This window comes from Tachypleus tridentatus, chromosome 2, assembly GCF_004210375.1.
Source record: "Tachypleus tridentatus isolate NWPU-2018 chromosome 2, ASM421037v1, whole genome shotgun sequence".
NCBI classification, from domain to species: Eukaryota; Metazoa; Arthropoda; class Merostomata; order Xiphosura; family Limulidae; genus Tachypleus; species Tachypleus tridentatus.
In genome coordinates, this window is record NC_134826.1 from 8,559,741 (window position 1) to 8,613,449 (window position 53,709).

Sequence of the window (53,709 nt, forward strand, 5' to 3'; positions counted from 1 at the left end):
TTTAAGTTGTTGTATAAGTAAGACTTCTTTAATTTTGCGTTTGTTTATGTTTGTTTCTTTATTTAGTATTTGAGTGTTTTCTGTGGTTATGTTGTGTTTATTTGACTTGCAGTGTTCGAAAACGTGTGAAGGTGACTTTTTATGTTCTTTGAATCTGGTTTCCATTTTTTTACTTGTTTCTCAAATATAGAAGTCGTTGCAGTTATCACATTGTATTTGATAAATAATGTTGGTGTGGTGTTTGTCAGTGTAGTTTTTACATAGTATAGACCTCAGTTTTGTGCTTGGTTTTTGAATAAATTTGGTATTAACTGGAATGTCATATTTTGTTACTAGTTTTTGCAAAATGTTGGTTATGTGTCTACTGATGTCGGGAATATATGGTATGCAGCAGTATATGGTTTCGTGATTTTTGATTCGTGAGATATATTTACTTTTGTTGGTTGATTTTGCTTTCTGTCTAGGTGTGTGCGTATAATGTTTTCTACGGTTTGTGGGGGAAACTTATTGATGTTGATGAAGTATTCTTTCATTTTGTCTAATTCATCGTTAATTTTATCTGGTGAGCATAGTTTTATGGCTGTGTTTATTTGGTTTCTTAGTATGTTGAGCTTTTGTTTTGTTTCATGTGCTGAGTCCCAAGGAATGTATAGTCCAGTATGGGTGATTTTCGGTGGATTTCTGTTTTAAATTGTGTGTCGGTTCTTGTAATTTTGAGGTTAAGAAATGATATTTGATTGCTTTCTTCCTGTTCACATGTGAAGTTAATGTTGGGATGTATAGAGTTAATGTGATTGAAAAAATTAAGTGTGTGTTCTGTAGATTTGAATCCCGCAACCGTGTCATCTACATATCTGTACCAGTATAGTGGTGGATGTAATGCTGTGTTAATTGCTTGTGTTTCAACTTGTGTCATAAAAATATTGGCTAGAACTGGTGACACTGGGCTGCCCATGCTTAGGTCATTTGTTTGTATATAGTTTTGGTTGTTGAACATGAAGTTTGTCTTTATCGTGGTGAATTCTATGAGGGTTGCTAACTGGTTACTGGGAATTTCTATAGTTGGATTAGGGTCTCGGATATAGAGTTCTAAGGCTATCTTGCAGGCTTCAGTGGTTTGAACTTCTGTAAAGAGGGATATAACATTGAAACTGGCCATTAAGGCTTTATGATTAAGTTGATTTAGATTAGATTTGAAATTAAAAGAGTCTTTGATGAATGAGCTGGCTGATGTTACATATTTGGAGAATGCCCATGCTATATTTACCAAGATTGTAATTAAACGATTCATATGTGGACATTATTGGTCGTAATGGACAATCTGGTTTATGAGGTTTGGGGATGCCGTATATTTGTGGTGTACGTGAGTCAGTTTTACGTAGGTAGGAATAAAGTGTTTGTGAAATTGTGTTGGCTTTTTTCATTTGTAATAGTAATTTGTTCAGTTGCGTCTCGTGTGTCTTTGTTGGATTTGTGTGTATTGGTTTAAATTTGTTTGTTTTTTCGTCATCACGGACAATTAAAGATGTATTCACTACGAGTGGAAACAGAACTACCTGTACATGTTATAGGTGGCGTGTTTTCTCAGTTAACTTTATTTTACTGATGTTTTCTGCTAACTTAAAGCTTCTTAACAAGTTAACCGACACGTTTTAGAGAGCCCGTCATGGCCAGGTGGTCAAGGCATTCAAATCGTAATCTGAGGGTCACGGGTTCGAATCCCCGACACACCAAACATGCTCGCCCTTCCAGCCGTGAGGGCGTTATAATGTGACTATGAATCCCACTATTCGTTGGTAAAAGAGTAGCCCAAGAGTTGGCGGTGGGTGGTGATGACTAGCTGCCTTCCTTCTAGTCTTACACTGCTAAATTAGAGACGGCTAGCACAGATAACCTTCTTTGTGCGAAATTAAAAACAAACAAACTTGTTAGAGAACATCCGAGTGTGACAGTATTTCTGTATAAAAGTCATGAGGTATTGATAAATGTAAAAGGATTGAGAAAATGTCAATTATTTCACGTATTGTTAGTTCACCGACACCCTGGTGGTGACGTATGTCATCAAATGACGTAAGATAAGATGCCGCCAGATAAAAAATGTTGCTGGTATAAATATTAGAAATTTGTATTACAACCACTCAGAGATAGTTTTTCCTCATGCCCCACCCTGATGGGGAAAATTGAACAGATAAAGTGTTATTTATTTGGCATCTCAACTGGCGATAATTCTTAGACACCAATTAAAATCACACCCACATATAAAACAGTGAGAAATGTCCTAATACCGCTAGCAGTTCCGTGGGTGTTTATTAAGCTATGATATTTTTTATCAAGTTCACTTGGGTTATTTATTACGCTGGTACAGCGGTAAGTCTACGGATTTACAACATTAAAATCGAGGGTTTGATTCCCCTCTGTGGGCTCAGCAGGTAGGCCGATGTGGCTTTGTTATAAGAAAAACACACACACAATTGATTATTCCTTTCCACACGTAACAAATTAATGAACACTGAAACTGTACTCGCAATAAAATCAAACAAATATTTTATTATTACAGTTCAATAACTGTTAAGTAGTATATATATTATACACGAGTTTTATAGTCCAGTAAACCTATGATTGGATAGACAGAACGCGTGCCTACTTGAACCACTTACATCTGGAGCAGACGTTTGATGTTTCTGTGGAAAACTATTAAAACGATAAGAAGTCTATTAAGTTTATTAAAAGTTGTTGTTTTTTTTATTTTGAGGTAATTATAAAAGTTCTGATACAAAAGTTAAATAATATTTACGAATTGATACATAGATAGATAATGGTTTTATTCCAGTCTGTCATCTACAACCATTACTTTTGTTTGGTCTGAAAATTATGGAACTTCTATGAGCGCAGCCATGTTAGTGCGCTCTCAATATCTCTGTTATTATAAAAAAAAATAATCTTTTCTTTCTTGTCTTTCTCTTGAGTTCTGAAGGAAAACAAACGGTTTCTAATTTTACATCCATATTTCAAACTAGTACTTCCTGTAACTATTTGTGTCATAGTTCAAACGAGTACTTCCTGTAACTATTTGTGTCATATTTCAAACGAGTACTTCCTGTAACTATTTGTGTCATATTTCAAACTAGTACTTCCTGTAACTATTTGTGTCATATTTCAAACGAGTACTTCCTGTAACTATTTGTGTCATATTTCAAACGAGTACTTCCTGTAACTATTTGTGTCATATTTCAAACGAGTACTTCCTGTAACTATTTGTGTCATATTTCAAACTTCCTGTAATTATTTGTTTCCTGTAACTATTTGTGTCATATTTCAAACTTCCTGTAATTATTTGTTTCCTGTAACTATTTGTGTCATATTTCAAACTTCCTGTAACTATTTGTTTCCTGTAACTATTTGTGTCTACGGAATCTCTTTCTCAACGTCCCTTCTGTTTCGCAGATTATTTGAACTTCCATTTAAAAATATTTATTTGCTTCGTTTTCATTTCGCTCAAAGCCACTCCAGACCTATCTGCACTAGCTGTCCTTAATATAGCAGGGACAGATAAGAGGGAATGCAGACAGCTAGTCAACACCACCCACTGCCAACTCTTGACTAGCCTTTTGCAACGAATAATTGGATCGACGGTCGCATTGTAGCATGCTCACAGCTAAAAGAGCGTGCATGTTTGATGAAGAGGACTCGAACCCACGATTCTCAGATTGTAAAACAATCTGTCACCTGAAGTGGATAATTAATACCACCAGCTGAGCATTAGAAACCTCGTTAAATGATTAGAAATAAATTGATAAGAAAAGTGGTTTAACCAAGTTAGATTATTATAAACCGTAAATGTGTTTTTGTAAAATGTATTATATATATTAGCTTTTAGTAGCTAATGCTTATGTTATAGTAAAATATAATAAACCGTGATGATGAGAAAGTTTTTATATAAACTTGGCCAAGTGTGTTAAGGCGTGCGACTCGTAATCTGAGGGTCGCGGGTTCGCGCCCGAGTCGCGCCAAACATGCTCGCCCTCCCAGCCGTGGGGGCGTTATAATGTGACGATCAATCCTACTATTTGTTGGTAAAAGAGTAGCCCAAGAGTTGGCGGTGGGTGGTGATGACTAGCTGCCTTCCCTCTAGTCTTACACTACTAAATTAGGGACGGCTAGCACAGATAGCCCTCGAGTAGCTTTGTGCGAAATTCAAAACAAACAAACAAGCACAAACCTGGCACGTCATATCCGGAAATATCTGACTTCCTACTACGTTATCGGAATGTCACGTTCAGAAAAAACAACAAACCAATCCTGGTGTTGAGATAAAACATTCCATTTAATACTAACAATAATTGTTGATTTTTAACATGCTACCAATAATTCAAAAGTATTTATATCTGTGTGATTTCTCAGATACCGAAGTTAACACATAACTATTAATTAGGATTTAATTTTCGTTAAGCCTACTTCACCAAGGTCTTTATTAAACATGATAGCTCCATTAGCCCTTTAAACTTTATTGATGTATACAAAAGCTGAACGAATGTTTATTAATTTTCTATTTCTTAAAAACGAACCTTGTTAGAAACAAACAAACAAATAGATTTAAGTACTAATTAGTTTAATTATCATATGATGTTTACCTCATTTCAAAAGTGAAATCTATTATTCAACAAGTTTTTAAAAATCGTTTGGAAAACGTTTTGTATTTTTAGCCGCGGCATAACGGATCCGAGTTTGTGTTTTATTATTTTCAAGCACTAATGTTTAGTTCCTAGCTCCGTCGCCCCTAGTGACATAGCGGTATGTCTGCGGACTCACATCGCTAAAAACCGGATTTCGATACCTATGGTGGGCAGAGCACAGATAGCCCATTGTGTAGCTTTGTGTTTAATTTCAAACAGCCCAATCCATACCGCTGTCATTTCTTGACCGATTTGAGATCTGATTACAGTTTTGATCTTAGAAGATTGAGATATTTGGCCAGTCCCAACGTCTCATCAATGAATTTACTGTAATCCTACCTAAAATAATTTCAAGTGTCACAGCTATTGAGGATTACCTCTTGTTTGGGTATAAATGTGTCATAATTCACTTGTTATTGCTGTTACAGTTTGATGGAAAGAGTCCGTTTACTGAAGTGTAAGTTTTTCAACGCCCATTTTCAGTGTATTACTTCTTGTATACATACATCAGTTTTATCTTCCAACTCCAGGATTTATAACACACATTCGAGAAATTGTATACAATAATTATTTGTTGTGTACAGAATTAAAACTGTAATGAACTGCTCGTGCAATGCCCTTTTATAGATTTGTTTCTTGCGTGACACAGTCCGTCAGGATCTTGATTTAACCAGTTAAAAACCAGCAAAGTTTTATTAAATACGCTCATAACTATGCCTTCACGAATATCTAAAAATATATTAAAGAGGGTCGAGAGGAGATGTGCGTTATGTAAACCAGTTTTCAACAACGATATTTTTGTCCACATCAGACGTCTAGTTAGCAATCAAATCAGCTTTGAGTTCGTATATTAAGTGGAATTTTAAAAGCAGAGTAGAGTTTGAATCTTTTTATAACAAATTCGTTACAAACGAGCAGATTAAAGGATAAAAACAAACACAGTGTTACATGAAATGAAAACGAACGTATGTCGGATATCACCTTAAGATACGGATTTAAGACGAATTAATTCCTAATTGTTATCTCTACACTCACTCAAGCTTTAGAACTGTTTCGTCTTCAAATAGTTGAACCTCGTTTGATTACTTAAGTTCAAAGTTCAACAAATGTGAATACAAACGAATCAATAAATATTAAATTACATTAACAAAACAATGTTTGTGTCAGCTAAAGAAACAAGCAGAGATGTGGAAACCCTAAACTTAAGTCAGTCTTAAAATACGTGAACTGGCTTTTTTATGTGAATGTAATTGTATACGTAATACATTACAGACTGTCGCCACGGAAGTAAGCAAGAAAAACAGGTAGAAAATATATACAAGACTTCAGGTAGGGTATCTGCTTACTATTGTGACTTCTGTTTAAGTCAAGTTCAGTCAATTAATTTGTATCTAAAAGATTTCTGAAAGCTGTTAACTGTACGAAGTAATTTTAATGAATTTACAGAGTAGCATTGTTATTTAATAAATCTTATGTAACAAACGTTTCAGTAACATTGTTATTTAATAAATCTTATGTAACAAACGTTTCAGTAACATTGTTATTTAATAAATCTTATGTAGCAAACGTTTCAGTAACATTGTTATTTAATAAATCTTATGTAACAAACGTTTCAGTAACATTGTTATTTAATAAATCTTATGTAACAAACGTTTCAGTAACATTGTTATTTAATAAATCTTATGTAACAAACGTTTCAGTAACATTGTTATTTAATAAAACTTATGTAACAAACGTTTCAGTAACATTGTTATTTAATAAAACTTATGTAACAAACGTTTCAGTAACATTGTTATTTAATAAAACTTATGTAGCAAACGTTTCAGTAACATTGTTATTTAATAAAACTTATGTAACAAACGTTTCAGTAACATTGTTATTTAATAAATCTTATGTAACAAACGTTTCAGTAACATTGTTATTTAATAAATCTTATGTAGCAAACGTTTCAGTAACATTGTTATTTAATAAATCTTATGTAACAAACGTTTCAGTAACATTGTTATTTAATAAATCTTATGTAGCAAACGTTTCAGTAACATTGTTATTTAATAAATCTTATGTAACAAACGTTTCAGTAACATTGTTATTTAATAAATCTTATGTAACAAACGTTTCAGTAACATTGTTATTTAATAAAACTTATGTAGCAAACGTTTCAGTAACATTGTTATTTAATAAAACTTATGTAGCAAACGTTTCAGTAACATTGTTATTTAATAAAACTTATGTAGCAAACGTTTCAGTAACATTGTTATTTAATAAAACTTATGTAGCAAACGTTTCAGTAACATTGTTATTTAATAAATCTTATGTAACAAACGTTTCAGTAACATTGTTATTTAATAAATCTTATGTAGCAAACGTTTCAGTAACATTGTTATTTAATAAAACTTATGTAGCAAACGTTTCAGTAACATTGTTATTTAATAAATCTTATGTAACAAACGTTTCAGTAACATTGTTATTTAATAAATCTTATGTAACAAACGTTTCAGTAACATTGTTATTTAATAAAACTTATGTAGCAAACGTTTCAGTAACATTGTTATTTAATAAAACTTATGTAACAAACGTTTCAGTAACATTGTTATTTAATAAATCTTATGTAACAAACGTTTCAGTAACATTGTTATTTAATAAAACTTATGTTGCAAACGTTTCAGTAACATTGTTATTTAATAAAACTTATGTAACAAACGTTTCAGTAACATTGTTATTTAATAAATCTTATGTAACAAACGTTTCAGTAACATTGTTATTTAATAAAACTTATGTAGCAAACGTTTCAGTAACATTGTTATTTAATAAAACTTATGTAGCAAACGTTTCAGTAACATTGTTATTTAATAAAACTTATGTAACAAACGTTTCAGTAACATTGTTATTTAATAAAACTTATGTAACAAACGTTTCAGTAACATTGTTATTTAATAAAACTTATGTAACAAACGTTTCAGTAACATTGTTATTTAATAAAACTTATGTAACAAACGTTTCAGTGACATTGTTATTTAATAAAACTTATGTAACAAACGTTTCAGTAACATTGTTATTTAATAAAACTTATGTAGCAAACGTTTCAGTAACATTGTTATTTAATAAAACTTATGTAACAAACGTTTCAGTAACATTGTTATTTAATAAAACTTATGTAACAAACGTTTCAGTAACATTGTTATTTAATAAAACTTATGTAACAAACGTTTCAGTAACATTGTTATTTAATAAAACTTATGTAACAAACGTTTCAGTAGCATTGTTATTTAATAAAACTTATGTAACAAACGTTTCAGTGACATTGTTATTTAATAAAACTTATGTAACAAACGTTTCGTCAAACAAAGTAACATTACAATCAAGCTTTTTCTTTTTACATTTCATGATTTTACATCGGGGATTGTGAACCTATAAACAATCATTTTAGTAATATTAGAACAGCGTGGGACTGAAATCTAATGTAACAAAAATATCCAAGTAAGATAAAGTTTGTAGCGAGGCGAAACGAGCAAACAAAAGAGTTTGTTTGTTTTTTAAATTTCGTGCAAAGCTACTCGAGGGCTATCTGTGCTAGCCGTCCCTAATTTAGCAGTGTAAGACTAGAGGGAAGGCAGCTAGTCATCACCACCCACCGCCAACTCTTGGGCTACTCTTTTCCCAACGAAAAGTGGGATTGACCGTTACATTATAACGTCCCATGTGAAAGGGCGAGCATGTTTTGTGCGACCGGAATTCGAATCCGCGACCCTCGCATTACGAGTCGAACGCCTTAAACCACCTGGCCAGGCCGGGCCAACAAACGAGCCAGATTCCTAAAGAAAAGCTAGACGTACTTCTACACGGCTCATGAAAATGTTCTGTTACAAAAGTATATAAAACCGGCGTTAAGAGTAGCATACAGTTTTACTTCTTGTCCTCTGTACAATACAGAGTGTTGAATTCTTTACTTGATTTGTGACGTAACTTTAATGTCTATTGACTGACTGAGAGATAACACACTAAATACTGTAATGACAGTATTACATAGTGTAATCAAAATATTAGATAGTGTAATCATATTAAGTTGTGTAATCACAGTAGTAAATAGTAAAACAACAATAAGGCTGTGGAATCACAAACAGCGTCACGTAGTAAGATCACATTAACAGTAAATATTTTATTTTAAACAGTGTTTGTTTGTTTCTTTTTTGGAATTTCGAACAAAGCTACCCAGGGCTATCTGTGCTAGCCGTCCCTAATTTAGCAGTGTAAGACTAAAGAGAAGGCAGCTAGTCATCACCACCCACCGCCAACTCTTGGGCTACTCTTTTACCAACGAATAGTGGGATTGACCGTAACATTATACACCCCCACGGTTGGGAGGGCGAGCATGTTTAGCGCGACGCGGGCGCGAACCCGCGACCCTCGGATTACGAGTCGCACGCCTTACACGCTTGAAATGAGAGAGTTTATCTACCAGAACAACATTAGGTCATTCACTGTGTTTGACCAGCTTCTGGTCATAAAGACAGACACGAACAAGTCGAACACGTGAAGATGAATGAAATTCCTCCAGCTTCGTTTTAAGAATCCTTGATTCTTAGTACGATATCGACCGTACGTGCACTAATGAAGAACAATAAACATCCGTAGACTCACAAATATTCCCCACCCCCACAATTAAATTACAGATATTTATTCTGTTCGTACAGCTTATGGTCAACGACCGTCCTCAGTTACACAATTTTACTACTTGTGTTTGACATTTCCAAACCATCACTGAGATACACACGGTTCGTAGTGACACCAGAATAATGTTCATATGAGCATCAGTTTTATTTATAGCACGAATCTCTTCTTCTGTTATCTTCTGAAGGTAATAGAACATGAAAAAACAAGTTTACGATTTGAAAAATAGAACAAAGAGAACGACAGAGACTAGGTTTCAGTTTTATCTTTCTGAATTGTACAGGATTTTAACAGAGTAACTGAAGTTTCTGAGATATAAGAGGCTGGTTGAATGTTTCTACTTTACTCAGGGGCTAGTAAACAAGACGAGTTTTGGATGACCAGATGGTCCCTTATTGTCCTTAAGTTAGGTTACGTTAAGTCTAATGCGAAGTCGAATCCTAGTCACGCCAAACCTGCTCGCCCTTTCAGCCATGGGGGTGTTATAATGTTTCGTCAATCCCACTGTGCAATAGGAAACATCAGTGAATAGGAAAAGTAGGGCTAATGATGTTGAACAATTTCCAACTTAAAGGAGAACACGTATCAAAGGTTCATCTTCTCAAAGTGGAAGTCCTAATCCATAGCTACAATTCTTTTAGTAAATCTGACAAATTCCCAAATGTTATAATGGGAAGATAGCCCTCGCGTAGCTTTGCGCGAAATTCAAACCAAACCAATCAAAGCAAACAAACACCCACTTCTTGCTTCCTGCGAGTTACTAGGAGGGAAAATCATTAAAATAAATGATACGCAAGGAGTTTGTTGGTCTTTACAATAAAAAATGAAAATATTTTATGTTATTAAATGTTAACACGCATGAATTCACTATTTTCTTTTATATTTCTTTGAAGAAAATATTCTTTTTATTGCAAATATGTTTATAATAGGAACTGAATAAAGGCCAGGCATGGCCAGGTGTGTTAAGGCGTTCAACACGTAATGCAAGGGTCGTGGGTTCGAATCCCCGTTGCACCAAACATGCTCGTCCTTTCAGCCGTGTTGGCGTTATTATGTTATGGTCAATACCACCATTCATTGGTAAAAGAGTAGTCCAAGAGTTGACGGTGGGTGGTGATGACTAGCTGTCTTCCCGCTGGTCTTACACTGATAAATTAGGGACGATTAACGCAGATAGCCCTCGGGTAGCTTTGCGCAAAATGCAAAAACAAAAGGAACTGAATAAAAGATAATTTATTTTTTTCTATGTTTTTGTTTAATTCCGTTTGTACCAGAGGAAACCAACAGACCTGTCCCCTTGAACAAACCAAACAAAAACAAGCTTACCTTAAGATGTTTGAAATATGCCCTATTTTTCAATGACGCCCTATCGTTTTATTATCCTCTACATATTATTGACTCATTTTGCTAATTATGGAATTGTTTGTTTGCTGTCTAAGACAACTTAGAATAGGGAATGAATACGTAAAGTTTACAGTCCGTAAAAGTAAATGATCTCGAATGAACAACTCTCCGCTGATTAAAACAGAGTTGTGGCCGAAATGCGGATTATGAATTTCAAACCTGTTTTCTTTCCAGCTTTTTAAATATAAATGTTTTTTGTAGGCCTATACTTTGATTTAAACAATTTTGTAACATCTACTTCGTTGCTTAGTAACATTCAGTATCTTAGTTTTTAAATTAATTAGGCGCAACTTTAATCTCGTTCGAACGAAACAAAATAAGTCCTCCCACGTGAGCAGACGTTTCACACAAAGACTTTCGTTTCGATTCGCCGTGCGCGTGGGCGAAAGCATCGACTTCGAAATATTCAGCGGACCACTCAGTAAACGTTTCTTTAAGACGTCATTTATTGGGAGTTGATGTGTGTGTATATTTATAAAGCACCTGTGAAATAGCTAACAGATGTAAAAGAGCTGCCTAGTACGGAGAGCTGAAATCGCATCCCTTGGTTCATCATCAAGCACGTGCTCCAGGCTTGCGTGCAGTCAAAGAAAAAAATATTACTGTCTCCTCAAGTTTTGAGTAAAGATAGACGTTCTTCAGAAACTAACAGTAACTTTAACAAGAAACAAAAGCAACTGGTTTTAAGAAATATTTTCTAGTTAACAAATTAATTTCCATTTATTATAAATAATATTGCTGACTAAAGGTCCGAAGGATGGCCAAAACATGCTCCTCTCTGGCTTACATCTTAAAATGGACGGTTTTAGGCCTTATATTAACCCTAACAGGTTGGTCATTTCTTTCTTTTGTGTTAATTGTTTTACTGTGTCTTCTATTATTTACTACATAATAAAAGAAATGTAAGAAATAATTACTAAATTAACATAAGATATAGATCTGTTAAGAACTTTTACTTGACCAATATTTGTTTAAACACGTTTTAACACTTACGGATCTCGAGGTTGCAAAGCGCAAAGCTACACAATGAGTTATCTGTACTCTGTCTATCACAGGAATCAAAACCACAATTTGAGCACCATAAGACTCTAGGATTACCGCTTAGCTAATGAACGGGGAGGGCTTTTAATTTCTTTGCTCTCTACAATAAATGTTAAATTGGGAGTACTTAAAAACCGATAAACGTTGTGTTACAGTAACGTATGAAACGTGTGTAGATAATAAAGAATTATTTGTGTTACAATAACGTATGAAACAACGTTTGTAGATAATAAAGAATTATTTGTGTTACAGTAACGTATGAAACAACGTGTGTAGATAATACAGAATTATTTGTGTTACAGTAACGTATAAAACAACGTGTGTAGATAATAAAAAATTATTTGTGTTACAGTAACGTATGAAACAAAGTGTGTAGATAATAAAGAATTATTTGTGTTACAGTAACGTATGAAACAACGTGTGTAGATAATACAGAATTATTTGTGTTACAGTAACGTATGAAACAACGTGTGTAGATAATAAAGAATTATTTGTGTTACAGTAACGTATGAAACAACGTGTGTAGATAATAAAGAATTATTTGTGTTACAGTAACGTATGAAACAATGTGTGTAGATAATAAAGAATTATTTGTGTTACAGTAACGTATGAAACAACGTGTGTCGATAATACAGAATTATTTGTGTTACAGTAACGTATGAAACAACGTGTGTAGATAATACAGAATTATTTGTGTTACAGTAACGTATGAAACAACGTGTGTAGATAATAAAGAATTATTTGTGTTACAGTAACGTATGAAACAAAGTGTGTAGATAATACAGAATTATTTGTGTTACAGTAACGTATGAAACAACGTGTGTAGATAATAAAGAATTATTTGTGTTACAGTAACGTATGAAACAACGTGTGTAGATAATAAAGAATTATTTGTGTTACAGTAACGTATGAAACAATGTGTGTAGATAATAAAGAATTATTTGTGTTACAGTAACGTATGAAACAACGTGTGTAGATATTAAAGAATTATTTCTGTTACAATAACGTATGAAACAACGTTTGTAGATAATAAAAAATTATTTGTGTTACAGTAACGTATGAAACAACGTGTGTAGATAATACAGAATTATTTGTGTTACAGTAACGTATAAAACAACGTGTGTAGATATTAAAGAATTATTTGTGTTACAATAACGTATGAAACAACGTTTGTAGATAATAAAGAATTATTTGTGTTACAGTAACGTATGAAACAACGTGTGTAGATAATACAGAATTATTTGTGTTACAGTAACGTATGAAACAACGTGTGTAGATAATAAAGAATTATTTGTGTTACAGTAACGTATAAAACAACGTGTGTAGATAATAAAGAATTATTTGTGTTACAGTAACGTATGAAACAAAGTGTGTAGATAATAAAGAATTATTTGTGTTACAGTAACGTATGAAACAATGTGTGTAGATAATAAAGAATTATTTGTGTTACAGTAACGTATGAAACAACGTGTGTAGATATTAAAGAATTATTTGTGTTACAGTAACGTATGAAACAACGTGTGTAGATAATAAAGAAGTATTTGTGTTACAGTAACGTATGAAACAATGTGTGTAGATAATAAAGAATTATTTGTGTTACAGTAACGTATGAGACAACGTGTGTAGATAATAAAGAATTATTTGTGTTACAGTAATGTATGAAACAATGTGCGTAGATAATAAAGAATTATTTGTGTTACAGTAACGTATGAAACAACGTGTGTAGATAATAAAGAATTATTTGTGTTACAGCAACGTATGAAACAATGTGCGTAGATAATAAAGAATTATTTGTGTTACAATAACGTATGAAACAACGTGTGTAGATAATAAAGAATTATTTGTGTTACAGTAACGTATGAAACAACGTGTGTAGATAATAAAGAATTATTTGTGTTACAGTAACGTATGAAACAATGTGTGTAGATAATAAAGAATTATTTGTGTTACAATAACGTATGAGACAACGTGTGTAGATAATAAAGAATTATTTGTGTTACAGTAACGTATGAAACAACGTGTGTAGATAATAAAGAATTATTTGTGTTACAGTAACGGATGAAACAATGTGTGTAGATAATAAAGAATTATTTGTGTTACAATAACGTATGAGACAACGTGTGTAGATAATAAAGAATTATTTGTGTTACAATAACGTATGAGACAACGTGTGTAGATAATAAAGAATTATTTGTGTTACAGTAACGTATGAAACAACGTGTGTAGATAATAAAGAATTATTTGTGTTACAGTAACGTATGAAACAATGTGTGTAGATAATAAAGAATTATTTGTGTTACAGTAGCGTATGAAACAACGTGTGTAGATAATAAAGAATTATTTGTGTTACAGTAACGTATGAAACAATATGTGTAGATAATAAAGAATTATTTGTGTTACAGTAACGTATGAAACAACGTGTGTAGATAATAAGAAGTATTTGTGTTACAGTAACGTATGAAACAATGTGTAGATAATAAAGAATTATTTGTGTTACAGTAACGTATGAGACAACGTGTGTAGATAATAAAGAATTATTTGTGTTACAGTAATGTATGAAACAATGTGCGTAGATAATAAAGAATTATTTGTGTTACAGTAACGTATGAAACAACGTGTGTAGATAATAAAGAATTATTTGTGTTACAGTAATGTATGAAACAATGTGCGTAGATAATAAAGAATTATTTGTGTTACAGTAACGTATGAAACAACGTGTGTAGATAATAAAGAATTATTTGTGTTACAGTAACGTATGAAACAATGTGTGTAGATAATAAAGAATTATTTGTGTTACAATAACGTATGAAACAACGTGTGTAGATAATAAAGAATTATTTGTGTTACAGTAACGTATGAAATAACGTGTGTAGATAATAAAGAATTATTTGTGTTACAGTAACGTATGAAACAATGTGTGTAGATAATAAAGAATTATTTGTGTTACAATAACGTATGAGACAACGTGTGTAGATAATAAAGAATTATTTGTGTTACAGTAACGTATGAAACAACGTGTGTAGATAATAAAGAATTATTTGTGTTACAGTAACGTATGAAACAACGTGTGTAGATAATAAAGAATTATTTGTGTTACAGTAACGTATGAAACAATGTGTGTAGATAATAAAGAATTATTTGTGTTACAGTAACGTATGAGACAACGTGTGTAGATAATAAAGAATTATTTGTGTTACAGTAACGTATGAAACAACGTGTGTAGATAATAAAGAATTATTTGTGTTACAGTAACGGATGAAACAATGTGTGTAGATAATAAAGAATTATTTGTGTTACAATAACGTATGAAACAACGTGTAGATAATAAAGAATTATTTGTGTTACAGTAACGTATGAAACAACGTGTGTAGATAATAAAGAATTATTTGTGTTACAGTAACGTATGAAACAATGTGTGTAGATAATAAAGAATTATTTGTGTTACAGTAACGTATGAAACAACGTGTGTAGATAATAAAGAATTATTTGTGTTACAGTAACGTATGAAACAATGTGTGTAGATAATAAAGAATTATTTGTGTTACAGTAACGTATGAAACAACGTGTGTAGATAATAAAGAAGTATTTGTGTTACAGTAACGTATGAAACAATGTGTGTAGATAATAAAGAATTATTTGTGTTACAGTAACGTATGAGACAACGTGTGTAGATAATAAAGAATTATTTGTGTTACAGTAACGTATGAAACAATGTGCGTAGATAATAAAGAATTATTTGTGTTACAGTAACGTATGAAACAACGTGTGTAGATAATAAAGAATTATTTGTGTTACAGTAACGTATGAAACAATGTGTGTAGATAATAAAGAATTATTTGTGTTACAATAACGTATGAGACAACGTGTGTAGATAATAAAGAATTATTTGTGTTACAGTAACGTATGAAATAACGTGTGTAGATAATAAAGAATTATTTGTGTTACAGTAACGTATGAAACAATGTGTGTAGATAATAAAGAATTATTTTTGTTACAATAACGTATGAGACAACGTGTGTAGATAATAAAGAATTATTTGTGTTACAGTAACGTATGAAACAACGTGTGTAGATAATAAAGAATTATTTGTGTTACAGTAACGTATGAAACAACGTGTGTAGATAAAGAATTATTTGTGTTACAGTAACGTATGAAACAATGTGTGTAGATAATAAAGAATTATTTGTGTTACAGTAGCGTATGAAACAACGTGTGTAGATAATAAAGAATTATTTGTGTTACAGTAACGTATGAAACAATGAGTGTAGATAATAAAGAATTATTTGTGTTACAGTAACGTATGAGACAACGTGTGTAGATAATAAAGAATTATTTGTGTTACAATAACGTATGAAACAACGTGTGTAGATAATAAAGAATTATTTGTGTTACAATAACGTATGAAACAACGTGTGTAGATAATAAAGAATTATTTGTGTTACAGTAACGTATGAAACAACGTGTGTAGATAATAAAGAATTATTTGTGTTACAGTAACGTATGAGACAACGTGTGTAGATAATAAAGAATTATTTGTGTTACAGTAACGTATGAAACAACGTGTGTAGATAATAAAGAATTAGTTGTGTTACAGTAACGTATGAAACAACGTGTGTAGATAATAAAGGATTATTTGTGTTACAGTAACGTATGAAACAATGTGTGTAGATAATAAAGAATTATTTGTGTTACAATAACGTATGAGACAACGTGTGTAGATAATAAAGAATTATTTGTGTTACAGTAACGTATGAAACAATGTGTGTAGATAATAAAGAATTATTTGTGTTACAATAACGTATGAAACAATGTGTGTAGATAATAAAGAATTATTTGTGTTACAATAACGTATGAGACAACGTGTGTAGATAATAAAGAATTATTTGTGTTACAGTAACGTATGAAACAATGTGTGTAGATAATAAAGAATTATTTGTGTTACAGTAACGTATGAAACAATGTGTGTAGATAATAAAGAATTATTTGTGTTACAATAACGTATGAGACAACGTGTGTAGATAATAAAGAATTATTTGTGTTACAGTAACGTATGAAACAATATGTGTAGATAATAAAGAATTATTTGTGTTACAATAACGTATGAAACAATGTGTGTAGATAATAAAGAATTATTTGTGTTACAATAACGTATGAGACAACGTGTGTAGATAATAAAGAATTATTTGTGTTACAGTAACGTATGAAACAATGTGTGTAGATAATAAAGAATTATTTGTGTTACAGTAGCGTATGAAACAACGTGTGTAGATAATAAAGAATTATTTGTGTTACAGTAACGTATGAAACAATGTGTGTAGATAATAAAGAATTATTTGTGTTACAGTAACGTATGAAACAACGTGTGTAGATAATAAAGAATTATTTGTGTTACAGTAACGTATGAGACAACGTGTGTAGATAATAAAGAATTATTTGTGTTACAGTAGCGTATGAAACAATGTGCGTAGATAATAAAGAATTATTTGTGTTACAGTAACGTATGAAACAACGTGTGTAGATAATAAAGAATTATTTGTGTTACAGTAACGTATGAGACAACGTGTGTAGATAATAAAGAATTATTTGTGTTACAGTAACGTATGAAACAACGTGTGTAGATAATAAAGAATTATTTGTGTTACAATAACGTATGAGACAATGTGTGTAGATAATAAAGAATTATTTGTGTTACAATAACGTATGAGACAACGTGTGTAGATAATAAAGAATTATTTGTGTTACAGTAACGTATGAAACAATGTGTGTAGATAATAAAGAATTATTTGTGTTACAATAACGTATGAGACAACGTGTGTAGATAATAAAGAATTATTTGTGTTACAGTAACGTATGAAACAATGTGTGTAGATAATAAAGAATTATTTGTGTTACAGTAACGTATGAAACAATGTGTGTAGATAATAAAGAGTTATTTGTGTTACAATAACGTATGAGACAACGTGTGTAGATAATAAAGAATTATTTGTGTTACAGTAACGTATGAAACAATGTGTGTAGATAATAAAGAATTATTTGTGTTACAATAACGTATGAGACAACGTGTGTAGATAATAAAGAATTATTTGTGTTACAGTAACGTATGAAAACAATGTGTGTAGATAATAAAGAATTATTTGTGTTACAGTAACGTATGAAACAATGTGTGTAGATAATAAAGAGTTATTTGTGTTACAATAACGTATGAGACAACGTGTGTAGATAATAAAGAATTATTTGTGTTACAGTAACGTATGAAACAATGTGTGTAGATAATAAAGAATTATTTGTGTTACAATAACGTATGAGACAACGTGTGTAGATAATAAAGAATTATTTGTGTTACAGTAACGTATGAAACAATCTGTGTAGATAATAAAGAATTATTTGTGTTACAATAACGTATGAAACAACGTGTGTAGATAATAAAGAATTATTTGTGTTACAGTAACGTATGAAACAATGTGTGTAGATAATAAAGAATTATTTGTGTTACAGTAACGTATGAAACAACATGTATAGATAGTCATTTATCACACTTTAAATATCCTCGTCTCAGTTTCAGTTATCCTATCTGGACATTAGTTTCCTTGTTTTAGTTATTTTATCTGGACATTAGTTACCTCGTTACAGTTTGAGTTATCTTATCCACACTTTAGTTACCTTGTCTCACTTTCAGTTATCTTATCCGGACAGTAGTTACCTCGTCTATGTTTTATTTACCTCACGAAGTCTATTTCGGTAATAAATGTTTGTGGCTACCTTGTTATAGGTTCCTTTACCTCGTCTAAGTAGTAGTTATTATGTTTCTTGTAGTTATCAGTTATGGTAAATACGTTTCAGTTGTGGCTGTTCTTTCATAATTTTATATATTGTAGTTAGGTTTTAGTTAGTTGTTATTTACGTTCATTAAGTTAAGTTTTGTAATAATGTTTTCACTAACTGGCGTGTAGTTTATTTTCAGTTTTACCTTCATATCTAAACCAGATTCTCTAAAACAAAATTTGAGAAAAGCAGAAATAAAGTAATAGAATTCACAAACTTTGTCTACGATATCAAACAGAAGATGTAAATATGTCCTGGTTAATGTGTAAATATCGAAAAAAGCCTTTTTTATCTTTTGGAAGATTAACAGACTTTAACTTTATTGATTTAAATTACCGTACACACTTATAGTAATTATTATAAATTGTAGTTTATATAAACAATGTTTAGAACTGATCAAGTCAGTTGGGAACTTATCACCGTAAACCAATACAGAACGTACTTTCTATAGTCGCACTCAAAGAGCAATTGTTTGATTGATCAAGTTTTAATTTGTGTTAAAAAGAGTATCGCTATCACGGTTAAGCCTAAATAATAACACAATAAAGATGGATGAACCCGCTTGCAATTGTAGCGCCAACATTTTCTTTGTTTTCGAATAAAGCAAAATTGTTAAGTTTACTTAAGCCTCGAGAGTCTTTATTAAATCTAATATGTAAACAGATTTATTAGATAAACTCCTTCACATAACTAAATTTATAATGTGTTTTTCTACTTTCCTTCATGGAATATAAAAACAAAGTAATTAACGATAATACATTCGTTCTTCTGCACTGATGAGAATTTAGCTATTTGCCTGCCAGCTTTATATCAAGTTAAAGTTTCGTGTGGATGCTCTTGTGATCAGAAAATGATCTCTGCGGGTAAAACACGAGATCCTCAATATGCTATGTAATTTAAATTATGAAATGTCGTCGTTCTAAAATAAATATCTTTGATTAATTTCGCTAAACGCGAGTAAAGTTTGAAACGTGTGTTGTTTTTATTTTAATAATGATTTCAACATTCGTACAGTAGGCCTAAGGAAAATCTCGTTTTCAGCGAGACTTGAACTGTGCCAGTTTTTCTTTATAAGTGAACCAAGATAATTTGGAAATAGCCAGTCTTGAATATTTGATCATTAATTAGTAAAATAATAATATTAGTCTTGAAAAAAAAATTTCAAATTCCCCGCGAATAGCCTTACCGTTATGGTTATCTTAACATTCTGTTTTATGCCCCAATATATATATTTTTTTTTTCCTGATACTTATAACAATGCTACACGTAAGTTTTTAAAGAACAGACGTTGAAATTTGTGACCTTAATTATTTTAAGTTAAATCTTTATGCTAGTCCGTAATTTTGAATCACTGACAACACTATCCGCCGTACAAGGATTCAGTCAGGTCCTTTGGTTAAAATAATAGGTTTGTTTGTTTGGGAATTTCGCACAAAGCTACTCGAGGGCTATCTGTGCTAGCCGTCCCTAATTTAGCAGTGTAAGACTAGAGGGAAGGCAGCTAGTCATCACCACCCACCGCCAACTCTTGGGCTACTCTTTTACCAACGGATAGTGGGATTGACCGTCACATTATACACCCCCACGGCTGGGAGGGCGAGCATGTTTAGCGCGACGCGGGCGCGAACCCGCGACCCTCGGATTACGAGTCGCACGCCTTACGCGCTTGGCCATGCCTAAAATAATAGGATTAAGTATCACTTATAATTCGGTAACAGCTGCGACTGTGTAGCGTGTTTAGTGGCGTCACGTTCCGAACAGACGACCTTACGTAACGCAAACCTACACGTTAACCACTGGGTCCTAGATGTTCTATAAAGGTTTTAGTTGAGTTTGGACTTGTGTAGGCCACTTAAGAGTTGTTCATCTATAAGGTTTAAAACTAGTGTTCTTAATTAACAATAATGAATCAGTCGTTTGTTCGTTTGTAGTTTAGCACAAAGCTATACAATGGGCTCGGTTTATAGCTTTAAGTCCGCAGACATACCGCTATGCCACTGGAGGCTATGATTAAGGAAACATTGATATTTATATTCCTATTTTATTAGACAACTTGGAAGCAACACTAAGACTGAAACACACGTCACTCATTACTCCATAATATTTTACAAGTTACTCAAACCAACGGTCTTTTTAAATTACTCTGTCTTTCTTTCAAAGTACATACGTCTGTGGCAGCCACTTAAGTTACACTTTCATTTTTTTTCTATCTTTATAAACACGCTCATCCATGTTATACTTGCGTTATCTCTCTGTCTGTATAAATATGAGACAGTTAAAGGACAGTGTTAGAATCTTCTATGGAACTACTGTCTTGTACATTCCAACACTGTCACGAATTCTTTTCGAAAGAAGTGAATGAAATTTACTATATTTCAACGAGTTGGAGTTTTTGTAAAGATATTCATTTAGTAATGTTCTGTTAGACCTGAGAACATTTGTTGTGTTTAACACCAAAACATTACCACGTGTCCCTGATCGTTTTCAACATCATAAAAAGTTATGTCTTTTAAGAATCTTTCAATGGCTGAGATGTGTTGAGTGTCAAAGTTTCCTTCTGTTCCTTCAACGTTTCACATTATAGGTAATGTTTATCTTCTAAATTTTCAAGCTTTCTCATTCTCTGCTTTCACAATACGGAAGCCTCGTGACTGGTGAAACATCGTCATTGGTTCCAAATAATCTGATTTTTTCCAGAGCAAACAGTTCCGATAAATTTCCTGATAAGCAAAAACAAACAGTTTATACGACTTCTCGACACAGGGAGAAGGAAAACTGATACCAGTAAAGACAACATTCGTGACGAGATGTGAGACAAAAAGAGGGAAAACAAATTATGTTTTTGTATTTCACACAAAGCCAATCGAGGGCTATCTGCGCTAGCCGTCCATAATTTAGCAGTGTAAAGCTAGAGGGAATGCAGCTAATCATCACCACCCACCGCCAACTCTTGAGCTGCTCTTTTATCAACGAATAGTGGGATTGACCGTCACATTATAACTCCCTCACGACTGAAAGGGCGAGCATGTTTGGTGCAACCGGGATTCGAACCCGCAACCCTGAGATTACGAGTCGAACGCCTTAACCACCTGGCCATAAAGCCCAGTTATGTGTTTTATGACTAACTCGCTAACTCCTCGTGTCTGTATTCATAATGACTTCGTCAGATGCCTGTAAAAATCAAGAAATAATAGGACGACACACCAAACGTTTTGTCAAATCTAAGGTAACACTGTTAACTCTCCCTAACTTGTTTTATCAGCTACATGACATTCACTACTAGCAGGTAACTGAGACAGAAGTTCGTCAGCTGAAAAATACACACATACACTGTGACAATTAGGCTTAACTAGCAGCAGCAACCGTTTCAAAATCATTCTCGCGGGTTATCTTCTTTCAATACATGCTGGCTGAACAGCCCATCTAACAGTGACAGTGTATTTCCAACTAAAGAATCTGTTATACAGTATTTTCTGACTAAAAAGCATATTTATTGGTATCTTTCGACTAAATATCTTAAGAATACCAACCGATACTTTACGGGACAGGCTGTTCTTCTTTTAGTATCTCTAAATATATTAATACCACAACTATTAACCGTTTTAAACTTAATGTCACCCCCTCGGTGATAAATTGTAATAAAACTGTAGTTTTAAATTAAAAAAAAAACAATTATCATTTTTAAATTTTGCGAAACAAACTAAAGTAATGACACAAAGTTGTAAACTAAAGTAATGACACAAAGTTGTAAACTAAAGTAATGACACAAAGTTGTACAAAAAAACTTATCACGCACCAGAAAAAAAACGATTTTATTCTAACTACAAAACTGGATGTATCACCTTAACCCTAAAAACAGGCACATGCCTAAATGTCGAGTTTCAATCAAATCATTTTTTTAGAGTACGATTAGTCGTTTTTTCTGTAAATAGTTTTCAGAACAGTTATGCCTTCCATATTGGTTTATTATATTTCACAGACCGTAGCATTTCAAGTGTTAGGGTAGAGAAGTGTGTGTAACAAATGGGAATAATTATGTTTAACAGGGTGTTAAAATTAATACATTAGTTGTGTTGTAGTGTGTGTAATAAATTGGAATAATTATGTTTAACAGGGTGTTAAAATTAATACATTAGTTGTGTTGTAGTGTGTGTAATAAATTGGAATAACTATGTTTAACAGGGTGTTAAAATTAATACATTAGTTGTGTTGTAGTGTGTAATAAATTGAATAACTATGTTTAACAGGGTGTTAAAATTAATACATTAGTTGTGTTGTAGTGTGTGTGATAAATTGGAATAACTATGTTTAACAGGGTGTTAAAATTAATACATCAGTTGTGTTGTAGTGTGTGTAATAAATTAATGTTATTATTTTGACAAGCAATATTGACTTTTATTACATTCATTTACTGTACACGTTGCTTGTTGTTTGTATGAATTTCACGCAAAGCTACACGAGGGCTATCTGCGCTAGTCGTCCCTAATTTTGCAGTGTAAGACTAGAGGGAAGGCAGCTAGTCATTACCACCCACCGTCAACTCTTGGACTACTCTTTTACCAACGAATAGTGGGATTGGCCATCACATTATAACGCCCTCACGGTTGAAAGGGCGAGCATATTTGGTGCAATGTGGATTCGAACCCGCGAATCTCGGATTACGAGTCGAACGCCTTAACTACCTGACCATGCCAGGTCCAGTTAGTTTCACACACGACAAAAATATTACAATATGTATCAGTACCTTCTTGAAAATGCTAGCATAGTTTTCAGTAGACTCTGTAGGACACTACCATACCTCTCACTAGTCATTGGTAGTTAATTACTTGGCATATATGTAATTCAGTATTAACAATTCACAATTAATTGTCTGCAAATATACTTTTTTAAATTCTTCAAAAATATATTTAAAATACCCATCTCACCCCCCAACATATCAGTAAGATCATGGTAGATTTCTTAAGTTATGATATAGTTCACCAAAATATCACGAAAGCTTTATCACCTTCCACACCATCTTTTCTCTACATGACTTAATAAAACAATCGAGCTCCCTGATGACTTAGCAACAAGTTTGGGGCTTATTACGCTAAATTTAGTGGTTTGATACCCGCTTTGGGTAGAGCACAGATGACCCATTGTATAACTTTAGTTTTAAATGGTAAATTTGCGAAGTCTACCAGGTAAATGTTGGTTTAACGCCTAAAATAAATTTCTTTGTAAACGGTAACTTGAAGATGGAAAAACCAGTTGCTAACATTTCGTTTCTACGACAGTTTTGTGAACACACGACTTACAGATAAATTTCCTAAGGTTTTATCCTTGCGAAACGACTTTTATGTCGACAAAACAAACACTTCGTTAGAGTTCTGTCAGCTATTAGAGGAGCAATTCGTCTGTATTATTAGACACGTAGACAACGAATCATTTAGAATTAAGTCCCTGTTGACGAGAGTTTGGTGTTGGAAATCCATGAACTAGGATTGTTTACATACGATCGTTTCAAATAATATTTATGGTAAGAGAACGTGATCGACGTTATTAGAGTAGAATACAAACACGGTCTTGTTTAAATCACTACTACGTGGCTTTCGTTGCATTCATTATGCCAACTGAATGTGGCAGATAACAACCGTTTTTTGTTTCGCCGCGTACACAATCAAAATAAACGCCCTAAGACGTAAATAGGTTATGTTTGGGCGTTTATTAACGACCTAATCTACTAGTTCATTTAGTTGGGCGAAATGTTAATAAAAAACAACAACAAAAGTTTGTTTTTGTTTTCGAATTTCGCGAACAGTAACATAAGGGCTATCTGCACTAGCCGTCCATAATTTAGCAGTGCAAGACTAGAGAGAGGGCAGTTAGTCATCACCAAGCATCGTCATCTCTTGGGCTGCTCTTTTACCAGCGAATAGTGGGATTGACCATCACATTATAACGCCCTGACGGTTGAAAGGGCGAGCATATTTGGTGCGATGTGGATTCGAACCCGCGAACTTCGGATTACGAATCAAACGCCTTAACCCACCTGGCCGTGCCGGGGCCCTAAGATGGTTTGGAAATTACTAAAATTAATTCATGTTTCTCATCCCTATAATTTATGATTTAGTAACTATATCAGTTTTAATAACTATTAACTGTATGCTTAATTTCATAATTCTGTTTCTCATCAATTTCTGCTATAAAACGAAACAAACTTTCAAGTTTTATTTCACCACGTTACAAGTCTGTAACCATTATGTGTTAGTTATTGAGCGTAAAGCCCGTTATTTAACGTTATAAGCAGCTAGATCGCCCCGGTCGCGGGTTCCAATCCCGTCACACCAAAGATGTTCTCTCTTTAAGCGATGGGCGCGTTATAATGTCTCAGTCAATCCCACTATTCGTTGGTAAAAGAAGAGCCAAAGAGTTGGCGGTGAGTGGTGATGACTAACTGCCTTCCCTCTACGGTCTGAAACTGCTACATTAGGGGCAGATAGCGCAGATAGCCCTCGTGTACCACCTACACTTACCGCTCAGCTGTTAGGATCACTTCCGACGGTTATAGATGTTACCTTTACCATTTCTTGGGAATGATTTTGTGCCACGTCTTAAAGCGAAATATTAAAATTAGATTTTACAATTATTTGATTGTTTTTTTTTCTCGAATACTCGTACGAAGCTGCACAATGGCCACCTACACTAACCGTCTCTGATTTTAAACTAATTTATTAAACGGAAGACAGTTGTTCAATAGCACCTACCGCCAATTTTTTGAGTCACTATAATCGAATAGTGGGAGTTAAACAAACCCTTATAACGAACCCGTGATCCTGAGGTACGGCACGCAAAACGGTAGACATTTGTTGTCTGGCATTACTGTTTCACAGCCCATACTAACCACAAAATATTTCTTTTGCAGTGGCGAATCTATCTAACGATGACGGCACTCGTGTAGATTCGATGAACCACCGTTCCCGGCAAGTCTTTCCTTCAGTTTCCAACAAAAAACTTTACTTCCGGGGAGCCATCCGCCCAAGTGGAGACCAACTTCAGAAAAACCACGAGACTCCACAAAACCCCGAAAATGATCGAATCCGTTTCAACAGTGGTCAACCGTGGAGTTTTGAGTCGGCTATTCAAAAGCGTGGTCAAGCGTGCATGAAACAATGCATTGCTCAAAGGGTCCTTCACCCAGTCCAGTGCTACTCCTTATGTTAACACCAGGGCAATCGCAGTTGTCGTCTTAGATCTCTTAGGTAAGTACCAAAAGGACATCTTATAGAAGTTTCCTGCTGCTGACACGCTACTTTGTTGTTCATAATAATGATACTGATGTTTAGCCTGATATTCGATTAATTATAATGTTTTATTGTTTATATAGTTACGGTTCAAACAACAACTCTTTCACTAAAGATGGACAGAACTGTAATTTTGCTGGAGTCCTATAGTGTTGATATTTTGCCAAGACAGTGGTTATTTTGTTAGGCTCAACGATGTAGATAGTATACTGGAGTTCTAGACGGTAGTTAGGCCTGGCATAGCTAGGTGGTTAAGGCACTCGACTCGCAATCCGAGGGTCGCGGGCTCAAATTCCCGTTACACCAAACATGCTCGCCCTTTCAAACTGTGGGGGCATTATAATGTAACGTAGGTAAAATAGTAGCCCAAGAATTGGCGGTGGGTGGTGATGACTAGCTGCTTTCCCTCTAGTCTTACACCGCAAAATTAGGGACGGCTAGCGCAGATGGCCCTCGTATAGTTTTGCGCGAAATTACAAACAAGCAAACATAGTGGTTATGTTGGTGGGTTGATTTGAGTAAGGTGGCTTCATTGTAAAGCTCAATCAGATTATTGTTTTGTAATTCAACTCAACTATAATTTTAAGTTTAAAAGAGAGGTGTTGACTGGTGTTTATATGTTGTTTTGTGTGTTGATAAAACAAACATGTAATTAAACCCCAAGAAGGAGCAAACCTCTATTATCTGAGGAGTATGGAAACGACCCTAAAATGGTTTAGTATGCTTATAACATTGTTTATAAAGACTTCGGTGGATATACTAGATATAACTGAATAGAAAACAAGTGTCCACAATGAAACAATATAAGTACTTAATGTTTTATTGAGTCATAAATTTATTTTAATTATCTTATTATTATTATTTTTAGTGTCCTCTTCTTTCCAGTAGAAATAAAGTTATTGGTTTCTGATGTGAATCAACATCAAGGAAGTTTTGTGCTACAGTTGATATACATCCAAACTAAACTGGATGCTCTCGGATATGACGCACATATCGCGATATCGTAATTTCAAAATGAGAGAGATGTGAAAAACCTTACAGTTTAAACAAAACCTACAACTGCTTAGCCAGTAGAATTGTAATGTTTTTACTTCCTAAATAAATATTTTCCTCAATCCTAAATTTAAAAAATGGTAGAAACTGATTGATAGCGTTAGGTTTATTTTATTATTAGAACAATTACATAGCTGTATGTTTGGTTGTGAATGTACCTGTGAATAAAAGGTGTCTATACCACTTGTTGTTGTAGACTAGTTATTTATAAAGATAACATGTATTGTTTCCTCAGTCAACCTATTGCTTGAAATACCAAAGAGATTGTTTAGATGTAGAAATACATTTCTTATACTGTTCGTCTCCTTCTTGTATTGGTTGTTCTTCTAAACCGTACCTTTCAACTTGTAAGACTTACTTTTATCTTTTAAAAATGCGCAAACTCGGATGATTCTAGTAAAGACAATGAAAGTAACTCGCATTCTGAGTTTTCCCAACATGCAAGCACATTACAAAACGAATTTTGGGGTAATTTTCTTACATACAAGTATTACTTTGCGATAAAATGTACAAGTAACCCTAACATGTTTGTAAATCATAATGAAGAAATAAAACGCAAAAGCTTTCATCCTAGCAAACAAAGATCGTAAACAATCGGTGACATATATCCTTAAATAGGATACTGTAAAGGATTCTGCATCTCAGAACGGTTGGTATGGGTATTAACACTTAACAATAAATGTTTTAATATCCATTCCAGCCGCCGTCCTGAGATAAATTTTTATTTCAAATGGGTTTCTCGTGATCAAGACCTACTTCATCAGTCAAATGTTGCATAGTGAGAGACGTTACTAACAGTGAATGTAATTTGCGAGAACCAACCAATAATCAAACTACATTATTTCACCACTTTATTAAAATTAGAAGGTAAAATTCTTCTGCAAAACCAGGTTAACGATACTGTAAAACTTCAGAACAAACGTCACTATTGAGATATAGTTACTACTTGTCTGACCACAACTATTCTTTGCACTGCCTGTGTAAGTTATTTTCACAAGTTGCCAGAAGAGGGCAGTAAAGTTTTAGTTTGTGGATTTTTTAACTTGTTGAAAACGATATTATTTTTTAACAATGATTAATGAAAATGTTAAACACCAAAACAATACTTCTGTGCATTTTCTAACATCCTTATAACTGAAGCGACAATATAAAAACACATTTCACAAGAAAAACTAAAATTTAAGTAAAACGACAAAATATTAACGAGTATAACCGCTACTTATTACATCATTTTGAACAGTTAAAATATTTATTTAGCTGCACATGCGTAGTCTAAATTAAACCCTGCACTAATATTTCAAGGACAACTTTTAAAACTTAGTATATATTGTTGTTCTCTTTCATACTTAGGATCCTGTTTTATGCATGTAGTGTCATCTATTGACGACAATGTGAACGATAATTAGGGAGGTGCAAAAAAGATTTCTAAGTCGGTATTAGTAAACTTTTAGTTTTACTATTTTATAATTCCGTTATCTTCTGAAGATCTTATTTTAAACAAACTATATTTTTTTAAAACTACCTCACACCCATGTATATTTGTTTGGCTAACTGCAAATAAAAATGATTGCCATCATTACTGATAGGGGAAGGTACCAAACAACTCGATGGTTTTGAAATAGGGTTAACGTTTAGTACAAGACGAATTCTCTTAGTATACATACATAAGTTGAGGACGTTACATTAACACGATTTTGGTCCCCACTGAGGACTCGCAATCCACGCCTTCATATTTGGTCGCGTTCTATCTGACGACTTTGCACACTCACAACAGTCCTGCAGCGTAATTGTTTTTATTTTAAAATGTTCTATCACAAGGTTGTTACGTCCAAAGCACGCCACTCATCCTTGTTGCTTTTTTTTAATCCATTTAGTATACGAGGTCAGTTTAAACTCTCCAATCACACAGAGATCTAAGACTGCACACTAGAGGTTGAGAAGTCACTCCAAAATAAATCTAAACTTTTTAATTTATAGTTCAAAACACTAGATGCAACATATTTTTTTCCTTCTTTAAGAAACTGTCGAATACAATTACGTCAAGTCTGATACTTACAGTCACTGATTTTAGATACAGATTTCTAACGAATGTGTTTGCGATGTAAGACTGCTGATAAATACCACGAGATATAAACCACCAACAGAAGCTTAAGAATCGAGCTTAATTTTGCCTGCTTCGGAGAAGTACACTCATTTTATTTAGTCTTGGTGCGTGAAGCTGTCTCAGTGATTAAAAATACAAAGCTTAAAAAATCGTAATGTTACAAAACTAAAACACAGTAACTATTGAAGTTCTTGAAATTGTGTATTACTAAATTTGAAGGTGACATTTTCACGTCACAAAATCTACAAACAATATTTCAAATAAGCATATTTCAAACTTTAGATGATGATTTGAAATAAAACCATCTCAAATTTTCTTCACAAAAAATCGAGAAATCTTTATTGAGTAAACTCTGCCTGAAACATTTTTTTTAACAAAGACATTTTATAAATATTTAGAAACAGTTGCATGTAGACTTTTGATAGTCAGATAATTATTTCTATTTTCATCTAAAAGTCGGCTCTATAAAGAAAAATAAGCCACACAAAACCAGAGAAATAATAATAGAAACACCGTGTATTGTGTGTGTTTGACTGGACCTGAATCCAGATGAATGAGTTACATAACTTTCTTCGAACTCTCAATTGGATCTTAAACAACCTTAATATTTTAGGCTTACTCTTATCTCTGAACGTTGTTTCACATTAACAACAACGAAGTACGGACAACGATTGGAAAAATATATTTTCACTAATTTATGTCCAAGTGTTTGTTAATGTTAATTAAGTGTGTGTTTTTATTTTGTTGCATGGTAACACAGAAAGTTAGGCCTAATTGTTATCGAAATAGTCTGTCGCTTTTATGAAACTTAAATACCGCAGTTATCTTATACACTGAATTCTTATAAAGTATGTACAAATACTAAATTAAATATATTTAAAACAGTTAAAATTAAGTGAGATTTTACTGCAAAATACAGTGAAAGAATTACACTGCTAATCAAACTCAACACAATCAGGGCAGTGATGGCCTAGTTACAATCAGATGTAAAATCAGTTACGTAACTGTTATTAAAAACTGATACATCCCAAAAAAATAAGAGAAAACCCTCTTAATTGCGTACAAAATTACAGGATTGATTATACCAACAAGATGACCACGTTTATTGTTATACAGAGCTAAATATTCCAGAACTACGTTTACAAGTGAGAGTCGTTTCTACGTTTCATACAGCCCGAGACCCAAAACATGAGAAAGGTCACACAATATGGAGTTTAATGTTTACGACCACCAGGTGGTAAACATAATAAAAAATAATGTCATTATTTGCTAAACGAAATTATTTTAGTTACCAAACAAGACTCATGCCAGTAGAAATGGAGTTAAAGAAAGTAGACCCAATTTAATGGGTTTAAATACATTACGAAGAAAACATGGAATAAATTTCATATTTAGTTCACACCGATTCTTAGTCCTAACTTTAAATCATGAAAAACATTACTTGCAATTATAATATTTAGTAAAACGCTTCGAATTTGATCATTTTGCATAAAATCTGAATCAGACAATATAAATTAGTTTAAATGTTTTACAAACTTGTCGACTATTGTCTCTGAAAAATTGTAAATATACAACTATCTTGCACTTTCGAACAGAAGATAAAATCATTCTAAACTCTGGTAAATTTGCAGTTTTAATGTTACATTTCTGTGACACGTTTCAAACATGCAACTGAACACTCGAGAGCCTAAAATATCAAGCCATTTCAGTAACACAAAAAACGAAATTAAAATATACATTAAATCTCTAAATGGAATGTTTATATATTCAATTAAAAATAAGGCTATTTCCCAAGGAGTTTTCTTCCGGTAAATAAATGCATCGCTATTCTACGTAACTGAAGGTAAGTGGTACAAGGAGTTTTCTTCCGGTAAATAAATGCATCGCTATTCTACGTAACTGAAGGTAAGTGGTACAAGGAGTTTTCTTCCGGTAAATAAATGCATCGGTATTCTATGTAACTGAAGGTAAGTGGTACAAGGAGTTTTCTTCCGGTAAATAAATGCATCGCTATTCTATGTAACTGATGGTAAGTGGTACAAGGAGTTTTCTTCCGGTAAATAAATGCATCGCTATTCTATGTAACTGATGGTAAGTGGTACAAGGAGTTTTCTTCCGGTAAATAAATGCATCGCTATTCTATGTAACTGAAGGTAAGTGGTACAAGGAGTTTTCTTCCGGTAAATAAATGCATCGCTATTCTATGTAACTGATGGTAAGTGGTACAAGGAGTTTTCTTCCGGTAAATAAATGCATCGCTATTCTACGTAACTGAAGGTAAGTGGTACAAGGAGTTTTCTTCCGGTAAATAAATGCATCGCTATTCTATGTAACTGAAGGTAAGTGGTACAAGGAGTTTTCTTCCGGTAAATAAATGCATCGCTATTCTATGTAACTGAAGGTAAGTGGTACAAGGAGTTTTCTTCCGGTAAATAAATGCATCGCTATTCTATGTAACTGAAGGTAAGTGGTACAAGGAGTTTTCTTCCGGTAAATAAATGCATCGCTATTCTATGTAACTGAAGGTAAGTGGTACAAGGAGTTTTCTTCCGGTAAATAAATGCATCGCTATTCTATGTAACTGATGGTAAGTGGTACAAGGAGTTTTCTTCCGGTAAATAAATGCATCGCTATTCTATGTAACTGATGGTAAGTGGTACAAGGAGTTTTCTTCCGGTAAAAAAATGCATCGCTATTCTACGTAACTGAAGGTAAGTGGTACAAGGAGTTTTCTTCCGGTAAATAAATGCATCGCTATTCTATGTAACTGAAGGTAAGTGGTACAAGGAGTTTTCTTCCGGTAAATAAATGCATCGCTATTCTATGTAACTGATGGTAAGTGGTACAAGGAGTTTTCTTCCGGTAAATAAATGCATCGCTATTCTATGTAACTGATGGTAAGTGGTACAAGGAGTTTTCTTCCGGTAAATAAATGCATCGCTATTCTATGTAACTGAAGGTAAGTGGTACAAGGAGTTTTCTTCCGGTAAATAAATGCATCGCTATTCTATGTAACTGAAGGTAAGTGGTACAAGGAGTTTTCTTCCGGTAAATAAATGCATCGCTATTCTATGTAACTGATGGTAAGTGGTACAAGGAGTTTTCTTCCGGTAAATAAATGCATCGCTATTCTATGTAACTGAAGGTAAGTGGTACAAGGAGTTTTCTTCCGGTAAATAAATGCATCGCTATTCTATGTAACTGAAGGTAAGTGGTACAAGGAGTTTTCTTCCGGTAAATAAATGCATCGCTATTCTATGTAACTGAAGGTAAGTGGTACAAGGAGTTTTCTTCCGGTAAATAAATGCATCGCTATTCTATGTAACTGAAGGTAAGTGGTACGAATAATTACCAGCACCAATGATCAAATTTATGAATGTACGGAGAGTTACTATAAACGATCATGTGAAAGGCTTCTTTGTCACCCGTAAGAAATAAAGTCGTCGGCGCCACCTTACGGTTGAAATATAAGTAAACTTTTGATACAAATTATATTTATCGTACTTTCTTCTTTGTTTCTTTCTCTTTTCTTTGAAGTTTTAATTTTTTCTTGTCTTCTTTCAGTCGTTCCTTTTCTCGCATGTTGCTGACTAGCTTGTAAGCAAAAAAACCTGTGCAAAATAATCAAAACATGTTAATTTATTATTGAAAAAAAAACAAAAAAAAAACACCTGAAAGCAAGTATGTATATATTATAGGTATTAGATATTCTTACGAAGTATTATATTCACCAGCACAAATGTCCATCTTCCGGTTTCTCCAAATACAGAATCTATTGATACTAGCAAAACAACCTGGAAACACGTGTACGTTTGGAATATTTTAAAGAGAACAGACACATTTTACCCAACAGTTTCTAAGTTTTCCGACTTTATGACAACTGTGTTTCTTTCATAAAAGTTCTTTTAAAGTCAACATTTTTTCGCAACTTCGTCATTTTCATAAAAAAATTACAATGTCTTAAAATAACCTCAAGTATTATCTTATATGTAGTGGTAAACTTAGTACACCAGTTCTGAGTATATGGATGCTCCAAAGTCAGGTTTCTGCACTAAAAAGGTCAATGAAACTTCAATGTTCAGAACAACAGCCCAGTCTTGTATACTTGGATGATGACTTGTCCAAGAGACAACATTCATACAGGACATTTTCTCTTAAACAGTTGCTTCAGTGGCAGGAATCAGACTCAAAACTTCCGAGTTTGGTGAAACTTAAATGATGTGGCACACGATAAGATACGAAGAGTACGACTTACACTTTCCAAATGGGACAAGAACTGGCCAGGTTATGATTGACCACCAGAAATCCTTACTTAGTAACCCTTTCCTTTATCTTCTTTGTCCTCCATTGCATCTGTTCTTCAAGCAGATCTTCAGCAGATAGCTCCAGTCCACAATGGCCGTAACTGGAAATTTTCTTATCTTCACCATGTCACCATCCACCATCATTGTTCGACTAGCAACACGCGCAGCTGAGATCACGATGTACTCTTTTTTATAGTGCTTGTTGAAACAAATCCATCTATCAAGTCCAAAGATGATGCTGATGAAAGCTGTGGAAGAAGGCTTCTGTCAGATCAGAACATCAAGGTCTCGAACCCGAGACCCTGAACTCTTTGACAACTCATAACTGAAGTACTTTGTCATCATATAGATAGTACATTTGGGGTACAGCGCATTCAAAACTTCACAACAATGCAAGGAACACTAAACAAAAACTGCGATTTCTTGTTCTTTGCCCTGCCATCCAAGAACACTACCTCACTTTTGACTGAGGACATATCCTGTATTAATGCATAACACTGGGTACAAGTTCTAATGGTATAAATTAGCTAACGGCTATTGGAAATTACGGAAAAACACCAAATACTTTGTGGAAGTTCGCACAAAAATACACAGAGCCATCTACAATAGCAATCCCTAATTATCAAGTTATAGAAGGAAGTTAGCTAATCAACAGCACCAATCGTCAACTCTGATCAACTACTGAAGCTGGTCGTCACTTAAGTAGCTCACCCGCGGCCTCGAAATGTAGAGCTCGATTTTGCAAAAACGGGATGCGAACCATGTGTCCTCGGGTTTCAAGTGCGCCACACCAACTATCAAAGTTACGCTGGACCAGTGACTGTGCAAACTCAAACCTTTTGTCACAAAATGTATACATAAAATTAACACTGAATTTATCTAACATTATTGTATTTGGCGCGTATTTTAATATCACACGTGTGTTAACATTCTACCAATGAAGACTGGCCGCAAGACATATATAATGCTTAGAAAAATATTGTGGGTCAACTTTCTGGTTCTTTATCATTTTTCTTGAAGTGAACATATACACCAAAACTACAAAAGGTTATCTGAACTGTCGATCATACACAAGAAACCGGCTAGCAGCACCCACCGCCAATTCTTGGGCTACTCTTTACCAAAAAACAGTTGAATTGACCGAAACATTATAACGCCAATAAAAGTAAAATGGCGAGCATGTTCTGCGTCGGGTTTCAATGCCGTGATCCACGATTTGCCATTTGAGCACCCTAAACACCACTCCCATATATCACGCATTTCAAAAGCGGTTATATCGTTGTAGGCTTACTTCACAATTAGAGCATGATCCTAAGATGTTATTTTTTATTGAATTCATCCTAATTTTCTTTAGACAACCTAAGAAAAAAGTTCCAGATTAAGTTACACAAAGATAAGAGGGCGGTAACATAAACCTCCGAGCTGTACGTGCTCAAAAGAACAGGTTCGATCAGTGATAACACTTAATGAAATACAGACTGTAAGTGTCTATTTTTAACAACAGTCTACAGTTTGATACTTGACAACTCACGAAAAGTAAACTCCATGACTTGTAGAAATGGTGGCCTGGAACTGGAGTAAAGTTTAGTTGTACGAGACAAAATAGGTTAAGAAGCCTATACTAAAGGTACGCAGGTGAGGCTTAACAAACTCGTCAGCACGGGCGGCCTTCATTCTAGTTAACTGTGATAACTTGGTAAAAAATAGTCCACATTAAAACCAACCGCAAGTGCAGATAAAATGACCTACCGTAATGCTCTCTTTGTTAACAAACGTTCACGATTTAACATACACACGTACGTATATTATAACACCACATTACACACACGCTATTGTATACAAGAGCACTAGAAAGTAGTTCTTTCATTACCCGATAAAAACAAAAAATTCCAGATCTATATTAAAAGTTATTCGTTCTTGAATATATATTTAAAGGTTTAGCAGTGGTTTGGTAAACATTACATTTAATATATATTTAAAGGTTTAGCAGTGGTTTGGTAAACATTACATTTAATATATATTTAAAGGTTTAGCAGTGGTTTAGTAAACATTACATTTAACGTCTACTTAAAGGTTTAGCAGTGGCTTAGTAAACATTAGATTTAATATATATTTTAAGATTTAGCAGTGGTTTAGTAAACATTACATTTAATATATATTTAAAGGTTTAGAAGTGATATAGTAAACATTAGATTTAATATATATTTAAAGGTTTAGCAGTGGTTTAGTAAACATTACATTTAATATATATTTAAAGGTTTAGCAGTGGTTTAGTAAACATTAGTTTTAATATATATTTAAAGGTTTAGCAGTGGTTTAGTAAACATTAGATTTAACGTTATTCTTAAATCAATATTTGGTTGACACTTAAAAAGTTATTTTTACATTAAAAATAAAGCCATAATTACTGTTTACGGCTGAACAATTTCTGTGTCCTGTTTATTCTAGAACTGTGGACCCTACTGTTCCATATGGTCACTTACCTATGACTCCCACAGGCAGTAACAACAAAAGGAAGAGACCGGTGAGTTTCAACTTTGGGGTGGGGGGTATCGAACTATCTGTTATATTGACTGTAGCATCGGGCAACTCATCACTGTCCGCATTAAATACACTCAACAAGTTCAAAATCTCTGCCATTACGGAACGTTAAGAAATACACCTCAAACCACCACGTGCTGCACTACAATTTCCATGAAACAGACTAGAACTTCGTAGCAAGACAAGTTCCACGTGGCTACGAGCAGACCCTGAACGGGAACGTTGACACCTGGAACACGCAGCAGTTTTTTGTTTTTTTAAAACTGATTACGTCTGCCTAATACCAGGTTTTCAGTTACTTTACCTACATTGTTACGATTAGATAAAACTCGGTCATAATTTCACGGAATATCTTGTGGCGTTGTTTCACAAACTTACTTCACTAATGTTAAAGTTTTATTTCCACTTACAGCTCAAACGTGAATTATACAGTTAAAATATTATATAAATTTGGTATTTTCTCTCTTTTACAAATGTAATTTTTGTAAGCGATAAATACGCTTTAGTTAAAATATCATTATATGTCACTGTCCCGAATTTTAAAGTGTAGCAAACCAAAGGGAAATCGACTGGTTCGCTGTCCCTACCGCCATCTCTCGGACTACTAAGTTACTAATTGAACATCAAGTTACGATAGCTCTGAAGGCTGAAAAAGCGAGCATGTTTAGTATCTGGTTTCGATCCCTACAACCCACATATTACGAGTCGAACGCCCTCACCACCAGGCTAAGCTAGGCTTGAAGGATGAAAAGCGATACCAAATCAATGATTACCATACAAAAGTTGGTAAGAACCAATTTATATGCACAGGGATATCTACATACTTTGATGATGGTTTTTCACACTGAATCCAGTGACATACGATGTGCATATAGTTTCTTCATTGAAACAGACAACTAACCAATGAATTATAAAATTTGACATTTCGGTAACTTCTCCATTTTTTCCTGTTCCCCCCCACAACAAAATGCGACTGGAAACAGGATAAAACATAAGTAGCTATAACTCAATATACATTCCTGTAAAGATTTGTTTGTTTGAACTTAATCACAAAGCTACAGAATGGGCTATATGTGCTCTGTCCGTCACGGGTATCAAAACCCAGTTTCTTGCGATGTGAATCCACAAACATACCGCTGTGCCTATGGTGGTGGGGGCTTCTGTAGAGAAGAAATTAATTTAAATAAAAAAATAATTTGATCTTAACTGTTTATAGGGGCAGATACACAAAGGGCTATTAAAGATTTCTGTTTTAAACATTGTGTCAAATAAACTATAATCAGCCTCGTAAGTTAACAATATTGAAGTTCTTAAAGTACAACAATTTAGAATATTTCGTATTAAAAAGACAAAAAGTAATAAACTTCACTTTGTGTACCTTGAAAGAGGTAGCTCAAACCCTATTTTCATTATGGATTCCTTATTATATTAACATACAATACGTGTATAACGTAAGGATTAACTTTTATATAACTATGCAATGAGAGTTAAAATTATCTTAGGTAGGATGAATTTTGTCCAGTCACCATTTGTCCAATTGTGTAACAGTAGTTTTCTAATCAGTAGAAATGTTATATATATTTACATGAAGAGTCACATTCTGGATTATAGAATAGAGAACAGAATTCCCTTTTCAGCCATGAAAAAAAAAAAAAAAGAATCTATAGCAGTAAACTAAACTTGTAGTGATCAATATCCAAATTGTTGTCTCCTTCCATTGTGTCAGAGATGTATTTTTTGTTTTTTCTAACAATTACAACTGGGGAAAAGATATATCTGGTTCTAATATGCCAGAAACTACCATTTTATACCATATTATGACATTAGGAAGTCAAAAGTCAAACAATAAAAATACCATTTTATACCATATTATGGCATTAGGAGGTCAAAAGTCAAACAATAAAAATACCATTTTATACCATATTATGGCATTAGGAGGTCAAAAGTCAAACAATAAAAATACCATTTTATACCATATTATGGCATTAGGAGGTCAAAAGTCAAACAATAAAAATACCATTTTATACCATATTATGGCATTAGGAGGTCAAAAGTCAAACAATAAAAATACCATTTTATACCATATTATGACATTAGGAGGTCAAGAGTCAAACAATAAAAATACCATTTTATACCATATTATGACATTAGGAAGTCAAAAGTCAAACAATAAAAATACCATTTTATACCATATTATGACATTAGGAGGTCAAAAGTCAAACAATAAAAATACCATTTTATACCATATTATGATATTAGGAGGTCAAAAGTCAAACAATAAAAATACCATTTTATACCATATTATGACATTAGGAGGTCAAAAGTCAAACAATAAAAATACATTGAAGTTTACTTATCTTTCAACCAATCAAAATGAGATTTTGTTCAAAGACATTTTATGATAAATCCAACAAACTGTAGCAGAAAAATATGAAATGTAGGCTTTCCTTGCAAGTTAACAAGTGTAAAACAAATTTACAAAATTAAAGATTTAGACCTTTAATTTGTTTTTGTTAAAACCAATCAAGATAAAACTATATGAAGACACCTTGTGAAAACAGACTGGAACACAGAGATTCAGGATTGTGCTTTTCTTGCAAGTTTTGTAGGGACAGACAATTTGCAACATACGTAGTGTGAAGCTCTGAACCTGAAGACACTGTCTGCATATGTAAATATTACAACAAATTGTTAGTAATAGTTCTAATTCACATAAACCACAGAGATGCACATATCATGTCAAGAAATAGAGTTCACTTGCTCAAAACTTATCTGTAAAGTTTGTGTTGTTGTGAATAAGCAGACATACAGGAAAACTGTCTCTCCTATGTATTATAGAGCTACAATTTAGTATGTCTCAATACAACTTCCTCATAATCATACAAGTTCCACTTCACACCCTCTTTCTCTGCCTTGAATACCATTATCATTCTAATACTCTTATGAAATTACATGGATGGAGGCAATGCGAGGACTGCTTATTAATGTTGGTCTTTCTATTTTACTTCTATACTGTTTAAACTGTTCTGACCGATAAGTATGTTCATTTGCAACAGTAAGTTTTCAGAGCAGCTTTTCAACTTAGAAACCTACTGATAATAGTAACAATCCAGCTACATCAAGAAACTGATCCATCATCTTACATAAGGATGGTATAATCATGAGGCTCAGAGTAGAGCCACGGTACTCTGAAAAAATTATATAGTATTAAATACTATTACAAACATCCTTAATAGATATTGTCAAACTGGTGCTAAATAGTGAACCTGACGATGACCGAAGGTCAAAACTTTGTTCGCTCCTCTAAGTAAAATATTTTCCGAACCCAAATGAGCCGTTTTTACATATATATTTAAATACAAAGAGTGGTCTTCAAATTTTATGGTGTATTTGTTGAAACTTTGAAAAACCTCAAATTATAGTAGCATATTAGTCTCTAATTATGATTAAAGTTCCATGTTCTATATACCTATTGGTTACATAATGTAGTTACTGGTGTTTTTATGTGTGACTCAATGATGAATTATGTTTTATTTTTATAATACACTAAAGTTTCCCCACAGTGACATCTGTAGAAATAGAAATGTTTTTAAAAACCACTAATGTTTATACAAGTTGCTACAGTCCACATACAAACCTTTCTTCAGTTAGTGCTAAACTGCTTGTTAGGCCTTAATGTATAGAGGTTTAGAAGAAATATTAATAATTTGATAGGCCTAACATACATAGCATTCTACAAGTTAAACAGTATTAAAACTTGTGTCTCAGAACATCTGGTATGAACATAAACACTTTTATTGATAAAAGCATAATACCCATACCAGCTGTTCCGAGATACATTTTTTATTTCAAGTGAGTTTCTCCTCATCAAGTAATAAAACTTGTTTCTAACTAATAATAAAGCCAGAGTTAAGAACAGCAGATTATAAGCTACATAAGTACACATTTTTTAAGTGTAGTTCAATATTTGTAACAAGTTAAGCTTATGAAATCTAGGGATATCAAAGTTAGAAACTTGAAAGGAACAAAATCCAAATAACTTAATAAGCACAATGGGCTAATTTAGCCCATCACACTCAAAGAAACTAATCAATGCTTTGAAGTTGAATAAACAATCCTTATATCACAACAATTTTTTTAACTAAAACATAATTTTATAAACTTGAGTTCAAATAACTGTTTTCATTTCTATATTAACAACAATGTTATTCTAAATGTTATAAAATACTGTGAATTAAAATCATGTCATTTTACTTTGTTTAAATTAAGATTTTGGAATATTGAGGGTTTTTCAAAACTTAACTATATCATCTTAATTTACAACTAACCCTATAAATTTTGTGTTATATGTCAACACTAATCTTCAAATAACGTAAACCTACCTACTAAAGTAGCTGTGATAATGGTAGGAAAAACAAACACCCAGTTACTAAATCCATGTTCAATAGGTCCGTCACTTCCACTCCCCGAGATATCAACCATTTTCTTGTCTTGTATGAAACACAACCAGATATTCTGTTATTTGTATAAGAAACTATGTATAATTATAATATTAAATCCTGTCCAATAAACACAATTAAAATATTATAATGCCACACAACGAACACGTCTCCTCCACTAGCACTCAATAAATACACAAAGTATTGGCCACCTTGCGGATACACAATGAAACAAATCTTAAAAACCATCATAAAACAAAACGAATCTTATCAACCCAACCCAATATATACTAAGAAATACATAATAACTTTGGTGAATTCACTTTCTCTAAGACATTAATATTTATTTAAAAGTAATTTCTTTTAAAGGTCAAATATTGTACTAACAGAACAAAGGTATAAAATTACTAAAAAAACATTTAAATATTTCTATTACCAAACATTCTTTTCTGTACTCTACAGGTAAGATGTATAGCAAGCAAACGACCTAAGATTACGAGGTCTGTTCCAAGTTTGACTGTGTGAGTATTTGGGTATTGATGTTGTTAAATACCCAGGAGGGTCAGGTACATTTGACCTCTTCCTCCCTCCCGAACGATTATAGCGTCTGTCTTTAGGGTTTTTTTTGGTTTTTTTTTTAAAGCTTTGGGCCAGAGTAAAAGTATAACATCATACTCAGGTCCATTTCAGGGCACAGTCCATGGATGGACGAACAAGAAGTTTTTTTTTTTTTTTCATTTTTTTTTTTTGTATTTTCATATATATATATACATTTTTTGTATTTTTCTCCTTTTTCTCGATTGAGAGAATGCTACTACTACTTGTAGTAACACAAACACTCACACAGAAAGAAAGTAATAATAATTATTATTATTCAATACTTGAATAATAATAAAAAAAAATAAAAAAAAATAATAATGATTAAAAAAAGAAAATAATAATTATACAAATAAAAAGAAACAAGGACTAAGTGTCTAGTGCATAGTGGCCAGCTTGTGTTACATTTCTTAAATATATGTTAAAAGGGGAGAGGTATTTAGGACCATTTACCTCATGTACGTGATATCTGTCGAGATCACACATTAAGTCATTTTTATGCCAATTCTTATTGAAATATTTTAGAGAATTATGCAAGAGTCTTTCAGCTATTGTATCTATGTTTGCATACTTGTGCATGAATGTGGTTGAGGTGCTACGTGGTACTTTGTATGCTGAAGTTAGTACAGAATTTTGTATACGTTGAAGTTTCTGTACATGTGTGGGTGCTATGTTAATCCAGGCAGGTGATGCATATTCTATTGTTGGTCTAATGTACGTTTTGTAGATTTTAAGTATGTTGTCTGGTGATGTTCCTTGGATTTTACCTGAAAGACTTCTTGCATAGTTTGCTCTTTTTCCAGATTCGTATCAGTACATTTTTAATATGTGGTAGCCACGTTAATTTTGAGTCATAGGTTAGACCTAGAAATTTAGCAGAAGTAGCAGTCAGTAAAAGTGATACATTCATATACAGTTTTGGTGGATCTTTTTTCAGCTTATTCAGTCTGCTGAATACTATGACTTGGGTTTTTGGAATATTAATTTTGATTCTGTATTTCTGGCAGTATTCTTCGATGTTATTTAGGATTGGTTGTAGGTTCGTTGCTGCTATTGACGGAGTGGGGGCACTTTTCCAGACTGCTACATCGTCAGCGAACTGTGATGCATAACCTAAATTTAGGTCCGACAGAGGCATATTACTCACGTACATGATAAATAATATAGGGCTAACAACCCCTCCCTGCGGGACTCCTGCTTCGGGTGAAAAGGACCCTGAGTGGGCCCCATTTACATTTACTTTACACATTCTGTTATCCAGGAAGTTGGACAGCCAGCAAATAGTTTCCTGGGGTAATGCCATTTCAAGCAATCTATGTCGTAAGCCGTTATGCCACACTGTGTCAAATGCTTTCTCAATGTCGAGAAAGCAAGCTACAGTGCATTCTTTTTTGTTGAAGCTGTCGGTAATTGATTCTGTAAGTCGAATCAGGTGGTCTGTAGTTTGGCGGTTTTTTCGAAATCCGTTTTGAATTTCTGGTAATTTTGAATTTTCCTCTAAGTAAACTGACAGACGATTACTAATTATCCTCTCTAATACTTTGCCAATACAACTGGTTAAGCTAATCGGGCGGTAGTTGTTTGGTTTATTCGCTGGCTTTCCTTCTTTCTGGAACATTAATATTATTGCTTCCTTCCAAGAAACGGGGATATATCCAGCTGATAGTGAGAGATTAAATAACGCTGTTAGGTGTTCATATAATCTCTGAGTGCCTTGTTTTAGGAGGATAGCTTGAATACCATCTTCTCCAGGGGCTTTGTTTTTTGTGTTGTTAATAGCAGTTACGACTTCTGTTACAGTGATATGTTTTACCAGTTGATGAGTGCTCCAGTCTTTTGTTTTTTCTTGGTGTGTAATTTCGTTCGACTCGTAATCCGAAGGTCACGGGTTCGAATCCCGGTTCGCCCTTTCATCTGTGGGGGCATTATAATGTGACTGGAATTATACGAGGTCTGTTCAAAAAATACGCGGACTGTTTGAATTGCGCGGTTCCAGTTGGTTCCAGGGGAATCCGCTTGGTGTCGCTAGGTTTGCACAGATCAGCTGATTACGACGCCATTTCCCGATTGCAGATATCTTCATTTGTGTATTAGCTACGCGGATTTAGGTGAAGTGCGATTTTTTCGTTTGGCGGATTTCAGAATGAATGACCTGAAGGAGCAACGACTCACTGTGAAATTTTGTGTTAAACTTGGAAAATCTGCGACTGAAACTTTTGCTATGCTTAACGCGGCTTACGGTGATGTTGCTATGAAGCGTGTGGCATGTTTCAAGTGGCATGAACGTTTTAAGGATGGTCGACAGTCCATTGAAGATGATGAGCGTCCTGGACGTCCTTCCACGTCAACTGACGACCCACACGTCGACAAAATCAACACCCTGGTGCGGGCCCATCGACGTCTGGCTGTCAGGAAGCTTGCTGAAGAGTTTGGGATATCAGTTGGATTTTGTTACGAGATTTTGACCGAAAAATTGAAGATGCACCGCGTTGCTGCGAAATTTGTGCCTCAGAACTCGTGAGTTTTTGGCCAAACACTCGATCACTGTTCTTCCTCACCCCCTACTCACCTGACCTTGCTCCTTGCGATTTTTTCTTGTTCCTCAAACTCAAAAGACCCTTGAAACGAAGACGATTTGAGACGATTCCCGAGATTAAGGCAAATGCGACGAAGGAGCTGGAGGACATTACAAAAGAAGCGTACCAGGACTGTTTCAACAAGTTGAAACACCGTTGGGATAAGTGTGTGCGTTGGAGAGGAGAGTACTTTGAAGGGGTCCCAGACCTGTAACTTCTAAATAAAGTACATTTTGTTTTATGACGTCAGTCCTCCTATTTTTTGAACAGCCCTCATATATAGTACAACATATATAACCGTAACAATTAAGTTAAAGACAAATGAACAAAGCTATAACCAGGCATTTCTAAAACCTCGAATTACAAGCAACTCATAACAACAAAATAACGTTACTGGACATCTTTTGCTGTATCGACGTTTTTTAGACCCGATTTTACTGGGCCTGGATGTATCAGGAACATCCTTGGTTTCTTATTCTCCCTAACAGCAGATTTTTTGTTATTGTATTTTTAATGTTGTATCACATGTTATAGGTTCCATATTTAATTTGTTTTCCTTCCAGGCTGCTTTATGGTAATTTTTATTAAAGAAAGTCAAGCGTCCTTTAGACAAAACAAAAACTCCAACAAAAAATAGGCTTAGCAAAGGTCATGTCTCTCTCTCTCTCTCTCTGAATTGCAAAGAAACCCAGAGTTTACGAACCATAACTGTAGAACACTGTAAAATCAATCAACTGTAATTAATTGTAGATCCCACAAATACTGAAGGAAGCACAGAATCATTGAAATAACCGATCTAGGAATGTAGCATAAAACGTCACTGTCATACTGAGAATAATCTACAGAAATACGATACAGAAGAGAAAATTAATGAAGATTAAAAAAACAAATCCATATGTAATCAGACTAATGTTCTGAAGACTATTTAATATATAAACATGTCATTTTATGTGACACTGACTTAAAAAGTGATATTAGATTTCGATGTCAGTCAAGTGAAAGTATTTATACTTCCATTTATTTTCACAAAATACGAAAGAACAGACTTAGAACGGCTCATATGGATATTAAGACTTATTGATAAGCAGAAAACAACGTTTCGACCTTTCTAGGTCATCTTCACGTTAACAAAGAAGTACATTTTCATTTTAAGAAAGGGCAGACTGCAATGACAGAAAATTCATTTAAAAAAATTACAACAACAATCATCTTACTTAAAAATAAGTCACCACTGGCTCAGTAGTAAGTTTTAATATTTATCCCGTCAAACATTGGTTTGATCCCTACAGAAATGGAAAGAAAACAAAAGTGTTTTAATAAAATAAAAACTATCGAGATTGAAAGCAGTTAACCAGTACTTACAAACCTATGATGATTATAGTTCTACAAATTGAGCCTAAATAAACACCATAATGAAAGACAGAAACAATAACACCAAGTTACAGATTATTTCTGGGTAAAAAGATATGTCTTGTGTTTTTGCATATGTCGAAGTAACATCCATACACAGCGATGGAGATACACTGTCTACCAGATTTTACCTCAGTTCTCTTGTTATACAGGTAAAACACATGATTGAACTCGGAACCCGAGAAAATTCATTCCCATGTTGCCTTTTAATGTCTTAATCCAGATGTGTCGGAATATTTTTACCAAGAAAAGGAGAAATAATAAATAAGAGGAGAAAAAAATAAAAAAATCACGAGGAATGATGTCTTAAATGTATGCCTTAAAGTGAGCATTTCAGTTCCCATGGTGGTCGGAAGGTTTGTCCCAGTATTAAATATAATCAGTCCATTCTAATAACACACTGGTTTCTCCCCTCTACTTCCCAGTCCCTGTGGCTCAATACTAAATCTAAAGGTTTATAATGCTAAACACCAGGTTTAGATACCTGTAAGGGGTATAGCATACAAAACTTATTGAATATCTCTGCGTTTAACAATAAACAAATTCGTTCAAATTCTGATTTACCCCTTTCCCCAATTTTTTAAATTAGTTATTTTCTTACAACTATTTTCTTTATTAGTGTACAAATATATGCATATTTTTGTACAAGTTTTGTGTTAGATATACTGTTGTACATTCATTGTTGTGCCTTCGTTTGTTTCAGTATGTTCAATACGTGTAACGTATATTGTTCGCTGTGTATTACGCAAGTCCTGCCTGTTCTCTAAATTTGTAATTCAGAGAAAAATTAAAAAATATTTGTGTTACGTAGATGCTAGCGTGTTCAAACATTGTTGAACGTTCTAATGTCTCATTAATACGTTTAAATGCAGCTAACTGTTATTAGTTAGCTACAGTAAGTGTACTATAGGCTTCGCAAACTACAATTGTGATTAACACATATCAATCCGAACAGTACAGTGTTTGAACAGGAACGTTTATAGATTTCAAACATTACCAACTGTTCAACTTTAGTGAATTACTTTGGACATTAGTATTTCTACGTGGACATTAAATACTGTCACCAATGTAAAGTTATGAATGCTTCAAGCTCAGCCAGCTGTCAAAGGAAGTGTACAGGTCTATCAACAGAAAGCAAAATCAACCAACAAAAGTAAATATATCTCACGAATCAAAAAATCACGAAACCATATACAGCTGCATACCATATATTCCCGACATCAGTAGACACATAACCAACATTTTGCAAAAACTAGTAACAAAATATGACATTCCAGTTAATACCAAATTTATTCAAAACCAAGCACAAAACTGAGGGTCTATACTATGTAAAAACTACACTGACAAACACCACACCAACATTATTTATAAAATACAATGTGATAACTGCCACGACTTCTATATTGAGAAACAAGTAGAAAAATGGAAACCAGATTCAAAGAAGATAAAAGTCACCTTCACACGTTTTAGAACACTGCAAGTTAAATAAACACAACATAACCATAGAAAACACTCAAATACTAAATAAAGAAACAAACATAAACAAACGCAAAATTAAAGAGTCTTACTTATACAACAACTTAAACCCAAAATAAACCAATATAAAGGAACGCCTTTATACCTGTATTAATATAACAATAATGTAAAATTATATATTCAAACATCTAACACCGCCCTCTACATTCCGACACTCAGTTACACAACCCCTTTCAAACATGTGGTCAGCTTCCGGTCAGTTACCTCTTTCTTTCTTTGTGAACATGCGATGACCAAAGAAGGTCGAAACGTTGTTCGCTGCTCTACGTAAAATATTTTCTCAACCCAAACGAACCGTTTTTACATATGTAAAGAACTGCTTTGCTCTCGGTTAACGTAGAAAAATAATTCAGTTCCAGGCCAGATATAAAACTCAATATTGCAAGTTAGTAAAACGCTTGTAACCATCTAAAAAATAACTATACTCTTCAAAACAAGAAACTCAAAAGGGATATTTTTTTATTTTAAAGAGAAATATATGTAATAACGTTACAAGCTCAGAGTATGTGATGTTACACGTGTTAAGGCACTGATTGTCAGACCAAAATGACAATAAAAGTCGTGCACTTTGAAAACGGAGGAAAACATCGGATTTTCGCCAAAACGCATTCGTGTCCAATAAATTTCTTTGAGAGATCTGCATTTCCTGCAAGTGCAACATGTGCAAAATCCTATAAAAGTGACGGGTTCTCGGTTTCCATAGCTCAGTGTTAAGCCACTGACACGCAATACAGTTACGCCAAGATTGACTGAAGCACAACGCAACAACGCCATTGGTCGATTGGAAGCAGGCGAATCTCGATCAGATGTTGCCATAGCTGTGAATGTCCACCCAAGCACCATCACAAGGCTATGGAATCGTCACCAACAACATGGATCAACTCGTGACCGTCCACGATCTGGCAGACCTCGTGTGAACACGCCCGCCCAAGATCGCTACATCCGGTAACGTCACCTTCGGGGTAGGACCACCACTGCGACGTCTACTGCCTCAACCATACCAGGGCTGCGAAGGATTTCATATCATACCGTACGCAACCGTCTACGAGATGCAGGAATCCGACCTCGACGTCCAGGCAGAGGCGTCATCCTCACCCAGCAACATCGTCAAGCACGGCCGCAGTGGACTCGGGCACATCGGGTATGGCCTCATCGACGATGGAGGCATGTTTGGTTCAGTGATTAATCACGTTTTATGCTTCGTAGTCAGAATGGAAGGACACGTGTTTACCGTCGCCGAGGTGAACGTTTTGAAGCAAACTGTGTGCAGAAAGTTGACAGATTTGGTGGTGGCAGCGTCATGATGTGGGCTGCCATCGCCTACAATGCCAGAACAGACCTTTTGCACATTCGAGGGAATCTTACGGCTCAACGATACGTTGACGAGATTCTTAGGCCCCATGTGCAACCCATCATGGTGAACGTTAACGACGTTTTTCAACATGACAACGCCCGTCCTCACACAGCCCGACTCACCACTGTCTTCTTGAGACACCACAACATCAACGTTCTTCCCTGGCCCTCCAGATCACCAGATTAAAACCCCATCGAACATCTTTGACACGAGTTGGACCGACGTCTGCGACGGCGACAACCTCAACCGCAGACTCTACCTCAGCTTGCAGCAGCTTTGCAGGCTGAGTGGACAGCCATTCCACAGGATGTAATTCGTCATCTCATCGCTTCCATGGGCAGGAGATGCCAAGCAGTTATTGATGCTCACGGGGGGCATACTCGTTATTGACGTTGAGTGACGTTAAAATTCAACTAGTGAGCGTGGACTTCGCCTTTGCAGACTTTGGATGTTCAGCAGTGAATGTGCAAAGTGTCACACATGTCATACAGAACTACCGGGAATAAACTTGTTAACAATTTGTCTCAAATTTTGCCTTTTGCGTTTCTTTTTTTGAAGAGTATATTTGTAGTAACTGCTATTATACATTATATCTTTTGTACATTAAAATACGTGTTAAAAAGAAAACTGTGTATCAATCTTGTTGGCAAATATCATAAATTTGACACATTAACATTTATTTAACTTCTCAATTGAGATAAAAATTTCCCGTTATTCAGCATTAGAATACGTAACAGCTTACATACGTGTACGTAGTATAATATAAATGTTAAAGAATGTTTATTTCAATATACATTTTTAAGTTTATATATCTATGTAATTTGAACATTTTTATAAAATAATGTATGAAACCTGTAAAAATAATATATGATGTTTGAACCAGTTCAAACCAAATCACTATATATTCTTCTGAATATAGATACATATGAAAAACTTTAAAGTGAGACAACGCCTCAAACACCGTGTTAATTATTCCCGTCTTTCAGTTTATAACTATATATAGAAAAGCATTATTATAATGAATTTTTCATTGCTTTAAACATCAGTTAATAATCTCAAGTCAGAGATCTTTCCACAACTGTGGAATATCAGTTCCTTCTGTTTTCTGCATCATGTATTTCTTTAGTCTACGATACTGCTCGTCTGAAAAATTCTCTTTCCAATCTCCAACTTGTCCTTTACGAAAAAAGTCAACTTTCTGGTCACTATCACCATCGTGATCAATATTGTAATGTAGTTTTTCCTTCATGTTGTTGAAACCGGTGTTTTCTAATATCTTATCTAATAGATCTCTATCATCTCTGAGTTTCTCCCAGTAATTGTTTCCCAAAAATTTGGCTACATTCATCACGCTGTTCTCTGGATTCAACTTCATTTCTTCGTAAGTAGTGAAAAAGACATTAGGGACCTGACGATGTGGCCACCAGGAAAGAAGATGATCAAAAAAGTCTCCATAATGAACCTCCCCTCGAATGAAGCATTCGAAAAAGTCATTGAAAGTCCCATCTTCGAAATGATAGTGGTTCTTTATCTTCTTCGTGTGATGGTAAAAAGACACACAACAATCGAAGGGATTACGAGCCACCAAAATATACTTAGCATCGGGATGATGCGGTGTGAGATGGTAAGGAAGATGAACTTTCAAAAGTCTTGGTGGTTTCATGGTTTCTACCACTTCTACTCCTGTGAGTTCCAAGAAAGGAGTGTATTTCATATTCATGTCACGAAAAGAAGGCAGAGGAGCCCCCTTCATTGATTATTTCCCATACAATGTACTGCATCCAGGTGGTTCCGCATTTGGGATAAGTAACAATAAAAATGTCTTCTGGTCTAGCTTTATAGGAGATTGCTGATCGTACGTTTTCAGGAGTAAAAAATGATACTGGAAAAGGTAAACCCTCAACTGTATGTAAAGGGATCTTTCTGTACGTGTTTCTTGAATCGTCTTCGATCTTGAACGTTTTGGTGTTTTTGCTATTCATTTCTGTCTTTTGTGTACCAAATCTGAAAATGAAATTAAATGCATTAAAATTAAATATGTGAGATATATAACTGATTTTAAAAGTTATCAATTAATATTTTATCATATTACGTTTTTGTTTTAAAATACAAAAATTTCATATCAAGAATATGAGTAACATAATAATCGTAATAAGGCTCTCAAATCAAACACCTTTATATTCATAACAACAATTATCTAATAATTGTAATGAAGCGAAATAATTAAAGTTCTATATTTGTTCTAATAATTTTTATTAGACTAACAAACTAAACTCTTGTATATTTGTTACAAAAACGATCCAACTACTGTAATCAGACCATCAAATGAAGCTCTTCTATATGAGTTACAAGAATGATTTGAGAACTGTAATTAGCCTAACAAATTAAACATTTGTATATTCATTACAATAATAACCTAAACCTAATTAATCGTCACACAGTCGGAAAATTTGAAAATTGTTATGAAGTAATAATTCAAATTACATAAAATAACATTAAAACAAAGGACAATTAAATACCGATGGCTATAGTTCGAAACGAACATCACAAACAAACATACACATAATTTTCACGTTACTACATACAAAATTAGAGACGGCATGATTAACATTTATTTAACAAGCAGAGATCTTAAATTGTGTGTTAATAATGACAATCAAGATACTCAATTTGGAAATATAACATCATGTACAACTTTAAAACCAGAATCAGCTATGGTAAAACCAGAAGTGTAACTAAGGGGCTGGGAACAGCTGTGTTTTGTGATGAGTCTTTTGTTTTCAATTTCAAATGGGTTATCTTTGCTCTTACCATCACGGGTATCAAAACCGAGTTTCTGGCGTTGTAATTATGGAAACATACCACTATCCCACTGAGGATAGATAGTGTACAGAAGGCACCGTGATAAGAAACTCTTAGGTGCACTAATAAGAGTCATGAAAATATATTGGTAGGTTTACATACAGCAGCAGATATTGAATACATTAAGATTATTATTCCACATCTGTAATGGATCAAGTTCAGTACTGGACTGTTAATTTGATATTTTGTACAACTTCTAACTGTATCAAACAAAAATAGAGAGAGAACAAAATTCATTAGCTGGAATTCGTTAAGCAATGTTTATATCTAAGAACCGAAACAACAAATATGGTTAAACTTAATCCGAGAATTGGGATACTCAAAAAATATTTTAACAATTTTCCATCATGTATACCTACCAGGTGCCACTTATTCACGCATGCTCAGTCGCACCTAAGGCTAAAATGGCTGTCAGTACATTTTATGCATGAGTGGAAATGTCTGTTAATTAAACGTGTACCGAAAACATTACACGTGAAGAAAGAAATATGACAACTAAATCTTTGAAACGTAAATCTACAGATTCACTAAATACTATTGGTTAACCACTTAGTGACGAACGCAGATAATTCATATTCAATGTTGGAGGACAACACGCTCGTATGTAGACCATTGTCTGATATCGTGAAAAGGAAAATTTTATTCGCAGATCAACCTTTCTCAAACGGCCTCTTACATCATGTGAACTGTAATACACTCCGGCTTGCCCTACTTCTGAGCCAGTGTTTGGAAACCACAAGTTCGTCACCGCCATATTGCCAGTCTTTGGTGTGGAAAGGGTTGGCAAGTGACGCTGTCCTAAGCAGTGCGTTATAACATTATAATAGGCCTAACTGGATGACGCAAGATTCCTTAAAAATCTGCACGTTTTCTTAATATGTTAGTTACATCATATTATAAGTTTGTGAAAAAATTATTAAATTTCATATAGACATCAGAGATTCTGTTAACTTTCTGTAATGGAAACTTTTCAGTAATAATGCACAAGACATGTATTTAAGTCAAACTTCAGAACCATTGCATAATACCAACTGAAGTCTTTCTGTAAGTCAATTAATGAGGCCCATTATTTCAACCATTGTATTAACAGAAAGTTTATATAAATATATATAACAATCCAGGCCTTTTGACGTCATCAAAGTTAAGACAACAACCGTATTGCACACATTTCTCATAAAGCATTTAATGTTTAATAAATATAGAAAATATACTTCATAATATCATACAGAATATAAAGCTGATATTATGACAAATTAATGAGTTTGAGTAATTTAATATTCCTTCATAATATACTTCTGTAATATAAACTAATATCCTGTAGAATATTGTACCAGTTTTTGTCATTTGGCTTTTTATTATTGAGTTAATAATAAAACATTTCACAGTCCACTTAATTGATGCCCGGCATGGTCAGGTGGTTAAAGCCCTCGACTCGTAATTAGAAGGTCACGGGTTCGAATCCGTGTCACACTAATAATGTTTGCCCTTTCAACTGTGGGGGCGTTATACGTGACGGTCAATCTCAGTATTTGCTGGTAAAAGAGTAGTCCAAGAGTTGGCTGTGGGTGTTGATGACTAGCTGCCTCTAATCTTACACTGCAAAATTAGGAATGGCTAGCGCAGATAGCTCTTATGTAGCTTTGTGCGAAATTCAAACCAAATTTAATGGAAGGTAATGCATTTTATTTCTTGAACTGAAAGTTTTACAGATTACACTATTTAGTAATTAATTAGTAATAGATAAGGTTTGGTTGTTTGAGAGAAAAGCCACATTGGACTAAATACTGTGTCAATACGGGGAATCGAACATCAGATTTTAGCATTGTAAACCTTCAAAATTACCAAGGAACCGATAACTGAGTGATAATCATAAGTTACAAATACAACTGAACAGTCACTTATTTGATAAATTTTCTCCTATCAACAAAGCAAATTCTAAGCTAATGCTAATTGTCTAACTACATGAATCATTAACTGAATAACTATGGTGTTTTTATTCATTATTTATTTCCCTATTTCTCTAGAAAATTCGAGATATATACTTACGTTCCACTTGTTCTATGGTATGAAACAAACAGTTAAACAGAGAAGACTCAAGACAATCGATGCAAAACCTGCTAGGTGCATCATATACACACCTGTACTAAACTAATTGCCCGATTTCGCAACCTAACATTACTCACACATACCTGTACGGTATAAAACAAATCAGGAATAAAACTCCAACTTGTGGAGCAATATTGAAACGTGTTATTGTTAGGCATGAGAAATTACTATGAAATTAAAACTTGAAATATGACAATCAATACAACACGTATAATTAATAATTACACTTTTAACGTGTTGTCAAGAGGCACTGTATGTACGTGAAGCATGTTGATTATATCCTGAAAGCGCAGTAATAAAGTATGCAAGTCTTAAAATTTGTTGGTGACACAAAGAACGACTCTGTAACCCGCATATACAACATGTGAGCCATCAATGTCTGTCGTCGGTAGTTATTGATATCTGGGATAACTATCGGAAACTAACATCTTCTTTCTCTTCATGTTGACATCTCTATCTTCACGAGCTCTCGAGAACAAACTGAAACCTGTACTGCTATCCAACTAGTGTTATTATAAAGTCCACTTTACTTAAAATGAATTAGCCCACTTTAGTAAAAACTCAACTTCACGTGCAGGTCTGAGATTCATGCTAATAATTCTGAGTTGCACCCCAGTTGAGAAATGTTTCCTTTTAAAACTAAACAGCTGGCACGAATAAAATAAAAACGTTAGCTGTCTACGTTATCTGTGACGGACCTGATGACATGTCTACTGCTGTGACAACAAACTGGCTATATCAACAACATAGCAATCATACAAATGTTACGCGAGAATAAAAAATTTCTCGGGTACGTTTTAAATCAGAAACTGTCAAACAGAATGATAATGTTTACCGCTCGTATTACAACTGACTACCTATCCACTGTATATGTACTGGTCAACTGACAATGAAAATCAAAGACAACTTCAGTAACCTTCATGATTTCTTGAAATG

The 53,709-nt window shown here is 33.9% G+C and overlaps 1 protein-coding gene and 1 long non-coding RNA gene across 4 annotated transcripts; one reads left to right on the forward strand and one right to left on the reverse strand.

Annotated features, from left to right (window-relative positions):
* Window positions 1-11,443: 11,443 nt before the first annotated feature.
* Window positions 11,444-27,070, forward strand: LOC143235191 (uncharacterized). Its single transcript, XM_076473118.1, has 3 exons — window positions 11,444-11,575; window positions 25,513-25,849; window positions 26,760-27,070. The coding sequence occupies exons 1-2, from the start codon at window positions 11,503-11,505 to the stop codon at window positions 25,809-25,811; spliced, it is 372 nt and encodes a 123-aa protein (XP_076329233.1). The 5' UTR covers window positions 11,444-11,502; the 3' UTR covers window positions 25,812-25,849; window positions 26,760-27,070.
* Window positions 27,071-29,235: 2,165 nt separating this feature from the next.
* LOC143237737 (uncharacterized) lies at window positions 29,236-40,534 on the reverse strand. Of its 3 annotated transcripts, none has more exons than XR_013020227.1 (2): window positions 40,280-40,534; window positions 29,236-32,659 (listed from the first exon to the last, which is right to left on the reverse strand). It is a non-coding gene; the product is annotated as an uncharacterized LOC143237737 (long non-coding RNA). The 3 variants fall into 3 exon arrangements; XR_013020220.1 differs by having other exon boundaries at window positions 40,276-40,534; XR_013020219.1 differs by lacking the exon at window positions 40,280-40,534 and adding an exon at window positions 35,836-36,988.
* Window positions 40,535-53,709: the final 13,175 nt, after the last annotated feature.

Excerpts from the sequence above, each read along its gene's own strand:
- LOC143235191 (XM_076473118.1), top strand. The coding sequence starts at position 11,503 with ATGGCCAAAACATGCTCCTCTCTGGCTTACATCTTAAAATGGACGGTT. Across the intron at positions 11,576-25,512 it reads CCTTATATTAACCCTAACAG|TGGCGAATCTATCTAACGAT; the intron begins GTTGGTCATTTC and ends TTTCTTTTGCAG.